The 72,089-nt window shown below is 34.1% G+C and overlaps 1 protein-coding gene across 1 annotated transcript; it reads right to left on the bottom strand.

Moving 5' to 3' along the window:
- Positions 1 to 23,774: 23,774 nt before the first annotated feature.
- Positions 23,775 to 63,961, bottom strand: LOC106638994 (uncharacterized). The gene is made up of 6 exons (XM_014352417.3): positions 63,553 to 63,961; positions 63,248 to 63,478; positions 57,690 to 57,815; positions 31,505 to 31,684; positions 24,386 to 24,724; positions 23,775 to 24,172 (listed from the first exon to the last, which is right to left on the bottom strand). Exons 1-6 carry the CDS (start codon positions 63,959 to 63,961, stop codon positions 23,793 to 23,795), a joined length of 1,665 nt encoding a protein of 554 aa, XP_014207903.3. The 3' UTR covers positions 23,775 to 23,792.
- Between the last annotated feature and the right edge of the window lie 8,128 nt (positions 63,962 to 72,089).

The following is a 72,089-nucleotide window of genomic DNA, read 5'->3' as shown; positions in this document are numbered from 1 at the left end:
TGTAAAAAATGTAGAATTCCGCTGTAGACATTTTTTTGACGAGAGACAATGTTCTGTGTCCATTCAGGAAGTGCTTGACACAATAATTTTTTTTTTTAATCTAAAATGCCTGTGGCAGTGTTGTATCAGGAGAGTATTATAGTATTATTGTCTTATACTAGAAATATACATGTACTGTAGTGTAGTAATTCAGTTTTTTTCCAGAAATATGAACTTTTATAAACATTCCTTTTTTCATGTACTTGAGCATTTACTGGCTTGGCGTCACTACAAAAACGATCTCGAGCTCAGCATAGGCACAGTAAAAGATCACAACAGCTACTACCGTGAGATTGCGGAAGTGATAGCGTCTCACGTTAACTATCAGCTTGGCAGTGACGGATAAACCATGGAAGTCAATAAAACTTTCCTTACGAAAAGGAAGTATCATCAGGGACGCATCATGGAGCAGATGACCATCATTGTCTTGGGCCTTTATTGCACGGAGGACAAGACAGGGCTCTTCTTCAGGCTTCACTCAAGGAGCAAGATCTTTGGCCTTACGTAAAAAAGTATGTCAACCCAACAACTAATCTTATTTGCACAGACAGTGCAAAACAGTACGTTAGTGTTGACAATATTTTTAAAGACGTGAAACACAAGACATCCAATCACAGTATTGGTAAATATGTTGACAGACGCAACGAACACAATAAACAATTTGGAAAATAAAAATCGTTTATTAAAAAGTGCGATTGTGTGCCAGAAATCGCTAAAACTTCTTCATCAGTATATAGCACTTTTTTCTATCGATGAAACTGCTGGGATAAGAAAGTTTAAAGACGATTTTGGCTCTTAAATCATGCAGTTCCTCGTCGATATTAAGAAAGTTTATCCCAGCACCGTTGGTGGTGACGAATGTGTAGGTTAAGAGTTACAAGCCATCGGCTATCCCACCGTTGAAACTGAAAATATAGAAAGCATTATAAGATTCGTTCGGGGCTTAGCTTGGAGCAGCTCGGAGCGCTCCTTTTTTCTATAGTCAATGTATTGAAGTTATTACATTGACTATAGAAAAAAGGAGCGCTCCGAGCTGCTCCAAGCTAAACCCCGAACGAATCTATTACTAAACTTGCTTGAAGATCCACCACTGACGAAGATGTCAACAAGTCAGAGGACAACAAAGACAAGGATGAGGATGACAACAATGACATCGACGCGACCTACTTTTTTAAACCGACAATCAAGCTTACGCGAGCTACACATTAAATACACATTTACGCTACGTGCATAAGACCACACAAATCTACATGTACACTTACACACACATACATCTTACACATATCTATCTCCTCGCGGTGTACTCTGGGTACCGCTAAAGACCTACATAATGTTTTTTATGTTACATTAGGACTTTTTTAAATTTCATTATTGTTTTTATTTTTACAATGTTTCTCACTCAAAAAAATACCAAAAATCTCTGTAAGGTAGGAATACATATTTTTAAGGAATCAAAGAGTAAGCACGTAGACATTTTTCCAACCACATCTTTAAGAAACCATATTCAGATCGTGGTGCCACAGAAATCGGAATTCCCCCAAAGTTATACATTAACCTGGTAGGTGAGGCATTCAATAAGAAAAAAATTGGATAGTAATGCTTGACCTGTTCTTACCGCCTTGAAATATAATTCCAAAATAAAACAAAAACTCAAATACAGCTAAGTTTTTTTCTTACCATGGGCTTAAGGTGGCTCCAGCGCCTAGTGCCGTATCAAAATGGGGAGACTAAAAATTAATCATTATTTTCATTAAAATATGGTATAAAATTATCGTAGAGACTGTTGTAAGCCATATTCTACATTTTATCTGTTACTTTAGTGAGTTAATATGAAAAAACATAAAAGTTTTATGGTGCCCTAATTGATGAACTGTTACCGTACGCTCCTAAATTCAAGAGTAGTTATACCTATATATATGTACTCTGCAGAATGCAGACAGCTGAGAGTTGACTTGCACTCGTAACTGTATACTTAGTCTCCGATTATTTAAAGATTTTGCTCGATAACAAGACACTTTTCTCATGTCATCGAAAACTGCGTAATAATATATACAAGATAGTATATTTTTTACACCTTACGGGTTATTTATATAAGTGCAGCAGTAGGTTGTACATCGCGTAAGCTTGCATTTCCTATCCAACCCGTCTTAAAACTACGATTTTGTAAGCATGATTTCTTACAATTTTCATCGTCAACCTTAATTTTTTTTTATACAAATAGAAAGATGGGAATTCAAAGAATATAATTCAATTTGATTAACCTCGGTTGGGTTATTTATAATTTTAACATTGAGGCCACTGGAGCCACCTTAAAGTGCAACTGCCGCTTTGCGCCCTCAGGTCACACTTTGCGCCCTCAGGTCACACTTTGCGCCCTTGTAATCACTTTGGGCCCACGGGCAGAAAAGTTTTTTGCACCCTCCGGGCCCAAAGTACTTTTCTGCCCTAGGGCCCAAAGTGATTTACTGGGCGCAAAGTGTGCCCACGGGCGCAAAATTGCACTTTGCGCCCTCGGTAAGAAAAACATTATACGTGACTCGGGCACCAACCTACAACAAGCGCGCCCTTTAGGTGCTCATATTTGTACTTTGTGGCCTAATGACGTAATGTACCATTTAGAGGTTTCAAGTAATGCACAAGACTGTTGTTGTCTAGTTAAACATGACGTCGCAAAACCATAGTTAACTTTATATTGTAAAAAGATCTTCTAATTAATACAAAAAGGTAGACCTAAAACTCCAAATGAATGTTGCTAAGAATACCAAAAACTTAGATGTAAAAAAGAAAACGTTGTTTTTAAACGTTGTTATTAAAAAATAAGCGTTTTTAAGAAAATTTTTGTTCTTGTAACTGTCCAAATCAGCTTTGCGTACAAGAAATAAACATCTTAAGAAAATTATCGAATACAGCCAAAAATTTGTTATTAATAAAAAAAATGTGACTCTTAGTCGTAGTTTGTCACAAACTCAACGTCTTTTTTAAAACAACATCTTTTCAACATGACAACGCTCGTCATTTACATTCTTACGCATTCTTCTTATTTCACTACACGTACAACACAGAAATTTTTACATATCATACTTTCAAATATGTGCTTAATTGATCTGGAATATCCTCTCTCCAAACAAACATCAGATTTGCACCATTTAATACAAATAAATGATATGGTAGGGGATAAATAAGTAGCTTCATGGAGTCGAACAATTCAAACTTGCAACTGCGACAAATTAAATAGTCTACCTTTAATAAGCGGGCTTGTTTAATTAGTAGAAAGCAAAATTACTTTAGAAAATTGTAAGTCTTTTATTCGACAACTTAAAATACGCAAAGACAATTGCTTCACAACTAATCCTCCACAGCAAACCTCTACATTTGTTATCACGTGCCCCTATGATCCACAGGGGATATGCTCCTGATAACTCTCAGAGAGTCTTCGTAATACTACAGCTCACACAAACGATGCCTTTCAATTATGAGTATTGAAACGACTGTCTTCATGAGCTCTTGTCAATTTTCCAAATAAAATCAAACTTTCTGATTGCTAATTTTGATGTCAATAGCAATCAATTATTTTAAATAATGTATGTTTCACATTATAATCCATTTTGAATCAAACGTTCCTTGGTAAGTATCACTGCCAATCCAGCACAGATTGATCTTGCCTTCGATTTCTCTGTCAAAGTGCCAAAACTAAAGAAAACTTCTTTTAAAATAACCATTTGAATAGAGATAGTTCCAGAAGATTGTGATAATAGAAGTCTGAATTTGAGAAATTTAAGGATAATGAGCAACTATTAAGTAATTCTGTTCAATCATCTCGTCTCCATACAATTGCCACTGCTACTGCTGCCACTGCTGTCAAAATTAAGCTGACAAAATCAGCTTCACGCTAAGAAAAAAGCATGTTTGGAAAAATATTGAGTACAGAGAAAACTTATTGCTGACAAACAAAACGTGACATCGAAGTTGGTAGCAAACTGAACGTCTTTTTTAACCAAAATCAAAATCTTTTTTACATGACAATGCTCGTCATTTACATTCGAACGCATTTTTCTTATTTTACTACACATACAAGACAAAAAACTCTCACATATTTCACTTTAAAATTTATATTAAATTGATAGAAAATAGTTCTCTGGCACTATTTTGACTTGAACAAGAATTATTACTAGTTTCTAGTGTATTCTTTTGTGATTACTGACTGCTTAATAATTTTTTCAGCTATACTGGTTCTCGTAAAAAAAAGTTTGTTTGCACTATTTGATGCATGATACCGGAGGTCGTACGCCCGGTTGCAGGCAGCTAAGTTTGTCCAACCATTCTCTGTGATAACTTTATCCATTTTTCTAAAAACAAACATCACAAAAAATATATAATCTCGAAGCATATGGAAAAATAATAAATTAGATAATGGAAAATCCATTATTACTTCTATAAACGTCTTCTTACTCGATGGATTCGTAAGATTTAATTAATAAAAAGAAATTGTCACTTACTTCCGTGCATTATCTCTGGACCAGTGACTCCGGCTATCGCCAGTGGTGGCGCTCTTTCAAACTGTTGCACGGTACGAATAAAGGCAGTATGGAGGAACTTATTGTTTTAATAAGAATTGGCATCATGTTATTTAGTCACATTTGTCATTTTACCAGAAAAATTATAAAGTACAAAAACAATTCTTTACTTACAAGCATACATACTCGTACATGTATGAGAAAATCCACAAAAAATATAGCGTTTTTCCCCCATTTCAATAAAAAATTTTTTTTAAGGCACACCCTTAAAATGGGGCTCGTTTTACTCGTAACTTTAAGAAGCCCTATACAATGGTCGTGTCTAATGATTTCTTAATATGCTGTTCTTCATTATCACGAAAAAAATTCGCACACCAGGTGCAAACTCTATTTTTCCTACCAAGGGTGCACTAAACGTCCAAATGTTAAAAAAATACACCTTATCAATAAATTCGGATGTTGTATCTTGTGATTTCTATAATACGTATCTGGTAAGGTTCTAGATGTAAAGTAAGCTTTAATATGTTTTAAGTAAAGTCTGTTCTTGATACGTGTGGATATTCTTGCAAAAATTTCAGTTTCGTTAATAATGATAAATAATGATAACTTGTAGTATTAATTATAACAATAATAATCTTCACTTATCATCACAAAAATCGAAGTTAAAACTTAAAAATTAACTTGTGAATTAAAACTGAGGCAATTAACAAAAAAGACCAAGCTCTGAATACGTCGTAGTTCTAATTAAAAAATAGAATTTTATTTATTTTTCTCTATTTTTTGTTTCTTTTAAACGACATGACTATGAAACATTAATTAAAATTTAAATAGAAAATCAATGACTTCTTAGACATTCAACCAATGAATAGAAGTGTCTCATACTTGAGTCAGAGGAGAAAGATGAAAAAAAATCTAAGATCAAGTCAATAACCAATTGTAAATCGTCTATTTACTCGTATGTAAAATAAATTTTAGAACCAATATAAGGGTAGTCTGCGTAGTTCTTATGATGTATGTGTGGATGTATGTGTGTATCTGATCAAGTTTTTTGATTAACTTAAGTAATTATCATTATTCAATAGTTTGAATTTGGACAAGTTTCATTGGAGAGAAAAAAATCCTGAACACTTTTAATGCAGTGCTCTGATCGAGAAAATATAGTTCTTTGGCTACAACTTTGAACGGCATTTTATACGTTTGCGTCTAACAACGAAGTTAAGGATTTTAAAAAATATGATTTTTATGTACTATATGCTTCACTCTAACATGCAGGGTAGGAGTTCTATAACATAAAATAGTGAAGACAACAAAAAATCGTATTTGCCAAGCATAGAAGAATATTAAAATTCTACAAAGTAGATCTTATTGTATTAAAACTTCTTCGTTTAGTTAAATATTCTCTACACTGCCATAATAGCATCTAAGTAATAAAAATCGGTTGGAAATGGTAAAAAAACTTAATTTGTATAGCGTCTATCTTGTCTAAAAATTTTACAAAAATCCTATCTTACAAGGTAGATGGCTTATACGGCACAGCCATATTGAATTAAAGTGCAGACATATTGAAAATACAAAATGAGTTCATGTGATTAGCTGATGGAATTGCATGTATATTAAATAGAGGACTCTAATGAGCAATCAAAGAGTGCATTCTCTTATTAAAAGGAGACCGATAGTTAAAGGCACAGCCATGTAGGATTAGAATAAGAACTCTTTAAAATGCATCTGATTGGCTGTTTCAAGTGCGATCTCAAGGCAAAAGATGTAATAGTACACTTGAGATGAAAAGCTAATGATGCAAGGTTGTAAACATTTTTGGTGCTGTAAATTTACGAATAAAAAATGCAATGATAAAAAGTTCTTATGAATTTACTAATAGTAGAAATAAAAATGCAAGGATAAAAGTGACTTTTGGTGATATAAATAAATTATATCTTATTTTTTTTATTTCATTTCTATCTCAAAAGGGAGTTTTGAGATAGAAATCAAAGATGGCTAATAGGGTATGCAGCCATATCGGATGAGAGTAAAATCTCGTAAAAATGTATCTGACGGGCTGTTTCAAGTGCAATAGAAGCAAAAGCTATGATGGTATTTACTTATAATATGAAAAGCTAATGATGCATGGATAAAAAAATTTTTTTTGTACTTGTAATTTACTTATAAATAATGTAGAGATAAAAATGTAACATGCAGTTTCTAATGATGCAAGAATGCAATGATAAAAGCGATGTTTAGTAGTGTAAACAAATCTAGAAATAATGTAAGGATGAAAGAGAACGTTGGTATGGGGCCGGAAAGTTTGCAAGCTCAGCTCAGAGGGGGCTAGGAAAAGGAGCCTCCGGTTTGCACAAAAAAGTAAATCTGTCTATATCTCTTTCAACATGGCGCTGCATTTATAGATATAGAAGCGCGCGGTGGCTCAGGCGGCTAGATTGAGGATTGTCACACGAGACGCCGTGGTTCGATTCCTGGCCAGTGCGACTTTTCGGGCAAGTGCCTCTGTGATAATTAACAAGTGCTTTTTCACCACGCAATGCTCCTCGAGGAGGGTTTAGGCGACCTTCTCGCAGCAAAAATTGCCTAATTTCCCCCTACCCCCCTCCCAGTAATGGGAGGCCTCCCATTTCTTTCCTTGTTCCTTTCCCAAGTGCTAAGTGCCCGTAGTAGTGCCCTTATTGAAGGAACCGGAAGTAGAGCACTATAACAAAATATATATATATAGATATACTTTATGCTCTCATCTCATAGGCTAAAGGCTCTTATCTTTAGCACCCACTGAGTAGAGCTTTCTAAGTCATCACAGTTGCCAACTCACTAGCTTTATTGTAAACTCACTTATAAATGATACAAGGATAAAATCAAACTTTGATGTCGTGAATTCACTTATAATTAATGCAATGACGAAAATATTTATCACTACATATAACAGGCCTTTTCCTACAAGAAGTATCAATGCTGAAATCAATTATAAATTACATCGTTAATTATGCGTTGATCCCATGTTGAATCTATACTGATTCATCATTAAATCAGCGATAAATTGGGTCAATATTAGTAGTTAACTTTAAAATAATGCTTTTTTCATGTAAATATTTCAGCTACGGTTCAAATAAATTTTTGAACAGTTTATAACTTTAATAATGTCAAGTTGGTGATAAGTCAAAGTTGATTTAAAGCTAAAGCAACATTGGTTAAATATAGAAACAACATAAAATCAACAAGGTGATTTACGACTGATTCTAGCGTTAATATAGCGCTGGTATTTTTAATAGGGTAACAAAAAACATGTTATTAAAAAAAACCATCTCGGAATCATCAAGAATCAGTGTGTAAAATTTTAGCAAAATAGGTTCAGTAGTTCTCGTGGTTAGCGATTACAACGGTTTTAGCAACTTTGCTTTATACACTAGTCAGATAAGATATGTGATAGCTATAGATACAATATTAACATGTAAGACGCGAAAAAAAAGTGTTACCCTCACTTAACCTCAAAATTTTTTCCTTATTGTACATGACACTACGAGTAAAATGAGCCCTATCGCAAAGGTGTGCCTCGAAAAAAAATTTTTTATCAAAATGAGGGACCAAAACGAGATATATTTTGTGGATTTTCTCATAGATACGCAATTTACAAATTGTAAAATATATTTTATTCTAAATATAAACAAAAATCATCGTATTAATAAGAGTCTATTTGCTCTTAGTCTAGTCTTGTAACATTTTTTTTGTACTGAAAATTTTCGTCCATTTTGTAGTCTCAACCCTTTTAAAAAAAATTTCGGTTAAAAGTACCTGACAAATCATTTGATAGGACATACAATTTGTATACTTTACTTACAAATACAATCTTGAACACAAAACTCATAGATCTGATTAAAATATGCTTTTTTTGTGTCAGTTATTTTTGTCTTTACTGTTGTCTTAAGACAGGAAATAATGAAAATTGTTTTAAAATGTTCTAAAAATTATTACGTAGAAGGTAATTTCATTTTATTTGAAATTTAATGTCAAACATTCTACAAGTTAGTCAGTTTCATTTTAAGAACTACAAATTATATAAATCTTGTCTGGACATGATACTGATCGAAGTACAAAGATAGGTTTTCAAAAAAAAATTTAATTTAATCAAACTTGTTAAGTTGTGCTTCGCATGTTAGACGTTATAAATGAAGCTATTGGTTAAATATAAATCACGCACGAGAAGCTAATTCTTGTATGTTAAGTGCAAAAAAGTAGTATAATTTCATTAGTTAACTAAAGTTACATGTTTGCTAAAGTTCTGATGATTAAGTTCCATAGTAACAGTAGATGATGTTGAGTCAAGGTACCATAGCTGGTAGTGAACGATTAAAATTTAAAGTCCTTATTTGACCATTGTAACAAATAATTAAACCTTTTTTGTTAATTAACTAACAATAAATTGCTGTTTTGAATTTATTATTATTTTTTTTTAATATGAAAAAAACGACGTATAACAACAAAAGTATGGTTATTTACTTCAAATCCAGCAAAGCATGTGTTAATGAATTAAGAAAATAAGGAAAACAGTTGTGATAAGAACAAATTTCGTTACCTTTAAGCTCGGCTTAATGCTTTTTCTGCAAATTAATACATATTGGATTAAAATACTTTTATCAATTATTTTTAAAAATATAAAATTGATCAGTATTTAGTAGCTACCAAACTTATGTTGCTTAATCAAATAATGTTATAATTTTTTATCCATGAATTAGGTCCTCCATTGAAAGGATTATTATGATATTCTGTTTATTACAGTGATTCTCCTAAAAATTACCAGACACTCATTTTATAACTAATTATGATATATCAAAATTTCAGAAGATCTATACTTTCATAGTGAGTAAAGAATCAGATACAAAGTTTTTCAGTAATATTTAGTATTTAATATATAGTTCACTTCAAACAATGACCAAAGTTACATTTTATATTGATTTTCACTAATGCATTACACTTGTGTAAATAAAATACAGAAGCTGTTCCAGATCAACCTAGCATATATTTTAATGAGAAATCTGTGAAAGTTTTCTGTATTTGATGCATTGTAGAATAAGAAAAATGTGTCTGAATGTAAATGACGAATATTGTTATACGCTGAAAATATGTTGTTGATTTTTGTTTCAAAAGACGTTCTGTCTGTGAGAAACTACGATGATTCAGTGTCACGTTTTTTGTTAAAAAAAGAATTTATGTTTTCATTCGATAGTTTTCTAAAGATGATTTATTTCTCTGCACAAAACTTTATACCAAGATTTTGTGCTGCATGAGCTGAGCACCACTGCAAACGACATTATTATTTCAGCTTCAGTAAACCTTGCTCTATTATTTTGAAGTTTTGTTGACTTAGAGTATAATATCATTTGTGTAGTTGTATGAATAAAAAGAGAATGAAATATTCACAAGTAATTTCTACATTTAAAACTGTTTTCCTCCTTATTTTGCTGATTTTCACGTCAAATAAGAACTTATTTACACATTTTTTTAAAGAATGCCTACGTACAAAATGCCTAAATTAAAAAAGTATTGTTTCTTTTTCACAATGTGGTACTATATTCTTAGGTTCATATTTTATAAATATTCTAGTAGATTATAGTGTAATGTTAGTGATACATCAAAGATATTAAAATGTAAGCTAATATATTACTTTATCTCATGTATTAGCGATATTGCATGATTAATATTGCAGCATATAAAAATTTTCACTAGATAAAAAATACAAATTCTTGTTTGAAAATAAAGTTGATTTTCTCCGTTGTAATAAGTAACAAATGATTTTGTTCGTAGACTCAAAAATTATTTATGGGGCATCAAAGTAAAGAGCATAGATGGATGCACTAATTCTGCTTTTTGCAGCAAATGTTCAAAGTAAAAATCACCCGAGGTGAAAAAAAATAGTTTATAAAAGAATTTATTATTTAAAGAGGGTCTTTAACTACTTCTTCTTTTTTTTTAATTATATTAAATTTGATAGGAAATTATTATTTCTTGAAATATAAAGCATAAGTAACGAGTTTTCTCTGTAATAATGGTGTCATTAGAAATTTCATTACATGTTTATGAGAAACCTTCATAGCAATATTTTACATGCGTACAATTTCCGATGTAATACTTGATTGTAATTATTTAAAGGGATTGGTAAGTACGGAAGTATATCGATACGTTTTTTGCCTTATTACCTTAGATACTTTAAAGTATGAGGTACTTTTTATTTAGGTATGTAAAAATGATATTTGTAAAATTTTTGAGAGTCTTGGGAGCATCATTTTTCAGTTTGCTTTTTTAAACTTATATGTGTGTCATATGAGATGAGAAAACAATATATGAAAAAATTTACAAGAAAAGTACACAACTAAAATAAATTTTTATAAATATCAACGTTGATATTCTTCCAGAATCTTCATATTTGTGTTGTCACATCGTTCTCTTGGTTTTCAAGACATAACAAGATTTAATTTTTATTCACCTGAATGTTGCAAAAATCCAATTTTGTAAATATAATACAGAAATATTTTCAAAATAATGAGGTACGGTAATGATAAGCTCAAGCCACTTGAATAATTTACAGGTATAAAAGATGGAACTTTTTTTAAAAATCAGACAATTCAAAAGTTTATTATTTGCAACATGAACTGTCCATTGGTAAGTTTAATTAAAAAACTTTGTGTACTATACTTGTATTTAGCCTCCCTCTATGTGTATTTTGGTTTAAAAAATTACACTCTAAGTTTTTAAACTTGAGAAAAGAAAAATACACTACACCTAGTTAAGTGTAAAATCAAACCAAATATCGAACAATACCGTAATATAATAAAAATTACCAATATACGGTATGCCCCCTGACACTTCTCATTGAACAGTCTAAAGATTCTTAGAATCTTTAGAATAAGTCAGAATCTAATAAGATAAGGAACTTTATAGTTCTAGGTGTAATCTATGTACAGCTTCTGTCTGATTATAATATAAACAACAATCTGGATATTTTCTTCACAATCTCTTAAAATTACTTTTTTGCTGATATAAACATGGATTTCAAGATTTCTTCAAATTATTTTTAGATATAATCTTTTACGTCTTAATCGTTTTCCTTATCTAAATTTGTTTTAGTCCGACTTCGCCTAATTTATCTTATGTATTACAAATAACATTATTGTACTTTCATTAAGCAGTGATACGAATTAAGCATTTCATTGATTGAGACCTTCATAAGTTTTAAAATTATCTTTTAATTTCCTTGTAACGACGACCTTTCCTTAGTACTACTTTGATGAGTATTTAAAACAGATTACTTGATGCTTTGGAATACAGAAAAATAAAACGAAAGTTATACATATTTTAATTAAATATAAAATCATGAATTTATAAAACTAAAAAGTCATTGATCGTTACTGTACTCAAAAAAATTTCTCATCTATCTGGTACTTAGTAAAAATTTAATTTCAAGTTTGTTTATTGCATTATAATCCACAAAAATACTTCACAATTCATCACAATTTTAAATATGCAAGATGCCCACTTCATACACTTTCACCCCTAGATACTGATTTATAGTATATTACTCACCTAGGGAGAAAAAATAAAGAATGTCTCAAATTGCAGACAATTGACGATAACCATGCGATCTGAGGGATTCTTTGTTTCCTCCCGTGGGTTGTATACAATTTTTCATTAATCCCGCGCCGAGAGAAGGGATTTTCGTTTCGCAAAACGGGACGAAAGTTCCTACTTTCGGCGCAAAATGATGAAAATTTTATTTCTCTGAATTGATATCCGTACTTTTTTACCATTTAGTTTAATTTCCTTCCTCTAATTATTATTTAATTAAATGTGTTTCTAATGTTAGTAGATACACACGCGGTTATTGTATGTTGATGCCCGAGTCACGTATACTGTTTTTCTTACCACTGGTGCAAAGTGCAGTTTTGAGCCTGTGGATACACTTGGCACCCAGTAAATCACTTTGAGCCCTGGGGCAAAAAAGAACTTTCGCCACATAAGAGTAATCGCACCGCAGCTACCTTACGACCCTCGGTCCTGCTTTGCAGGTTCGTCGGGCCGCAAAATAGCCCCGGAGACGATGACAATTATCTGACGAAAACTACCATTCAGCTTCATACCAGTATAATGTATTTATGTGATATAAGGTTACTTTTTTTGTCTGTAACTGACTTAGTTTGACTGTGATGCATCTTCTGAGTCGAGAAGATTTGAGACATACATCTTAATTCTTGTGGAGTTAATTTTCATTTTTGTAACTATTTATATACTTTAGATTTCTGCTTTTTCCTATTTCCAATTTTTCTTGATCATTTTATTTTCCTTATTGATATAATTTAATAGTAGTTCAAGATGGCATTGCTGGCCACAAGTTGTTCCCAGTGAAATCTTACCAGTTAGTTGTTGATTTTTGATTATTTTTAAATATTTTTTTACATACACTATTGAAAGAAAATTTTTGACGTCTATTTTCGCAATGTCTCGTCATTGTCTCAGTTATGTCGAAGCCCAGTACAATAATCATAATAATATTAACCTTGTACCTCGACACAAGACGAATATCCTGACTAATGTGGACTAATCAGAACTTCTGACTAAATACATATATTTATTGAATAATAAGGTTTTGAATAATATGAAAGAAAATTTTAAAGTATACGATTTTGTTAATTATGCAACTGATAAAAATATTCACTAAACAGATAATATTAATTTATGATAATAAATGTATGATAATATGTATTTAAGCTTTCCTCCAGAATGTATGAATAATAAAAACGAGGGTCTTTCACTACCACTGCACTAGCTATATTAGAAAATCAATTCCAAAATGATGCTTATTTAAAATTTATGTACAACTAACAGATTATTTAATGAAACAAGATTAAGAGCTTGAAAAATTTCTTTTTTTTAATTCTTCATTTAATTTTTCATTATGATTTAACAGTTTTTAAACATGACTGATACTCAGGAGTGCCTTATATTTTTGCCACACCAAAAAGTGTAAGTACCTTTGAAACTAATTGTTTTTGTGTAAAAAAAGTATTGCTACAAGAAAAAATTGCGATCGTGGACCTCAGCGTCAGGAGTGTATGTATATATGTATGGGCGTAATCAAGTTTTTTGATTAACTCATGCAGTTTTTGTCGGATTGGGATGAAATTTGACAAATAGCTTTATCTAAAACGTCTTACGTGGTGGTTTAAAATCCGTAAGGTTTCATCTTTTAGAAAAAAAATGATAGTCGTTTTAATATGGTACTTACAGTGAGAAAAAATAGTTTTTTTAGCTATAACTTTATAACGTGATATTTACGAGGTATGCTGTAAAAGACAAAGTTGTAGATATACTTTAAATGCAACTATTTAGTATTTAAAATTTTCATCCAGGATGTAACCCAAACGTTCTGTGAGCCAAAAAGTGCTCAAAAATCGCAAAAACGTAGTTTTTCCGTATCGAACTTATTTGTTTTGTACTTAAAATTATCATATTAAACGTAAAAGTTGTAGATCTTATTGGATTACACCTTTTTTGTGGAAAAATTTTAACCTAGGATGTAACGCACACGTTATATGAGCCAAAAAGTGCTTGTAAAACGAATAAGAAGCCGTTTTCCCCTATCCAACTTTGTTGTTTTGCACTTGAGATAATAAATTAAACGTGATGTTTAAAGGTCTCATCGAAACACAACTTTTTTATGTTTAACATATTTCGTTATAATATTAAATTTGGGCTCTAAACAGCCAAAGTGCCAAAAAATTGTAAATTTGTCGTTTTCCCCTATCTAACTTCCTCGTTTTTTTATTTCACATTTCACATTACAAATTTAATGTTAAACTCATGGATCTTAAAAAAATGTAACTTTTTTTTCAACTAAAACTTATGTCCGTAAGATAAAATTAACGCCATAAATCGTAAAAACCGATATAATATTAGCTTGTTCAGAATACTTCGATTGGCACTTAATGAAAAGTTAAGGGCGATAAATATTGTATTCTAAGGATTTCTTTTTTTTATCCTGTGGGAATGTGTACATTTTTTTACCAACCTTACACCGAACAGTACCAACTTTTTACACAGTGTGGTAATAACAGTAATATATTTCCTCGTATCAGTCGTTCCTTAAATGCAAAAACGCAGTTTTTGTTTAAATTTAGCCACTTGTTCAAATTATAAACAAACCATTTTTATTTTGGGATCTATGGTTCATGTCTTATAATATTTTGACTATGTAACGATGGGCCTCACAATAGAAATTAAAAAGAAAATCCAATCAGCCGTTCTGGAATCTGAAAAGGAACTTAAAGCTTTAAACTGTTCTGCAAAAATCTATAATTTTTTCATGCATCTTATCAAATTTAGTGTTGAAATCAAATTTCTAAATGATAATCAGTCCATGGTACTATTTTACACCAAGCTGGTGGGGATATCCATCGCACGAAAACTTTTTTCTAATAACATAGTACTAAATTTTTAAAATCAATTTTCTACAATGGGTAAAAGTTATTAAAAATTCAAAATATAAAAACCCTCTGGCCTGACAAATTAAAAAATGATAACACTGAAAAAGTTGGTGTTCATGAAAAAAGATACAATCATGTTTTATATAAAGAGGAGGACAAGGCCGAGCTCCTAGACAAACTTTTATGGCTGAATTATATAAGTCAATGTATGCACGTTTCAGCTTAGCCCTCTCGCGCCCCATGCACCTAACCACCGAGAATACAGCCAATGATTAGCATTGTGTATTGTTCTAAACTATAAATTAGTAATAATAATTTCTATAAACAACTGGAATTTTTGCTGTATTTTTAAATCTTTCTTATTACCTTTTTTTAGTATTAGAAAAACTGCACCATCATCGATACGCATTTAAATTTATGTTTTTCTCTGTATTTACTTTGCGAAATTTTCATTATTTTCTGTCTCCTACTATGATTTGACTACATAAGTTAAAAAACTTTTCTAATATTTTCCAATAACTCATACATTTCTTCATACATTGATAACTATGAGTTAAAACTTATCAAAGAAATGACTTACTTTTATCAGAGTGTAGACCTAAATTTTTTGCCGTAAAGTTATATTTGCCAATTTAGCGACCGCAAATCTAGTGAGTACTTTCTTGAGTGCTGTATCATACGTATCTTTTTTAATCCATCGCAAAATCTATATATATTGATTGCTTTAAATTAACACATAAGATAACAACTAAGTCAAATATTTAGCTTACCAACTTTCATAACGTTGAGCATTGATTGGGTTATTACAAAAGTTTTACGACTTCCAAATTTAAAGTTGTATATTCAGGGAACTGCCAGTAACAAAAATTTCACGAAGAATATAAAAAAAATCAACTAACTACAGTTTGGAAATATAACGATCAATTAAAAAATAAATAATTTCATAATCTATAAATAAGCCTTATAACATATATCCTTGAAAACATTGAAAAACCATTATTTATTTAAGAAAAATTTCATAGTATTAGTTAATTTGTGATGTAAAAAAATTCTAAAGATCTTATCTAAATTTCTGCAAAAATGGGTTAAATATTTATATGTTATATAAAAAACTAAGTACAGAAAAGTTATTATGTTATTGAATAAATACTTGTATTATCTGCATAATAAAATTCACAAAATTTAAAAAAGTTTATATAGAACTATAGGGTTTAAGTTGAGGTTTTAAAAGTGTTTAAAGAAATAGTATCAAAATTTTTTATTTCATTTAATTTTCGTTTTTGATTCTGTTTACTATAACTTACCTCTTATCTGTTACACAAAGACATTTTACAACTGATTAGAAATAAGTATTACAAGTTGTATAAAATTATCTTAGTTTGGCAGGGTTGTACGAGGTAGCATCATATCATCGAAATTACAAAAAAAAAAAATTGTTTATTTTGTTGGGTAAGGAGCTGGTGGAGCGTTTACAGGGTGGAATGAGGTGGTGCGGGGTGGGTAGTGGATATGTACTTTGTATTCATATGTTTATCACTCTCGGAAGTTTGTGTTAAGAATTAAGAATCATTTTCTATCATGAATGTGTTTTAAAATTACCTGTTTACGATAAAATATGCAATTTGAATGAATAATAAATTGGTACCAACTTGGTCACCTGAAAGCCCCAGAAGTTAATTTTATATAATAATAATAAATTCAGTATATTATTCTGAACTGTTGAGAATATAAAATTTATTCAATCCTCAATATTGCAGGTACTATTAGTTTTAGCCGTTATCGTTGCGGCAGCGATGGCTCAACCACTTCTTGGAATTAATTTGGGAGTTGACGCCGATGTATCGGTTGGGGTAGGTCTTGGTGGTCGAGGCAACCGTGGTAGATCAAACGACATCAGTGATTATGATAGCTGGAGCCATTCACATCAGAGACGTGGCAGTCTTTTGGACCTTAATCTCAATCTTGGATGAAGCAGATTTTTAAAAACTGATTTTGAAAATGAAGTTAAAGTTTAAGGGAATTGAATCTAGCTTATGTACGTGCATGTTGGTCCAAACTTAAACGCATCTGTTGATGTCTGAATCTTATCTTATAAACTGATAGTCAAGTGACTAACGCTTTTTTAGTAGTTGTACACAATTACTTTTGACTAGTTCTAAAAAAATGAAAAAAATTTCCTACATATTGTTTATTTCAAATTGAAATAAACTAAAGTGATACAAGCTTATATTATAAATGTCCGCTTATTAGCAATGAGTCTAATTAACTATATTTTCATAATCTTGATGCATATGTATCAGTAAAGTGGTAAAATTCCAAATATTAAAAAAAAAAAAATGGATTTCAGTATTAAAATTCTATGATTTTGTTTATATATATTTGCCAGTACTTAAATACATCAAAAAGAAAACTATTCTTATTAAGTAAAATAGCAAGCAAATAGGCTGAAGACGAAATCTTATGGATTATTTAACTGTCACCAAGTGCTCCAAAACTCTATTTTGTTAAGAAAATTTTGCAACTTATATTAATTTTAAATGAATAAATATATTTTTACGTAAACTAAGAGTTTTTATGGAGCAAAGCTCTAATCTGTTTTTCATAGCTTACCATTAGTCCATGATCTACAATTTTTCCTCCTTGGTAAATACTTGCCACCTTAAGTTCTAATAAAGTATTTTATTATTTCACGTAGTAGTACTACTAGTTTGTCAAAAGAAAACATTTCAAACAAATCGAGAGTATCAGGAATAAAACCAAGACCATTATTTAATCTTATAATTTTGATAATGCACTACACATTTTTTTATTCTGCATGCATCAATTTCTTTTACGGAACCTGCGATGTGTTTTGTACTCTGGTAAATGCTTGAATGACTTATAATGTTCTGACAAAATTTAGTCAATTTATTAATTTATCAATTTTTTTTGTTCATTCGAGGGAAAGATGAATGATATTATGTTATTATTGTTCTTTGATCCAATTTTACATATTTGTATTCGTATGATGAAAAACAAAAATATCACAAAAAAAATTTTTAGAATTCAGAAAATATTAACAGGAATATCCCAAGTAAATCATCTTAAGATAGAAAATTATGTCTTTCACTTTAAGAAAGTGTTCACTTCCAATGGAAAAATTCTTTTGTTGCAAAAACGTATTATCTTGTTCCAAGAGAATGTTTAGTTGGACGTCTTGCAATTAATTTTTTTTAATTCTTAGAAATTTCCTCCGTAGTATAATATGAAACTTTCAGTAAAAGTAATTAAGGCAATGCTTATTGTTATAATAGACACAGCAAACCGTAGTATTATTTGCCAGATTACAGTTAGTCCAGCTAGTTTTCTTAAAATTCCAACAAAATATCACATTCATTGTCAGAGTAAAGTATAGACAGACGTCATCGTTTTCGGTAGAATTTGGACTGACCATAATTGTCACCAGAAGTTTTTATTGACCACAGCTCTAGATATAGTCTTTATCTATAGTAATTTCTAAATTGTAATAAAACTTTTATTAAAAATCTATAAATTTTTGAAACACATTTTAAGTAAAATTGAAAGTGCTATTTTCTTACATTTTGATCTTTATTTGTTATTTTAACGATTTCATTGTAGTTTTTTTGACAGGCTCGTTTCACACGCGCATTTAAAAAAATTAGATTGTTAAGTCTTAGTTACTTTCTTTTAGGCAGTTAATAGCCGAAAAGTGCTATGACTTGTTTCATTTAGTTATTATTAAAAAATATAAATTAAAAATATGTGTTAAAGTAGGTCTTCGAATGATGGTACCGTTGCATAATGGTATATAATTTAGCGAATAACTATAATGCTGTATATAATATAATACTAATACTGTTCAAAAGATTATCTGCGTATCAGTTGTTAAGCATGTGGTACTCCTTTATTTCAAAATAAATAATTTTTAATTAGTTAGAATACTGGTATAGGTATTGGAAGCAAATATGAAATAATATTGGAAACTACAGCTTATTTCAATTTATAAATATAATTAAAAGTGAGGATGAAATAAAAAAAATGACAATCACAGTTAAAATTTAAAAAATGTGAGAAAACTGATTATTAATAACTACTCGAAAAACGATATTACCATTTGTGTGTAAAGATTAAAATTTATAGCATAGTAAACTATAGTGTTAATAATTACTAAATCCCCTGTTATCAAAGAAAAAAAATTCTTATCCTGCAATCTGCCATTCAACATTTAATTCTGGGAGCAACGTACTATCATCCTTTGATTTTTTTCCCATGATTGTCGAACACAAATATCTTGTATTCTTACGAAAGCACAAATTGGTCATAAGTCTTCTATTTTTTGGGTTTAAAAAATATTTACTTAAATTTAAGATCGTTCTAAACATTAACGAATGTAAAAATGAAATAAAAAATTACACTATTGTGCTATAACGTTCAAAAATTACGTAAATATAACAAGCTTGTATATAATGAAGATGCAGTCAATAAAATAGTGATTTTCGCCACATAAGCTGCATCATCACCGATAGTAGGATAGAATTAGCAAAAAAATCTAGGTGGTAGTTAAGCGGTTTCAGAACAAATCTAAATAGTTTTAGACTCCAAATTGTGTCAGCCAAAGGCCCAAAAAAATGGTGATAGTGGCCAAAAATGGTTTTTGGCATCTAGGAAAAAACTGGAGAGTAAGACAAAAAAGTTGTGTTGGTGAAAAAGATGCGCAATTTTAAGACGAAAAAAATGAGCTCCGGTGCGATGAAATCGGTCCAACCGTTTTTTCGCAATTTGAAAAAAAGTGCTGCGGAGGGCCGTTTTTTTTTTACCTGCGAAACAACGCCTGAAGGACTAATGGGACCACCCTGATCGAGTGCACCTGAGTGACGAAAAATATTTTTCCTACTAATACGGGCACAGTAGCCACTCAAAAATGCCCAGGAAAAATTCATTTATTCAAAATCGATTGTGTTTAATACGAGTATTATGGTCATTTAATTTTTGTGACGTATTCCAAGTTGGTTGCAGATGCATTGACTACTGTAAGACTTTGATATAATTTTCATTCAACTTTTTTAAAAATACTTTAAGTTTCAACGTTATCAACGTTTTCGCAACATTTTTAAAAACTTTGTTCTTATAAACATAACTCTGACTGCCGATTCAGATTTTTACTATACATTTCTAAAAGAACTTGATTAAAAACGTTGTAATTTGTCAATAATTTAGTGCAAAACACTCAACAAAATGATCAATCAACACCACATACGTCAGCTATTTTGCCCTCAACTCCCCATTCATAATCTTTGGCCCACCTCTTGTCACCTTGCGTCCAGTACATTCTTCATATATTCCACCGAAAATTTTCTCGCATTCATACACATTCCATTATCCCCTCAGAGGTGGCACTCGACTTTGCCACTCGACTCCATTATGCCACGCAAATCCAACGACTGTTCTATCTTTCTCTCCACCCTCTCTACTCTATCTTCATCATTCAACCACTCACACGTGCGCGTACCTCTTTTGTGGGTCCAGCTCTCGTGATAAACGCTCGAGTTTGCTCTGCGTGACACATCGACAGAGTGCACCGAGGGAGTGAAAAATTGCCGAGTTTACGGATGCACGCGCGTGTTGTACGAAACTATATAGGTACGTACGATGTCTGAATTAGTCACTAAAGCGCGCGTGGCGTTTTGACGCCTTTAATAGTGGTTTCGTTCACGGCTTTACTTTTTAATCTCGTTGAGTTTTATCAGACATTAAAACCTTTTTCACTTGACTTAATTAAAAGAGACATTTTCGACCTTTTTTTTAGACTAACTAAGTTGTTTCAGACAGTCCAAACGATTATTTGCTTTCCATTGGTAAGGACTCATTAAAATTTTCATGTTCAACCAGTACTCGGCTCCACGGACACAGGTCACATGATAAAGTGTTTACGTGAGTAGAAAAAAAAATATTCCATACGTTTTGTTTGTCAGTTCGTGTCAATCATGATTACGATAGAGATCCTTGTATCGTATACTCTAAAAGTAAAAGGGCTTCGATTCTACGTGCTACGGTGAACAAGATAAACGAACAAATCAAATATCTGATGAGCCATGCCAAAAAAAAAACTAATTAGTTACCTTAAAATCTGAATGAACTTTTTGCTATTCACCCTCCGCTGGCGCTCTTGCGCGCATCATGTACAGATACTGTATAGCTCGAGAGATTGTTTTTATCGCACTGCAGAAGAGAAGCGCAGTAGGGCCGCGCGAGGATTAAAACAGAGAGAGGGGAGCTTAATTTAATCCCTTCGTGAATTTGCATACGACTCTCAGGCAATCCTTCTGGGGCCAAAGAAGCTTTTGTGGAGATTCAAGCAGCTTTCCCGTCCCCTTCGGGGTTTACTCGTGTAAACATCGCATTCTTCGGCCGTGAAAGCGTGCCTCTTTTCGTAAAATTGCGAATAATTACCTTTCTCACTTACTACGTGGTGCTGATTGTGCCTTCCGTGAATACAAATGCTCGTTCACCGTTGCTCCCTTGATTTTTGATCTCGTTGGATAGCAAAAAAAAAAAATTTCAAGGACCACTATTGACGATCCATCCTCATTGTCAATAAAAAAATGTAGTATGCAAATAAATAGAATTTTTTGGTGTTGATACGTCCAATAAACAAAATTTGATGGATATGAATAATTATTACGAGGTTTTAGTTGTGAGTAATTGTTTCATAAGCAACAAGCAGCTTGTCAAATTTTGTTAGATATTGCAGACACTGTGAAATATATAAGGATTATGAAGGATCGAAAGTAACATAATAATAAATCCAGATGTATTTTTGAAATACACTTTATTCGACTTTGGTCAATAACTACGGTAACAATAGCCACGTGGTAAAGATATGTTGTTTTATTGGAAATAATCGTCGGGATGAGAGTATACAATTGTGGATAGAGAAACAGGAAATGGATTGACAAGATGCAATCACCTTTATTGTGTTGTATAATCGACCAAAGTTATTCCTGCATATTTCACAGCTTAATGAATACCGATGTAAGAGAAAATTATTTTCTCGTCATTTTGTTGTTTAAAAAATGATAGTCTGATTCTTTGCTTTCTTTGATCCTTCTTTTCATATACCTTTTGAACTCCTTCTAAACTCTATTGTCTTTTGATTTTCTTTGACATTACAGTAAAATTTTTGTTTGTTTGTGCATTTTTGTTTTTCAAATGAATTAAAATGAACAATCCTGCTAACTCTTACATTGCACTATTCCCGCGATCGTAACTTAATCAACATTTTACGATTTAATATAAAGGAATTAATATAATATATACTATGAAAACATAATGAGAAAAGTAATAACTCATCATAACATACCAAAAAAGTATGCTTCTCGCATTTTGATCACACTCAAAAAATTGCACTTTTTCTTTACACAGTTGTACATTTTGAGACATACCCAAAACCGCTCATATATATATAAGTCTTTGAAATTGAGTTTTTGACAGCTCATCCCTTGCCTCAGTTTTTAAACATCAAAATTAAAAAATTACTCTGGGATTCTCTTGAAACTGCTACTGTTATGACTTTGACACTTTCGAAAAACGCAATTGTTTTCAAACTTATTCCTAAAAATTTGATGAAACTAGAAAACAGTGTGCTTACGTGGTTTTTTACACAAAGTTTATGTGCTGTTTCAGAAGAGTTCTACAAAACATTCAAAAAGGAAAACAAATTGTTGCGTACCAAAAAAAAGTTTGTCACAGCAAGTAGCAAGTTTGCTCATATCGTTGTCAGCGTCATCAGCTATATCATACGCAGAGGTTTTTTTTTAATAGTAAAAAATATTGTAAGCTTCTAACAAATTTTAAGTTGAATTATGTTTTTGCTAAAAGCCAAAGTTATTTCTTAAATTTTGAAATTTTTCAATAAAAATTTTAGTTATCAGCCTCAAAGAAGCAAGGGACGGGTAAGAGCTGAGAAAAATTCAATTTGGGAATAGTGGGTACCCTAATTTATTCATATAAATTACGTAAAAAATTACAAACAATCGTATTTGCTGACTACGAAGAAAAATTTTAAAGCAACTAGAAAGTAGTAGTTTTCTGGAAAATAAGAAATGTAATCAATATATTTTTTACAGTTCAAATATTCGTAATAATCACCTTCACTTGTCGTTATTAATTAAAAATCATCTTATTTCAATGAGGAGATTTTTTCATTCATTAAATACAATATCCATATAAATAATGCAGTAATCTATTTATATACACAACTATGTACACGTATAATTTTGATTCAATCCATCCAATACTCACGATCGTAATTATTTATACATATATCACTCACCAATGTAGATACCCAATGTGTAAACGGTGTATGGACTCGCCAGAGCAACGCAGGTAGCCTTTCTACACTAGTTATGTGTAAACAGTATCGTTGATAAACATATAAATCTGTCGTTAATACGATCCTGTACTTTGTACACATAAATGTATCAGATAACTTTTAAACTTGAACGAAAAAAATAAACAGCTTGAAAAAAAATTCAATTGTTCTTGCTTGTCATAAAACAATGAAATGAATTTCGTAGTAATAACTAAAAATTTTGTTGTGAATCAATAAAAAAAGCATTCATCTTTTGTAAAATTCACCAATCCACACTTCCTGCTCATCTTCGGAATTCAACTCTTTCTCTCCTTCAGTATCCACCTGATTCTGAATATTCACATTGATGCCCAGGCGGCGCATGTCCTCGTCCATAATGGTACCACGTCCTCAGTACGGCCGCCAGACATTATTGTCGGGTCTGACATCATCTTGTACTCTGACACTACAGCTGACGTCAGCCAAAGCTCTGTGCTGTTCTTGGGCTTCAGCGGTCTGGAACTGATTGTTGTAAAGCTGAGAATAAAGGATGGTAGGGAAGACACTTGGCGCTGGGAAATAGTTGTTGGTGCAGTTCTGACCGCCAGCACCAGGTCCTACGAACGTCTGGTCCTGTTCATGCACGGGACTTTCCGTTGTGCTTGAATCGGTTGAAAGAGAACGAGGCGATACGTAGTCTTGGTACCTTTGACTGGCAGCACTGCTCGTCATCAAACTGTTTAGGTGGTCTAGTGGATCTCCCTGTGCTCCTGGTGTCGTTGTGTCTGGAACTGAGATGTGGATAGAAGTTTGTCGTTTTAGCACAATATATCTCATTTAAACTAGATCTGGGTCTACGTAAAAACTACGTGACGTCAATGCAAAAATATTTTTTAGTTAAAACAACATTTCAATTTAGCATGCAACTTAAAATTAACTATAGATTTGTTAATTTTTCCTGTTAAAAATACATTTAAAAAAAAATGACACCGTAAAAAACTTACGCGACGATACACTGGAAAAAGCATCCTGCTGACTGGCCGTATTTGCATTGCTAGTATTGTTACTAGCTGGTTGGGCGGCCACAGTGACGCCATTTGTACCATTAGCCGTGGAGTCAGGTGCGGTCTGGTTGTTGTTCATCGCAGTCGTATCACCAGCAAACGTCGTTAGGGCTGAGGTGGTTGACGATGCGGATGGTACCGCTGGTGGTGGAGGTGGAGGTGGAACAAACGGCGTCTGAGCCGCACACGAGGATAGGGGCCCTGGTAGGTAACCAGCGTAACCTGCAGTACTGCCGTAACTCCATGAGTTGCTCGCTGTCAGGCCAAACTGAGACATGTCTAAAATATTGCGGATAAAAGATTCTTTATACAATAAGTCTAAAGTAATCTTTAAAAAATAATGTTATTAAACAAGCTTTCAATTTATTTTTTTTGTCCATCCATTATAAAATGCAGCAGTTACTAAAAAAAAAAAATCGAAACCAAGTGAGAAAAAGTTCTGGTGTCAACGATAAGTTCTGACAGTCTAACCTTTGCCCAAAATTACTGTGAGATGTACCAGTTAAAAAAATCGAATTTTTGTAAAAATACTCGTTTATTAAGTGTCCGAGTGTCATCATGCATGCTCTCGAACTTTTTCCAGCAGTATTTGTTTACACAGCTGGAAATTCCTCGGATGTTACACTTTGGATATTTGGTTACAGTGCCAGGGAATGTTATCGCTTCAATAATATAAGCCTACCTTGATGTACTCGCAAGAGTTTTGTTTGACAAAAAAGTTTCGGCTCTTCAATGGTTAACACATTTTTGTAAATTTATCCAATAATCGCTTTTTTTTGCATACTACCTTTTATTAATACTTAAGAAGAAAATGTATTTTCATCACATAATAGTAATCTAATAAGTATTTCATTTATTTTTTTCAAGAAAAATTTATCTCAAGAACTCTTTTACAAGTCAAGTAAAAATAATCCGGGATCTCGATGAAAGGTAGCTACCATCGGAAATCACGATAACCACTCCCAATGGGAGTTCCTCATCTCTCTTTCTATTTTGCTGATCCACAAGACAAAACTAAGTTGCCTTCCTGTAGAAGCCTAGGCGGTGGCAATAGTAGAAGCAGAAGCCCCAGCAGTGGCTGCTAGCTTTTCAACGCTGATGTCTGTTGCCGCAGCGGCGGCGGCTGCCGTTGCCTGGCGCAACCCCTTTAATATAATATTTAATCTAGCTTTGAACAGGCTTGCGGTTTCCGCCTCTGCGAAAAGGCTCTGCAGCTCCTACTCGCCGGCTCTGTATTTCTCTCCTCCTCTTTTTGAATGCGCGTGTACGTAATACTCGGGGGTTATATATCTCTTCACCGTCAAAATTTCTCTCCATCTCTTTCTGACGCGTCTCTGCACAGCTATGTTAAAACCGGAGAGAAAGAGAAGGATGACCTGAAAAGAGTGCTGACGAAGGTATTCGCGAACGAACATGAATATATATGCTAGTTTATAGAGAGATCCAGCACGAAAAGTTTCTCTCTCCTACACCTCCCTTCAGCCTGTCTGCCTGCAGTACCACCGCGTCTTCCTTTGGTCATGTTGAACCAGCTGTATTTACGTGAATTCCCGGCATGGAAACCCTGGATCGAAGTCTCGATAATCGAATCCATGGTAAGCTGTATAGGATGGGGTGATGGTGCGTTGATTCAGTTATGTTAGATTAGTTATCTGGTGTAATTAAGGGGGCGAGGAATTTATCGGTTTCTTGTTTATTTGTCCAATTTAAGTTTTACATGCTACACCATGGCATTTACGTCATATTATTAAAATCTTTGTGGAAATTCTTGACTTACTAGTTTTTGCAGCATAAAAAAAAACTCTTTTTTCCAACGTTCATCATAATTTCTGTACTGTGTTATTTCAATATATATGATAAAAATGTGGGAACCTGTGTTTTTTTAAGTAACATAGATTTCATCTACATGTATACGAAAGAATGCATTGATTTTATCATGAAGAAAAAAGACTTTTGGTGGTTCTTATGAAGTTGTGCATTAATCTTTTTACTTCCAATGCCTTGTTAAGGTAGTATATACAAAAACTGTTTTCTTAAAAAAAGGTTGACTTGGAATACACGTTGGTAACGTTAATATATAAAGCAAAGTCACAAAAATTATTGTAAATGCTAACGGTGAGAAGTACTCAACCGATCTTGCATATTGATTCTTTACACTTCTTAGATGGTTTTCGTATGGAATCGAAGTCAGTGAGTCTGCTGACAACATTTCCGAAAAAAATATTGATTACCATAGTCATTCGCTGATAGTACGTAAATTACGAAGATGTTAGACGTGTAGCTGCGTATCCCAGGTAGAATTGAAACTCTGACGGTCTGTAATGCGTAAGGAACCTACGCTAATTTCCACCCTAGATAGCAAATATAACTGGGTGCTACGAAAAATAGTGTTTTAAACACCAATATTCCTGGCACAATACTCGGAGACGTCTGGCCAGAGTAAAACCAGTTCCAAAGTTTAAGGGTGACCTGGTGCTACCAAAGCACCTTTTCCTGTACAACAGCAGCTATGGAGAACAATTTTGAGGAGTTCGGGCAGCCACATGTGTTGAAAGTATTATCAGCCTCTGATTAAAAGTATCACCGTTGGCTCTTTTCAGAACCATTATAAATCTTTACGCTCATTAAACTATCGTCAACATTATCGGTCCCTTTTAGGACCATCTAACGTTGAATTACCTTGCTAACGAATATTGTTTTTACAACTACCTCCGAAACTATTTTAAACCAAATTACAACAACTTTTTGTCCACTAATAGACTATCTTACTAATATATGAAGCAAAGTCGCTAAAACCGTTGTAATCGCTAACCACGAAAACAACTAAACCGATTTTGCTGAAATTTTGCACACTAATTCATGATACTTCCTAGATGGTTTTAGTATAGTTTTTATCTTAAAAAATTTAATAACAATAGCAACAAATGGGCTCAAAGATTTGCGAAAATGCGCCAGCTTTTCACTTTAGTTCAGTAAAATCCGCTAGGTGGCATCGACATAAAATCAAGGCTACCTGTAACCAAATTAAATAAGTGTGGTTATAATACGCCGGAGCGTCTCGATAACTGATGCAGACGTGCTTCGGCGGTTTAACGAGCTGCATAGACAATGGAAATTATAGTCCTGCAGCTGGATATCCCGGTTGTGGATGATATTCTTCTCTAAGGGGAAAGGGACCTACGTTTCTATTCACCCTAAATCTCGACGAGTGCGATAAAAAAAAAGACATTCTAACCGATGACGTCTCTGGCATAATACTAGGAGACATATCTAGCCAGAGCACAATCTGCACCAACTCTTCAGAGTTATGTGGCAGTCCCACCATCCCACCTGGTGCAGTCAGAGAAATTTTGGCTACAAATGTAAGCCAGGGAAAACAGCTCAGAGGGGCACAGGCAGCCACAACAGCTATCTTCTTAGTCATCACGTCCCCAGCGCGCTTACGCACATGTCCCCGTCTAACGATGAGCGGTTGGTTATCCGGGGAACGACCCGAAGACGAGATATTCTGTGGTCAGCGGTGAACCTCCCTCCATCACAGTCTCCGTACATAGAGACTCTTAGGGTAAGAATCAAGCTATCCGTAGCCAGCTCTTCATTATCAGGAGTAATAATAAAAAAAAAAGCTTGAAAGTTTCACTACTGGGACTTTTTAGGGCCATTATAAGTATTTACGTTCCCTACATCACCATCAATTTTATGGATTTCTTTTTAGGGGCCACCTAAGTGTAAGCTACCTTGCCAACAAATACATTTTTACTACCATTTCCGGAAGCGATTCGTCGATTAAAAGACTATATTAACTAAAGACGGGCACTATTAAACCAAGTCAGCCATTCACTAGCAGACGTTACCTGCGGAGTTGCTCTTCGCAAGGCTGGAAAACCCGGTGACCGATGACCCTATATTACCCTCTCGACTCTAAGCATTCAACCAGAAATCACTGATCCTCTCCAAGGTTTGTGCTGGGCAAACCTATAACAGCCATGAAGGAAAAAAAACTTGAGCCAACGGGACAGCCTCCACTGGACAAGTATCACTAACCAATCTCCCCATCTAAGATCACCAAAACTACTGAATCTGCAAATAAAAAAGGTGCTTTAGACACCAACGTCTTAGACGTTATACCGGAAGACGTTGGGAAAGAGCACTACAACTAGCCCCAAAGCTTTGGACTTTGTAATTTTTCTCCCGATCAGTCTGGGTCTTCAACAGCAGACCAGAGAACATCACCTTGAGGTATCCAAGCAGTCACAATTGCTGTTAACTGAAGTCAAGAAAGAGTTAACTTAAGAAGCTCACCGGTCTTTTTTAGGGCCATCGGACGTCGAACTACCTTGCTAACAAATATATTAGAACTTAACAAAGTTGACAGAAAACAGCCTTTAGGGGTCACAAAAATTTTAAGCATGCCAAAAGTCGCAAGAGGGTGAATTGGAAGAAAAACTTCAAATGTATCTAATAAATTCAATTTTACTCAGGCGTCAAGAAACTGACGCAGAAAGTTTATCGAGATTGGAACAGCAGCGTTAAAATCGACAAATAAAGAATCCATTACGTGAGAGAACAGCTTTTCATTGTACCCTTACAGCAATCTCTGAAATCTTTAAAGATTCTACTTCAGATTTTTAAATAAGTAGAAAATGTACTTGGGTTTTTGTGGCAATAAAAGTGAGGGTTTAAGGTCCAGGTTTATTGTTTTGGTAATAAAATTGTGAGATATGAGAAAAAAATTTTTTTTTAACATAAATTTTTTGGGGGTTTAAAATCTTCACAGCTTTAAAAAATAGCCCTTTTTGTGAATTACACTGGAGAAACTGTAAATCAACGGCTTCTTATGGCCACCAATTATTTAATGGCATAAAGAACGCACGGTACTTTTCTGCATAATTATTTATTTGAATTCTTACACCATATTGTTTGACCAAATAAACTAGATGGATTCCGAAAAAATATGTTTTTAATAAGAAGATTTTTGTTCTGAGATGTGTCAGGAATATGTATAAAATTTCTAACTGAAAAGTTTTTACATTACATGTCAACACACTGCGGTGTTTTATTTAGTAAGTTTCGGGCGAAGCCGAGACGAGGGGCTGCTAGTATATTATAAAGCCAGCCACTTTTAAACCAAGTCAGTCATTAACTGGCAGACTTTACGGGTGGAGTTTTTCGCCATGAAGCTGGGTACCCCCGCCAATCAGGACCCTGACATACCCTCTCAATTCTAAGCGTTAGACCAGGTATCACAGATTTTTTTCGAGGTACGCGTTTGACGAATCCAATAGTGAAGCTATAAAGGAAAAACAAACTTGAGCAAATGGGACAATCTTTAAAAGGCAACCATCACGAACCAATCTCCCTACCTAAGATCGCTAAAATGACTGAAGTCTGCAAAAAAGAAGGTGCTTCAGACATCAGTTCCTCCAGTGTAACACCAGGAGACGTTAGCAAAGAGCTCTACAACTAGCTTAAATGCTTTAGAGCAATGTGTTTTTCTTTCATCCCACCCAGTCTGGTGCTACAACCAGGGATTCAGGTTTGCTGGAAACTTCAGTCAAGAAAGAGTTTGGCTCACCCATCTTTTTTAGGGATATCTAACATTACCAACAAATTTATACATTAAATCATAACGAATGTAGCAAATAACAGCCCTTTTTAAGGCTTACGAAAGTTTTTGACAATGCCTAGAGTTAAAAAAGGGTGAATTTAAAGAACAACGTCAAACGCTTCAATGTGTACAATTTTAGGCGTCAAGAAACTGACGTAGAACATTTATCAAGATTAAAACAGCAGCCCCAAATCGACGAATAAAGAATCTATTCAGGGAGAGATCAGCTTTTCATTACGACCCTGATATTGATTACTTAAATCTCCTAGCTAATTAAGTATGTGGAATCATATGTATTTGTATTTGTTGTAGCTCTAGAAAACTGAGAGATGAGACTCCAGCACTTTGCTGCTCTGGTGGTAAAATTTTGTGAGTGAAAAAAAAATTGTAACTATTAATTTTCTATCAATTTTTAATCCATGCATCTTCAACAAATAGCCCTTTCCGTATATTGTAACGTGAGACAGTGCATATCAACAGCCCGAGGACCAACGACTATTCTATGACGTAAGGAACGCACAGTACTTTTTAGCACAATTACATTTGTTTTACTTTTTTACAGCTCATTATTTGACTAAAACTGTATGGATTCTTAACAAAAATTTTTTTAACTAGAAGTTTTTTATTCCAAGAAGTATCAAGAACAAATGCAAAATTTTCAAGTGAAAACGTTTAAAATTACATTTTAACACACTGAGGAGCTATACTTAGTGAATCACGTGTGAAGCCGAGTTGAGCCTTCTAGTCATATATAAATTTTGAAAGCTTTATGTAGGTTTATCGAGATATTTGACTTTTAATTAGCATACTTGAAGACAAAGTCTCATGAGCTAGTAATTTAAAGATGCCTTTTTTTTATGCAGCTGTAAAAAATTTGTATGCTTGTTTGAAAAAACTAGTAGGTATGTTATGTCAAATGTAGCTACGATAAATCTACTTAAATGTTAGAGCCATGTCATGTATCACTTTAAAGCGTAAGTTATGTCTTTAGTACATGTATATAATTATCAAGTTAAATTAAATCACATAATCTTCCTGGAAATAAGTCCATAAAAATACAAAAAAGTCTAGCAAAGAGACGGTAAGTTATCAAACTGTCATTGAAGAGTTGTTTGTTACTACTTTGATTTTTTACTGTAAACCTAGAAATTTTTGTTCTTCAATATATTAAAAGATAACGAGCTAATGGCTTTACTGTAGCTAAATTGACTATTATTAACTTGTATTGGGCAAAAAATTTATACTTAAAGAAGATCACATAATAAAAAAAATTGATATGCTGGTATAGTACGGTTTAAATTCAAAATAAAAGGTAAGGTAATTGCTGAATTATTGGATTCCACAAAAATTGTGCCAAAAAACAAGAAAGAATTTAAATCCATAAAAGTAAAAAAATAAATTTCTAAATCAATCTTATAGTGACATAGAAAAAGTTACGAAGAAGTACTTACTCTGGCAGTTACCGGGCATCGCATGTCGAAAGGATGACAACGGATCTCTCGGTTGTAATGAACTTGGCAGCGGCTGCAATGGATTTGGAAGTGGCTGGAGTGGATCCACAAGAGGTGATGCAAAGAATGGACCACCTCGTTGCGATGCGAAAGCGAAAGCGTGGAACGGCTGCTGCTGCCCTAGAAAAGACAGTACTGCGATCAACCGTGCGCCTGTCCGCCGGACCTCGGACATTTCCTCGTGTAACCAGTTTTCGTACAAAAATTTTTTATGCATCTTGATTTTTTTTATTATACAAGTATCAACCTGCAACTCCTGTTTCTGTAAATTAACTTTTTTTTCTTCTCATGTAATAAAATTAAAGTACTATATCTTCGATCACAAGATTGTGTAAAGATACTAATGGCGTGCTATATTTATACTTTGTAACTTTTACAACTAGTTAAACATAAAAACATACTAAGCCATAAAACCTCGCATAAGACAAAGCAAACGTGTGCAGTCGTCATCGAATGTTCAAGTAACTATTAAGGAAAATGAGAAAGTTGGAAAAAAGTGGTAGATAGAGCGAAAAAAAACAGTAGGTAAGAGGGAAAAAAAAGTTGAGGCAAGGGACAGTGATAGCAGCTACATGCAGAGGGTGGATGATACGCTTTATTTCCTTTTACTACGGTGTTGGCAACTCAATTAAAGACGTCCCAAAGTGGCAAGGTGCTCACTCACACTCATACATACTCGCTCTGTCTGTCTCGTTCTCTCTATGTGTTCACGGTGGAAAGCGACGAATTGACAGATAACGAATAGGAAGATACAGAGTGTATTAGACGGGTGAAGTGAAGAGAAATTGATTGGTCTACGTTTTTTGGGTCAAAGCTTCCTAGCGAAATTATTAATTTCATACTGAATCTAGTTACTCAATTATAGGACCACTACAATCGAGCTTTTAATGCAAAAAAGAAAGAATGTAATCCTTTCCAGTGCTTGTTTTCACCTATTCTTGTGAATCAAATTTTTGTGGCATTTATAACAGCTGAAAAACATAATACTGAGATACCTATACAGTTAGTACAAAAAGAAAAAGATTTTTATCGCTACATTTAACTCCAACGTATAGCAATAACAATACGATAATTCGATTTACCATCCAGTCGGGCCTTCAAGTACAGAATGTCCATAGCAGCTGGGACGGTGACGGTAGCGTTGACACAGTGTCAAGTCACTGGGGAGAAAGTGCTCCCAGTGCCGCTTGTCCGAGCAGCAGTAGCAGCCGTTTCGACACGGAAGCTTCAGCTCCACACATAGAACACGGAGAGAGAGATAGATGGATAGAGAAGCGCCTGGGGTGCTCGTAGCATCACCTACGCTTGCTCGCGATAATTCAATCGCAGTTCCCTAATTCCAACCCTTCCCTAAGGAGGAGTTGGATAGGAGGAGTGGCAGTTCCCTCACCATTGAAATTCTACCGGCAGTTTGCTGAATAGGGAATCGGTCGATCGTACTCCAGCAGCAGCTCGACACAATAGCCATGAACGTGCGTTTACTATGTACATGTATAATACAATATACGTGTGTATGGACTTCACTTAGCTACAACTCTACCATGCCATTTGCGCAAAGGTGAATGAGCAACGATTCCAGTATCTCGCTTTGGACTAACGATATCCTGTTAAGTGATCGCCAATTCAATGTGTATGTGTATCTATAACATGGGATACCATGGAAGACCACGACTATTTGTATAATAGACTTTTGTATGCCTACATCTCTATGATGTGTTTCTTTCTTTCCCTCTTCATTTACGTCTGTTAGGCAAGAGTAAACTTTTACTATTATAATTAATTTTTACACTGTTTAACAATTGTTATCTTATGACAGAAAAATCACGCTTGGCAAACTGCCCTATTCAGTCAACAAGTTCTTTTTCCTGCTCAAAGGATAAAAATGAATGGGGGTCTGACTTTATCGTTACATTTTTTGGACAGTTTTGCTTTGATAGTAGACTCTGGGACTCCACATGTTCTTGGAGTTGCCGATGTTGAGTAGCCTTGTCTGACATCACTCAAATCAAACATACGATTTTCTTTTGAATATTGCACTCTGACACTTTTCGTCTTCTTGGTTCATTTTTTTTAATGCTTTTGTTAACTCACTTTTTTCATGATAAGTCGTAGGTATGTATCTAGGTACTACTTTTGCTTCGCTAATACTCTGTTGTTTACTACCAAACTATTGATACCTAGGTACGTAGGTAGTTATTACCTTGCACCTTTCAGTATGAATGCTTGATTGGGTACCTATTTCAAGGTTCGGTTAAGGTACGTTTACACATCGCAGTAACTAGGGAGCAGTGAAAATTCGTGTACCTAACTACTGCGTTGTTAACAACACATAAAATGATAATGTTATTATTATTTAAAAGATATTTCCTCACTTTTTGACCTTTATTTCATACGTGTATACTAATGTAATATTAATTTTATCTTTAAAAACAGCATTATAATGATTTCAAAAAATGTCTGAGCTCCACTGGTGAATCTAAATGAGTAAAACAGAAAATTTCAGGAAGTACTATTTTTAAAAATTATTTAGTATTGTATGAATTGGTGTATAGTATTCAATTTTTTTACATTGCTACATGGAAATATTAAGGAGGGTGCATGAATTTTTTGAATAGATGGTAGCATTCGTAAAAATGAATATTAAACATTTTACGATGGATCCGTAGTAATTAGGCACTTTACCCTATGATCACGTTGACGAAGCGTAAGAAAAACAATCAGGTAAAACGGTAATACTTGAACAGTCACTCATCCAAATACTTATCACGCCAAATGCTGCGTAACCTGGAAAATCAACGAAACTGCAACTCTAGCGTTGCGCCATCGCGACTACCATAACCTTTGTTTTGTAGTATCGAAGCAGAACAATGCAGAATCTACTGAACTGGCCTGTAAAGTGACGTGAGTGAGACGCTAGTGACCGTTAATATAGTCTTTACTGGCTATGTTTAATTAAGTACTACATAAATATAGCCCTATGAACTTTAAATAAAATCTTTTCAATAAAAAAACTGTGAAGCTTACGTTCATAGTAGTTACCGTTATCACTATACCTGACCACTTAAGGTGATCGAAAAACTCAATAATGTATGCTCAATAGTAAATTGAGTCCTTAAATGTACGGCAAATCAGCACCTTTCTCTTACCATGGGCTTTGCTGTCACTTCATTTCACACCCTCCAACTTGTATACAGCGAATAAACATATCCGTATTGTTTCATACGTCTCTGTTTGTATGTTTATTTTTTCATACTTAATCTTCGTTCAAAAAGTCAGTGTTATCTTGTATAATAGAGAAAGTAATTGTGTTAATAGTACTTAAAATATGTTTTAATGCTAGACAGTATTATCACTACCAGTGAAGCTTTGTAGAAGAATACACCTCTAATACGATTTGAGAATCGTAGTCTTAAATTTTACGAAATTTAAGACTAACATTTGACAATGAAATGAATAAATGATATAAAATTATCAGACGTGCCGTACCACACGACTACGCCAAGTCAATTTAGCAGAATTTTAAGAAGATTAGTGACATTATTTATGTGATTTTCTGTAATTATGAACAATGTTAGCCTTTTTTATATGAATGTCTGTTTCTACTCCCGTCAAAGATGGTGGCGGATGATACAGAAAATTTATTTGACTATGTAACATAATGCACAGATTTGCCAGTAAATCTTTTTCTTTTGATGATTTTTGTATTCATTTTATTAATTCTACACGATGGCACATACTTATTTGCTGACACTTGATTTAGTAAAAAATCTTACGCCCAAGAACCTACATTAGGTTAAGATCTTTTAGACTGTATAAAATTGAATTAAAAATAATGTGCCCTACCTTTCTGTATTCCAATAAGACAGTATTGTTCTACTCACAGAGCCACCATAATTTATAAGCCACTTAATTCTTAGTTAATTAGCTTACTTTGAAATGCAATATAATACTGCATAGAGGAGCTGTTTAATATACTCTATGCAATAAGAATAACCAATTAGAGCTATTGCAAGTTTGTCTATTTTTTTCTTTTTGGTTTTATTTAAGTACTCAAAGTAGTGCAATTCATAGCTTACGCTGGAGTTCTGAGTTTTAAGATAAAATTTCAAAATACTCTAGAAAAACAGTGTACATCACAGAAAGTAATTTTTTCTAACAACTTAAGTACCTCAAAGAATACTCCAAAAAACTATTATTTCATCTATGACGTATGACCTCGATAACGTATGACAAGTTAATATATTGGATGTAACAACTACCCTTTGATAGCAAAGTCATTGACTCCGCTAAAAAAATGATATTTTGGACTAAAATAAACTTAACATTGATATCAAGCGCAAACATTAAAAAAAAAAATTAAATCAGTATGATTTTCTCTATTTTGGTGAGTTCAGTTCATGATGATTTAATTATTTAATATTTCATTGAAAACTTTTAAACATGTTTTTATATGAAAGCTACTCTTTGCTTTTAAATTTATCAACAAGAAAATTATTGTATCAATAAAAGATAACTTTCAAACGGTGTGCCACATTTTTTTTAGTTGCACAAAAACTGCCTTTTTTTCTTTATGTTACTGGAACCCACTTCCAAGCTTCATAGTCTATCCTAATAAGAGTTTCTTTTGAAGTAACTATTCACTGATGTTGAGTCTATTTTTGATTACCCTAGAAATACTCACAACAGTCAGAAGAAAGAAATAAGAATAGATGTGAAGAGAATAAGAGACAAGAAACATTTTTACCACTTACGAAATAACTGCCAAGAGTGTTTGCAAAATAACGCTCAAGTTAGTATACACTTGGAAGTAACAGAAATTTCTTGCACTTTGATGAGGAACAACACGGAAAAAAAGTCCATCAATATTTTTCATATCCACACTTATTTTCTAATCCTCAGTATCATATATTATTGCTATCTAAATTTATAGTAAACTATCGAACGAGCACTAGTTAACTTTATCCTGTTATAGCTTCTTCTACTTTAAATTTAAGCTAATGTCCAACATACATATACAGATATATTTTTAAACAGTTTCCACAGCACAATATACGCGAAGCCAATAGAAGATTATCGGGATGTGAAGCTAGCAACAGTCTTAGCTGTATTAATCAATGGAGTTTCAGAAGAGGGAAATCGTCGCACTATTGCAAAGTCAGCGAATGAATTGCCAGGCTTTTCGTTCGTTCATTTGTAAGTTCACTTAAGCGTTAGAGCTTGATGAATTCCTTAAATTAGCAACTAGGAGCAGCTTCTGGCATAGTAAATTTATCACGCAGGTTGATCCTTTCTTCCTCTTCTCTCCTCTCTTTGATTTACGCACCACGTATCGCAAGAGAATCTGTAGGTATGTGGGTGAAGGGTAAGATGAAATTGCGTGAGCGTGTTTATCCGTATTCTCTTAGTGTCTTAACTTTTTTATTTTAATCATCTTACGTTGGATATTCATACATGTTTTAATTTTATACGTTGACATTTTAAACTACAGGATAAAAATATGTTCATTTGTTCGACATACTGAAAATTAAAGAGATGTTACTTTTTCAAGATTGTATTGACAACTAAAATGTAAAATTTAGTCACGGGATGTTGTATATAATTTTTACTTGGGAAATTATGATGACGTTACTAGTCAATCGCATGTCACGTATGAATTATATCTGATTATTCCATTAAAAACTAATGATTTCCTTTAGGATAAAAAACTTGTGAAACTTAATTTTAACTTAAGTTTTCTATTCGGTTTGATCAAGTTACACTTCAAATATATTTACACGAAAAAAATAATTTGCACTAATAATGTAACGTTAGTTAATTACCAAATTTCTTCAAAGTGTACTACCATGTAAAAGATTAATGATACAGAAACAACTTCTTACAAAAAAGTTAATTTATAGTTAACGAATATTTATACGTAACGTAGCTGAAAAATGTAATACTAAGCTTTGTTATACATAGTAATACAAAGCCTACTAAATTTTTTTACAAGATTATCACTAAATACGCGCACCGTGCACTTTTTTCCTACGATTTCTCCTCTTTCTTTACCTTTATTTATTGAGGCAAAGTATAAATTTTACGCTAGTGGCAAAATTTTACCTACTTGCGCCACAGTATGCACAGTGTGCGTATTTATGATAATCTCGTAAAAAATCTTAGTAGGCTTTGTATTACCATGTATTAGCAAGGAGCATGTCATGCAGCGCCACTCTTGGTGTCAAAATCATGCAACCGCAAGTACCCACATTATACGTCAACAGCATACACCGATGCACACTTTATCTACTACAGTAATAATCAATTAATTAGCAAAAAAATAGTATATTTATTCATCTAATAATGGATGTTATCATAAAAACAGGCTTTAGAAATATTAGACACTCGATTTGTTTTAACTCTAAAGGTAAACAGCTAGTTAAAAGTAGTCATGTGTGCGATGTTACAGAATTTCAAAAATATGGAGTTAGCAATTTAACAAGTGCCGTCGTAATAAGGCAGACCTTGGTTACTTCAGCTCCCTACAAAGTTAACCTGTACGTACGTTTTATTCAGATTATTTTAAAAATTGTCTAAGTTGCAAAGCACATAAAAATTACCTTTATTTACAGTTAGATAATCATAGAAATTTATGTAATTTTACTCCGTCTGTCTTTGGGCTACTGTTACACTGAACAACACTACACTTCCTTACACTCATATTTCATAAACGTTTAAATAATAGAAATCACAATGATCATGTCTTATTTCGCGTATTTATCTTTCTTTTTACCGTCTGCTTGTGAGAGTGTGCTCTGGATCCAAAACTAACAAGGCTTTATTAATAAGTATATTGTTACATTCAAATATTTTACAACCGTTCTTGGCACCACATTGCTCATTTTTTTACATTTGTATAACTGCAATTCCATAATATTATTACTATTTATGCATACGTGATGATAACATCTGTAAATTTAACGAAATACTGTTATTCTTTCCTTAAATAAGCAAAAACAACAGTAATTTGGTACCCCAGGTTTCCTGTTTTCGCTACTACGCACGCTGGTGTCGACTCATCCAACCATTCCCATCACTTGCACTGCACCTGGACAAAGCTTAGTAAGCATTACATTTTCTATAGATACGTGACATTTAATAGATTATCATCAAGAAGTATGGACACTAATAGTATATTACGTACCTAGGCCAGAAAGTCGCCTTCGGCTCGGCCGATAATATAGCGCGGTCAGATGTAGCCCCACTTTTTGGCCGTGGTACGTATACTTTTTTTCCTTACACCTCCGCCGAAAGTTCGTCACCACGGTTTTAGTTTTGTTAAAAATGATGGTTCAAAGATCCAGTCAAAGATTTAGTGCATTATGCATTATTGTTGATCGATCGGTCGCTCGAACAATACCACTTAAATGCACGTAGATGAGTGTACATGTGTATAGGTATATCTATATATATACGCTCGCCGAGACTGTAGTATATTATATAGAATCAGATTGGGCCGAGGATTTGTGCAGGTTGATCGTGCTGGCAAAACGAGAAGAAGAGAAATCCGTTTAAATTCGAATCATAAATCCTATAAAGATCATTTTAAAAATCCTAATGTTTATATCCGTAAGTGCAAAGTAAATCAGGTTATTATTAATAACTATTATAATTGTGATAAGCATAATTCGATTAAATAAAAGATTTCATAGTTTATTTTTGTAATATGACATGTACATACTACATTTATATACTAAAAAAATCATTAAAGTGAAAGTTACTGATCAAAAAACATTAATTTGGTAGTTTTAATTTTGTGTTGTGTACTCTGTTCATGTGAAATTATTAAATTTATATATACATGTAAATTGTGCAAAAAAAAAAAAATATATATACATATACATCCAATAATTTATGTAAATAAATATCCAATGATTTTCTGTGTTGTATAAACTATAAAGGTTATAACTCCGTTAGCCGTATATATATATGAAGTGTATAACTACTGCTGCTTCTCGGTGCTGAATATATAACTATATATATCTGCGCACTTCGTTCTGCGCACATATGGCAGGACTGATATGAGGCTTTTTCTAGCTCAAAATCGGGTCAGATGGAACGAACTTTCGGCGGAGGTGTAAGGAAAAATCATTAAGTTTAGATATTTATACATTGATACAAAAATATGTATAAAATACTCACAAGATCTTACCTCTCTACAAGAGAGAAAGTATCCAAAAAGTTTTTCTTGTAGAAAGGTAAGGCTTTACAAGTACCGATGTATAATTGTATGTATGAAACATATGAAGGGTTTTACCTTTACATAAAAGAGACGCTCTGGATATATTGATGGAATAATTCATTATTTTTGCGTTAAAAGTATTCAAGGTTACAAAAATTTTCTGTATGATATTAAGGTGCTTCATGAATGTTTTTATCGAATTTAATAATCAAGCTTTGTTTTATAATAATTTTCATTAGTTGTCGTATTAAAGTTCTTCGAATACTTCTACTACATCAATATTTAAAGTTTTAAATAGTATGTATGGTGGGTATTTTCCTATGAATTTAAAAAAAGTTTCTTTTTTATAGTGTCTGCATAAAAACCTTTGAAATATAAACTTGGAAAAAATGATACAAGAAAATGCTAAAAAATGTTTCCTCTGATTTTAAAGGATAGTTATATTTTTTCTGGTGAGTATATTTTTTTCTACTTTAGGCAATTTTTAGACGCCGCTCTGCCCTCACTAAGAAGATAAGTATACGTCAATTATGGACATCCGAGTAAGGAGGTCCCAACAGCCCTGAGACCACCTTGGAGAGACGCGCATTTGTAATGAAAACTACTATTCGATTATGAACTTTCATTTATCACGGGTTGACTTGATTAATTTAGAAAATTTTTGAAGAATCATACTTCAATTTTGAGGAATGATCTTACAAAACAGGCATCCTAATAATATGAAAAACAACGCATTTATTTTGATTTTTTCTTACGTTATTTACATATAAAAAGTATAGACGAGACAAAAAAATGTAGTATTATCTGACTACTAAGAAGATAGAATGTATAGATGAATGCATAAAGTCAGAGATATTAGAACGAAGTTCTTTATGTCGCGTTACTCGGGGGGCTGGAATTTTAAAACCGACAGATTTTTTGAATCAGAAATCTCTTCCTCTCAAGTTTTTCCCCTCACCCCGTCCCCCCTCACCAAGTGTTCTCTACACACTTCCCCTCTCCTAACTATATATGTACATTTGTCAACCGTGCCGTGTTATTCTTCTGCATACCTTTACCCACCATTCCACCTCACACTCCCAAGCAATTAATTTTTTAACAAATTTTAATTTTATTTCCCCACAGTAATTTTTCTTTCACTTTGAATTTTTTTTTCTTTTACAATTCTAAAAAAAAAGAAAAAAAAAAAAACATTTTCCAATAAAGAGATTTGAACCCACGACCTTCTGCATGTGAGTCCTGTACCTTACCCACTCTGCTACGAGCGCTGCCAACTATGAAAGTCGGTTTCTTGTACTTATCGTGTAATTCGTAACTATAACATTTCATTTTTAAATGTATTCACTGATAAAACATTCAATTATGGATTTGTTTTATAAATTGTGTATTTGTTTTCTAAATAATACATCTAAAAAAAAAAAAAAAAAAAAAAAAAAAAATTAATTAGCATAAATATGGTTATGTAGATTAAATATAATAAGGCGCTTTATTACGCATTAAATATTTGTATTTTCATTAAACCTGAGGTTTTTTTTGCATTACAGTAATGCTAATAATTACTGTTATAAATGAAAAAAGGTAATGAAATTAAATATGGAAAAAAAAAAAACGAAATATGAAAAAATGAAATATGAAAAAAAAAAATAATGAAATTAAATGAAATTTAAACAAATAAAATAATATATTAAAAAATAATGAAATGAAATATGAAAAAAGAAATGAAAAAAAAGAAAAAACAAAAGAATGAATATAAATAGAAAAATATAAAAAAAAGAAGTAAAGGAAATACAAAAGAATGAAAAAAAAGTAATGAAATTAAATATGAAAAAAAAAGAATGATATATGAAAAAAAAGGGAATGAAAAAAAAAAGATTAAATATGAAAATAAGAAAGAAATTAAATAAAGGAAATACAAAAAAATGAAAAAAAATGTAATAAAATGAAATATGAAAAAAAATAAAACAAGAAATGAAAAAAAAAATAAATAAAACAAGAAATTAAAAAAAAAAAAATAATAAAAAAATAAAAAAAAAAAAAAACAACAAACCAGGGGGGATAAATGGGTCATGGGACCCACGGTAAGAACGAAGTTCTTTGAACATGACGAGTATAAAAACACAATTTCTTAGGTAACAAGGGGGTCGCCAGACCCATTGAAAGAACGAAGCTCTATAAACGTTAATACTGCATTCATGTAGTTCACTAAACAAAAACTTGAAAAACGAATAAAAAAAAAAAATAAAAAAAATGGTTCAGTACTCACGATGGTTGAACTTCGTGAGTACTGTATTTATGCACGACGTTCTCACGAAGTTCAACCATCGTGAGTACTGAACTATTTTTTTTATTTTTTTTTTTTATTCGTTTTTCAAGTTTTTGTTTAGTGAACTACATGAATGCAGTATTAACGTTTATAGAGCTTCGTTCTTTCAATGGGTCTGGCGACCCCCTTGTTACCTGAGAAATTGTGTTTTTATACTCGTCATGTTCAAAGAACTCCGTTCTTACCGTGGGTCCCATGACCCATTTATCCTCCCTGGTTTGTTGTTATATATCTGGACAAGAACAAAAAATACCAGCTCCTTCATTCTTCTCAATCAATTTTCTTTGGAAAACAGTACCAGGCTTGGAATGATGACAGGAAAAGAAAAGGGAAGGGGGTATAGGATCGAATGGCAGAGAGAGAAGACAAATGTTCGAAGGGATAGCCTCTACCAGCACTATGTAATAAATTTCTTGTTTCATTAATTAGCTGGGGACTTCTTTATTCAAACTTAAGGTAGCTCCCTAGCGAAAACCTGAGAAATAAAGTATGTTTAATTGGGCTAATTAAGATCTACTGAATCCAATGGTAACTCTGTTTATACTTCAAATCGGATAAAATCTAGAGAAATTTCAGCTCAAAGTTGAACCGTTTAACACGAGCTCAAACGGAAAAGCATTAAAAAATCAGTTGTACAAGCATTTTTCGACTCAAAATCGAAAACCTAAACAGACATTTTATAATGTTTTGTAGAAAAAATTCAGTTCTTTCCAAATCTGTTTTAGAAAATGCTGATAATCGGTCATTTTAAAAATATATTTGCCAAAAAAGACGTAAAAATCAGTTTTATGGTTATGTGAAAGATGGTAGCAGAATACTGACACTTCTGTACGTATATACATATACATACACTAGCAGCCCCCCGTCTCGGCTTCGCCCGAGACTTACTAAATAAAACACCGTAGCGTGTTGACATGTGATGTGAAACATTTCCAGTTAGAAATTTTGCACATAGTCCTGACACATCTCAGAACAAAAATTTTATTAAAAACATATTTTTTCGGAATCCATATAACTTATTTGGTCAAATAATAAGGTGTAAGAATTCAAAAAAATAATTATGCTGATAGGTACCGTGCGTTCTTTATGCCATAAAATAATTGGTGGCTATAAAAAGCCGTCGATTTACTGTTTTTTCCGTGTAATTTACAAAAGCGGTTATTTTTTAAAGCTGTCAAGATTTTAAACCGCCAGAAAATTTATATTGAAAAAAAATTTATTTTCCTCATATCTCACAACTTTATTACCAGAGCAACAAAGTCCTGGACCTTAAACCCTACATTTTTATTGCCACAAAAACACAAATACATTTTCTACTCATTAAAAAATCTGAAGTAGGATCTTTAAAGATTTCAGAGATTGCTGTGAGGGTACAATAAAAATTGCTGTTTCAATCTCGATAAATTTTCTGCGTCAGTTTCTTGACGCCTCAAATTGTATTTATAAGATACATTTGAAGATTTCTTTCCAATATACCCTCTTGCGACTATTGGCATGCTTACGACCTTTATGACCCCTAAAGGCTATTTTAAGTCAACTTTGTTAATTTTAATATATTCAATGGCTAGGTAGTTCTACGTCCGATGGCCCTAAAAAAGACCGGTGAGCTTCTTAAGTTAACTCTTTTTTGACTGCAGTTAACAGCAATTGTGACTGCCTGGATACCTCAGGGTGATCTTCTCTGGCTTGCTGTTAAAGACACAGACTGATTGGGAGGAAAATTACTAAGTCCGAAGCTTTGGGGTTAGTTGTAGTGCTCTTTCCCAACGTCTCCTGGTATAACGTCGAAGACGTTGGTGTCTAAAGCACCTTTTTTATTTGCAGATTCAGTTGTTTTGGTGATCTTAGATGGGGAGATTGGTTAGTGTTACTTGTCCAGTGGAGGCTGTCCCGTTGGCTCAAGTTTTTTTTTCCTTCATAGCTGTTATAGGTTTGCCCAGCGCAGATCTTGGAGAGGATCAGTGATTTCTGGTTAAATGCTTAGATTCGAGAGGGTAGTATAGGGTCGTCGGTCACCGGGTTTTCCAGCCCTGGAAGAACAACTCAGCAGGTGACGTCTGACAGTGAATAGCTGACTTGGTTTAATAGTGCCCGTCTTTAGTTAATATAGTCTCTTAGTCGACGAATCGCTTCTGGAAATGGTAGTAAAAATGTATTTGTTGGCAAGGTAGTTTACACTTAGGTGGATCCTAAAAAGAACCGATGAAATTGATGTTTAAGCAGCGAACGTAAATACTCATAATGGCCCTAAAAAGCGCCAGTGGTGAAACTTCCAGGCTATTCTTTATTATTATTCCTGATGATGAAGAGCTGGCGGTAAGCGCGTTGGGGACGCGATGACGAAAAAGGTAGCCGTTGTGGCTGCCCGTTCCCCTCAGAGCTGTTTTCCCTTGCTTACATTTGTAGCAAAAAATTCTCTAACTGTACCAGGTGAGATGGTGGGACTGCCGCACAACTCCGAAGTCTGAAGAGTTGGTAATATGTCTCCTGGTATTGTGGCAGAGACGGGATAGTTTGGAATTAATTTTTTTTTTTTTTTTTTATCGCACTTGTCGAGATTCAGGGTGAATGTACATGTAGGTCCCTTCCCCCTTAGAGAAAAGTGACGTCCGTAGCTGGGATACCCAGCTGCAAGACTATCATCAGCATTCTTCATCCAGCTCGTTGATTTGCCGAAGCTCGACTACAGCTCCAAGGCGACGCTCAATGTTATTATAACCAAACTCATTTAATTATGTTGCAGGTAGCTTTGATTTTATGTCGACGCCACCTAGCGGATTTTACTGAACTAAAGTGAAAAGCTGGTGTATTTTTGCAAAACTTTGAGCTCATTTATTGCTATTGTTATTTAATTTTTTAAGATAAAAACTATACTTAAACGATCTAGGAAGTATCATGAATCAGTGTGCAAAATTTCAACAAAATCGGTTCAGTAGTTTTCGCGGTTAGTGATTACAACGGTTCTAGCGCTTTTGCGTTATATATTAGTAAGATACATACAAGAGTTAAACTCTTCTACTTGACTAAAGTAGTGGACAATAGAGCTACCTTTATTAGTTAGCATCCATTGCAATATCTAAAATATTAATTTATTGGCGGCCCCCCCGTCTCAGCTTCACCAGAGACTCACTAAATGGAATACTGTAGTATATTGACATGGAATGTAAAACGTCTTCAGTTAAAAATTTTACATCTATTCCTGCCACTTTTCAAAACAAAAGTTTTATTGTAAAAAACATGGTTATCCAGAATCCATACAGTTTATTTGGTTCATAAATAAGCTGTAAAAAGTGAAAAAAATAAAGTTATGCTGAAAAGTACTATGCGTTCCTTATGCCATAAAATAATTGTTGGCCCTAAAGGGCCGTTGATTTGTAGTTTCTTTTGTATACTATACGAAAAGAGCTATTTTTTAAGGCTGTAGGGATTTAAAACTCACAAAAAATATACAATTAAAAAATTTTTTTTTAATCTCACAACTTTATTACCAGAGCAACAAAGTCCTGGAGCTAAATCTCTATATTTTTATCGCCACAGAAATACAAATATATCTTCTACATATTTAAAAATAGAGAATATTTAAAAGATTACTGTGAAAGTAATAATCAAAAGCTGGTCCTCTCACTTACTGAATTTTTTTTTTGTCAATTTTGATGTTGCCGCTTTAATCTCGATGAATGATCTGCGTTAGTTTCTTAATGCTTGAAATTGCATGCATAAGATGGATTTGAAGTTTTCCTTTCAATTCGCCCACTGCAACTTTAAACATGGTTAAGACTTTTAAGAGCTTTTAAGGCTGTTTTCTGTTAACTTTGTGAATATCTTAAATGTTTATTGGCAAGGTAGTTTGACGTCCGATTGCCCTAAAAGAGACCAGTGAGCTTCTAATGAAGACTCTTTCTTGACTGAAGTTTCCTGCAAACGTGGCTGCCTCTACACCTCAGGGTGATCTTTTCTGGCCTGTTATTGTAGCACCATACTGATTAGGAGGAAAACTACAATGTCTGAAGTGTTGAAGCTAGTTGTAGAGCTTTTTTTCAACGTTTCTTGGTATTATGCCGAAGACGTTGGTGTCAAAAAAACCTTTTTTTTACAGATTCAGTTGTTTTGGTGATCTTGGGGAGATTAGTCCGTGATGCTTGCCCACTGAAGACTGTCACGTTGGCTCAAGCTTATTTTTTCTTCGTAACTGTTAGGTTTTCCCAGCGCAGACCTTGGAGAGGATCGGTGATTTCTGGTTGAATGCTTAGAGTTGAGCGGGTAATAGAGGGTTGTGAGTCACCGGGTTTCCCAGCCTTGCTATGAATAACTCCACTCGTGATGTCTGTTAGTGAACGACTGACTTGGTTTACCAGTTACCGGCTTTATACAGTCTTATAGTTATCACTGCCGGAAATGGTAGTAAGCATGTATTTGTTGTTAAGGTAGTTTAGCGTTTGATGGCCTTTCAAAGAACTGATGAAATTTATGGTTAATCAGAAAACGTTAATATTCGCAATGGCCCTGAAAAGGGCTAGTCATAATACTTCCAGTCATTCTTTATTATTATTCTTGATAATGGAAAGTCAGGTGCGGGTAGCTTAACTCTTACCCATAGAGTCTTTGCGTACGGAAAACATGCTGTAGGGAGGTACACCAAAGGCTGAAGAACATCTTATCTTTAGGTCGTTTCCCGGATAACCAACCGCTCATCGTTAGTCAGAAAAAAGGTTCTGGAGAATACTGTTAGGAATCGATTGTTCTTTATAAAATTCACGGTCATAGCGCTCTTTTGCGAGTAAATACAGAACTAATAAAAAGAGTCGATAATAAAAATTTCCGATACTTTTGGAAGAACGGGAGGAAGTTTCACGTATTTCAGATTCAAACCGGGTCTAACCTGCTACAGGCCATGAGAATCAACTGACCAACTCGTTTAAACCTGTTGGACTCACCATATAAATATTATTCGATTGATTTTTGGCCAGCCAGGACCAGTCTAACCTTGCATCGGATTCTCAGAAGAAGGGTCCCAAGGTCAAAAAATATAATAATATAATATAATATAAAATATGTAAAAATATGCACATCTTTCAGCCTATATAAGAAGGCCAGAAGAATTCAAAAGATGGTCTACATCTGACACCTACCCACAGCGGAGTGGTCTACGTGAAATAAGTAATCAAGGTATCATCTACAAAACCCTCCAGTGAGTACCTCAGTGTTAGTCGTAAGTTATTATCATCAGTTAAGTGAACAATCATGTTCCTGCTAAAAGTTTCATCAGGTACTTGGACATTATCCTCAGGAAAAGAAAATGTAGACATAATACCGAAGAAAATTCTGCCTAGGACTCAGATCTGCCTCAAGGGGTACCTCGTGCTTCAGCACCTAACCAGGTAACGTACTGCCCAAGGCTAGCCTGAGGTTAGAGCACGCCATCTACATCTTTTTGCTTCGTGCCCGTGGCACAAGTCATAACAATACCTTCTCTATGGGTATGCCGTTGGCCGTTGAGACGAACCACTAAGAAGGAGACTGTTGTGGCTATCCAAACTCCTCAAAGGTTGTTTTCTCAGGCATGCTGTTGTACCAAAATTTGTTCTACTAGCCCCAGGAGGGTTGAAAAAATGGCTACAAAACTCAAAAATGCTAGAGCAGATTGTGCTGTGGCTAGATACGTTTCCTGGTATTTCGCTGGTGGTTCGAGATGGAACTTGACGGAAGTCGCTTTTCCATTAGAGAAGAGTGTTGTTGGTAGCCAGCATGCCCAGCCGTACGATTTCCTGACCTATACTTCACGCTTTGTCAGGGATTGACTGTAGTATTCGGTACTTTGCTAAGGCATATACAGACTTACTTATTTATATTGCAGGTAGCTTCAATTTTACTTCTACGCCACCTAGCGAATCCTACTGAGCTTACGTAAAAATCTAGAGTATTTTTACAAAACTTTGAGCTTATTTATTGCTATTGTTATTAATTTATTTAAGAAGTCACTCTACTAAAACCATGTAGAAAATGTAAAGAAGCAGTACGCAAAATTTCAGCAAGATTGTTTGAGTAGTTCTGACCGTTAGCGACTACAACGGTTTTAACGACTTTGCTTTATATATTAACTAGCAGCCCCTCGTCTCGGCTTCGCCCGAGACTTACTAAATAAAACACCGTAGTGTGTTGACTTGTAATGTAAAACGTTTTCAGTAAGAAATTTTCCACATGTTCCTGACACATCTCAGAACAAAAATCTTCTTATTAAAGACATATTTTTTCGGAATCCATATAGTTTATTTGGTTAAACAATAAGGTAAAAATATTCAAAAAAATAATCATGCTGAAAAGTACCGTGCGTTCTTTATGTCATAAAATAATCGGTGGCCATAAGAAGCCGTTGATTTACAGTTTCTCCCGTGTAATTTACGAAAAGGGCTATTTTTTAAAGCTGTTAAGATTTTAAACTCCCAAAAAATTTATATTAAAAAAAATTTTTTTTTCTCTCATCTCACAATTTTATTACCAGAGCAACAAAGTCCTGATCCTAAAACCCTACATTTTTTATTGCCACAAAAACACAAATACATTTTCTACTCATTAAAAAATCTGAAGTAGGATCTTTAAAGATCTCAGAGATTTCTGTGATGGTACAATGAAAAGCTGATCTCTCACGTAATGGATCCTTCATTTGTCGATTTCGACGCTACTGTTCCAATCTCGATAAATTTTCTGCGTTAGTTTCTTCACGCCTAAGTAAAATTGTATTTATCAGATACATTTGAAATTTTTTTTTCCAATCCACCCTCTTGCGACTTTTGGCAAGCTTAAAATTTATGTGACCCCTAAAGGCTGTTTTTTGTAAACTTTGTTAAGTTCTTATATAGTTGTTGGCAAGGTAGTTCGACGTCCGATGGCCCTAAAAAAGGCCGGTGAGCTTCTTAAGTTAACTCTTTCTTGACTTCAGTTAACAGCAATTGTGACTGCTTGGATACCTCAAGGTGATGTTCTCTGGTCTGCTGTCGAAGACCCAGACTGATCGGGAGAAAAATTACAAAGTCCAAAGCTTTGGGGCTAGTTGTAGTGCTCTTTCCCAACGTCTTCCGGTATAACGTCTAAGACGTTGGTGTCTAAAGCACCTTTTTTATTTGCAGATTCAGTAGTTTTGGTGATCTTAGATGGGGAGATTGGTTAGTGATACTTGTCCAGTGGAGGCTGTCCCGTTGGCTCAAGTTTTTTTTCCTTCATGGCTGTTATAGGTTTGCCCAGCACAAACCTTGGAGAGGATCAGTGATTTCTGGTTGAATGCTTAGAGTCGAGAGGGTAATATAGGGTCATCGGTCACCGGGTTTTCCAGCCTTGCGAAGAGCAACTCTGCAGGTAACGTCTGCTAGTGAATGGCTGACTTGGTTTAATAGTGCCCGTCTTTAGTTAATATAGTCTTTTAATCGACGAATCGCTTCTGGAAATGGTAGTAAAAATGTATTTGTTGGCAAGGTAGCTTACACTTAGGTGGCCCCTAAAAAGAACCCCATGAAATTGATGTTTAAGCAGGGAACGTAAATACTTATAATGGCCCTAAAAAGCGCCAGTGGTAAAACTTCCAGGCTATTATTTATTATTATTCCTGATGATGAAGAGCTGGCTACGGATAGCTTGATTCTTACCCTAGGAGTCTCTATGTACGGAGACTGTGATGGAGGGAGGTTCACTGCTGACCACAGAATATCTCGTCTTCGGGTCGTTCCCCGGATAACCAACCGCTCATCGTTAGACGGGGACATGTGCGTAAGCGCGCTGGGGACGTGATGACTAAGAAGATAGCTGTTGTGGCTGCCTGTGCCCCTCCGAGCTGTTTTCCCTGGCTTACATTTGTAGCCAAAATTTCTCTGACTGCACCAGGTGGGATGGTGGGACTGCCACATAACTCTGAAGAGTTGGTGCAGATTGTGCTCTGGCTAGATATGTCTCCTAGTATTATGCCAGAGACGTCATCGGTTGGAATGTCTTTTTTTTTATCGCACTCGTCGAGATTTAGGGTGAATAGAAACGTAGGTCCCTTTCCCCTTAGAGAAGAATATCATCCACAACCGGGATATTCAGCTGCAGGACTATAATTTCCATTGTCTATGCAGCTCGTTAAACCGCCGAAGCACGTCTGCATTAGTTATCGAGACGCTCTGGCGTATTATAACCACACTTATTTAATTTGGTTGCAGGTAGCCTTGATTTTATGTCGATGCCACCTAGCGGATTTTACTGAACTAAAGTGAAAAGCTGGCACATTTTTGCAAATTTTTGAGCCCATTTGTTGCTATTGTTATTAAATTTTTTAAGATAAAAACTATACTAAAACCATCTAGGAAGTATCATGAATCAGTGTGCAAAATTTTAGCAAAATTGATTCAGTAGTTTTCGCGGTTAGCGATTACAACGTTTTTAGCGATTTTGCTTTATATATTAGTAAGATAACATTATGTTCAAATGTTATGAAAGTAAACATAAAGATTGCCCATTACTAACTTGGATGAATCAACTCTTCATTACAATAACTTATCTTAGTACGGGAGCACTATATAGCTGGGCTAAGAATTTGATGGCTGTAAATTATATTTCTCAGGAACTAGAAAAAGTCCTCACGCAAAACAAAATTAATTAATTAATTTATTGAATTTTATTTTATATCAGTTATTAAAACTGATCACAGAAATCAAGAGACGTGACAGATAAACCATTGGAAAAATTTAATGTTAATGAGAAGTGGATATCTAGTGTTAGGACATAGACTACATGTACCAAGACTAGAGTGAGATTAAATGACAAAAAGTTATAATTGGGAAAAGGTTTGGTAATAATGGTTCTAACTTATTTAATTTTAAAGTAGTAGTTTAATAAGTACTATAACAAAGTGTTTTTAAGTTCTGATGTAAGGAATTTTCACTTTTAAGTTTAAGTATTAAGCAAGTACATGAATAACAATTTATTGACAAAAAATATTTATTAATTACATAATCATTTTAAACTTTGAAAATCTGCAATTCTTTATACTGGGACCCTGGAAAACATGAAAAATACTGAGGAATTCTTTTCAGCGAAATGGTGAATACCCTGGAGAAAGCATCGAATAACAAAATGATGTAATTATAATAATCGCAAGTTTCTTGGATTAAAAACAATGGACAAATACTTTTATTCGTAATATTACAGCCAATGAACGGATTTTATTGTTTAGAGCTGAGGGTAAAAAGACTGTAAAAATTTTTTCATCCATTGTAATCGATGATACATATGTGTATACATATACTCATCATAATTATCCCATTTTTTATAGAACCCATCCTTCTCAAGTACTTTAATGTTATCTAATAATTATTAAAAAATTACGTGAAATACTATGTTTTATTGTTCTGGAAACAATAAATTACCATTTTTTTTAAAAAGAGAGATAGCATTTGCGTATTCGTTGAGTATTTAAACACATAAAAAAGTTGCATTCACGGAAAAAATAAATACCTGAATTTTTACCAAGAAAGTAACGGTAAAGTTAGGATGGTGCGACAATCGCTATAACTTTTACCGCATTGTAAGAGGAATTTTTAATTCTGCCAAGTTTGAGTGATGCGTTACCATAGATTTTAACTTGGGTGTAATGACTCGACTTTCAAACAGGTGATAAGCCACCTTAAACATTTCATACAAGTCGGCGTTCAGTTCAATACTTTTAATATTTGGTTAATGTTATGCATAATTTGAATTAACATCAAAAATAAGTTATTATTCATGTGTGATCTAGAGTTTAATAACTTGAATAGATTTTATGATTCTAGCAACCATGCAAAAAACTATTTGAATAAAAAAAAAAGCAAACAATAAAAGAGTCTTTAAAACCATTATAAGTTTATGAGTCATCTTAAACCTTTCTTGAATTTATTATAGCTATTGTTTTCTTAACCATTTTATGAGCAGTATTATCGAGCACTCATGAAATTGTAAGTTGTTTGGCTCTTCTTACTTAAGTTCATTTTAAAATGAAAATATTTACAGAATAAATATCTAATTATTGATTAAAAAAAATTTCCGCAGTATAATTCTATGGTACTGTTACTATGCTTTCTGGTTTGAAAACAAACTATTAAATTTTTACTTTAAGATAAAACTCACTTACAATTTCTATGTTTTCGTCAATATTTATACTTCGAAACATCAACGTAATCATGGTCATCATAGACTCAATTTACACATTTTTTTCAACTATCGCACTGTTTGTTTTTTATAAAATTGAAAAAAGTAATCCTTTTTATCTTATCTTACTTATGTATAAAGCAAAGTCGCTAAAACCGTTGTAATCGCTAACCGCGAAAACTACTGAACCGATTTTGCTGAAATTTTGCACACTGATTCATGATACTTCCTAGATGGTTTTAGTATAGGTTTTATCTTAAAAATTTAATAACAATAGCAATAAATGAGCTAAAAGTATTGCAAAAATACGCCAGCTTTTCACTTTAGTTCAATAAAATCCGCTAGGTGGCGTCGACATAAAATTGAGGCTACCCACAACAAAATTAAATAAGTGTGGTTATAATACGCTGGAGCGTCTAAATAGTGATGCAGTCGTGCTTCGGCAGTTCAACGAGCTGCATAGAGAATGCTGATGATAGTCTTGCAGCTAGATATTCCGGTTACGGACGACACTCTTCTCCATGGGGGAAGGGACCTAAGTTGCCATTCACCCTAAATCTCGACAATTGTGATTAAAAAAAATTCATTTCAACGGATGACGTCTCTGGCACAATACCAGGAGACATATCTAGCCAGAGCACAATCTGCACCAACTCTTCAGAGTTCTGTGGCAGTCCCACCATCCCGCCTAGTACAGTCAGAGAAGTTTTGGCTACAAATGTAAGCCAGGGAGAGAATATTTCTAAGGGACATGGGCAGCCACAACGGCTACCTTCTCAGTCGTCGCGTCGCCAACGCGCTTACCCACATGTTCCTGTCTAACGATGAGCGGTTGGTTATCCGGGGAACGACCCGAAGACGAGATATTCTTTGGTCAGCAGCGTACCTCCCTTCATCACAGTCTCCATACATCGAAACTCCCAGGGTAAGAATCAAGCTATCCGTAGCCAGCTCTTTATCATCAGGAATAATAATAAATAATAGCCTGGAAGTTTTACCACTGGCGCTTTTTAGGGCCATTATAAGTATTTACGTTCCCTACTTAACCACGAATTTCATCGGTTCTTTTAAGGGGCCACCTAAGTGTAAACTACCTTGCCAACAAATACATTTTTACTACTATTTCCGGAAGCGATTCGTCAACTAAAAGACTATATTAACTAAAGACGGGCACTATTAAACCAAGTCAGCTATTCACTGGCAGACGTCACCTGCGGAGTTGTTCTTCGCAGGGCTGGGAAACCCGGTGACCGACGACTCTATATTACCCTCTCGACTCTAAGCATTGAACCAGGAATCACTGATCCTCTTCAAGGTCTGCGCTGGGCAAACCTTTAACAGTTATGAAGGAAAAAAAACGTGAGCCAACGGGACAGCCTCCACTGGACAAGTATCACTAACCAATCTCCCAATCTAAGATCACCAAAACAACTGAATCTGCAAATAAAAAGGTGCTTTAGACACCAATTTCAATTTTGAAACAAAATCCAGAATAATATTTTAACATTTCAAGACACTTTAAGAGATTTTGCAGTTATTAATACATTTATCTTTATAAATAACTATTTTTACATTAAACTATTATCAGAGGGATCGTAACTGTATACACATTAGGGTGGAGCAAAAAAACTAACTATTTTTTTTAAGGCTCGAGAGAAAAAATATTAGTTTTTGATGTGGTAATAACTCCCTTCAAAGGACAGCTCAAATAAAAATTATTAAGAGGTTGCTCTAAATTTTTTAAGATTTAAAAACGACCAAAAACTAAATTTCTTTTTCATTTAAGTTCTTTTTCTCGTTGTGATATAATTTTATAGACCAAAAAATACTAAGTTTCTGAAAATTGCAGCTTGAAATTTAAATTTTAAAAGGTTGCTTTTAATTTTTTTTAATTTACTAGTGCATTACTTAAGATTTTTTTGAGCGGACTTTTAATATGTACACTAGTAAATTAAAGAAAATTACAAGCAACCTTATAAAATTTAAATTTAGAGCTTCCATTTTCAGGACTTTACTATTTTTTGGTCTATAAAATTATATCGTTATGAGAAAAAATATTTTAATAAAAAAAAATTCGGTTTTTGGCCATTTTTTAAATCTTAAAAAGTTTGGAGGGACCTCTTAAAAAATGTTTGAGCTGTCCTTTGAAGGAAGTTCTTAGCACATCAAAAACTAATATTTTTTCTCTCGAGGCTTAAAAAAAAGAATAGTCGGTTTTTTTGCGCCACCCTTATACACGTAAAATTAAAGTATTTATTTTAGGAATATAATTTACATTATTCTTTTCTTACTCTTTCATATCTTTGGTTTGTGGTAAGATTATAAATCATATTTTAGCAATTTTTTAGTTTGAAGAATATAATAATAATGATGGCTTAGTGATGAATCAGCACCATTTTTCTTGTGGTTTGCAGTAGCTATTTGCAAAAACTCTTATTTGTAGCGATTAGTCGTGAGCATTATTGACAAAAAAGTAGAACTGTGTTTTCTGATGTACTTATTCACATACAACCGTTAATACGATATACGTATACATAGGTATACATATATGAGCATATATTCATATCTAGATACTTTTAAGCCCATGTGAAGTAATTATTCTTTACTCGGCGTTTTTTAAAATGACATGGTTCTTGAAGTTAAACTATCAAATTCGAACTTCTTCAGTGTCGTGTAAAGTTTAAAATGAATCTCTATCAGTGAGAGTGAAACTTACATTATTTCCATTGTAATATTTTCATAGTTCATCATATTTTCCATAGTACTAATAATAACCCTGATACTTCTATACCAGAATTCTTTACTTTGTAATTTCAACATTATACTAATAGATCCTTAGTAAAAAGATTCGTAAGAGATTGCACGTACATTCTTAATTATTGAGAAGATTCGAAAATATAGAATATTAAAACTATTTTTTTTACTTTAAAAGTAGGGATTTGTTTCTGTTTAAGTCCGATATCGACAAACTTCATTACGGTTTACTGACTTTCAAAAGACTCATACCTTAAGTCCTTTTTTTATACCTTCTCAGCTAACAGATCTTAATTAAAAAGTGGTGTTATTTGAGGCAGTCGAATGATAAACTATGAAAAAAATAATATTCAAGAGTTGGAAAATAACAAACAATTGTGTAATACATTCTAGAATACGTTTTAGAAAAGAATTCCGTTGACACACTATAAGATAAACAAACTTTTTATTTTGTCACTCCATTTATTCAATTACTTTTACCTTTAATTTGAATTATATGTAGTTTTTGATGATACTGTCAAGGGTGACTTGTAAGCAATGAAAAAGTGCAGTACATAATTATGTAATCATACCGTAAATTATTAAAATATATTATTTCAAAGATTTATGGCTGTAATATTACACACATGCGCATTGTTTCAACAAATAAAACACTTAACTAATTAAAATAGAGTTAGACGAAACAATTCTATAATCATAATATGTTTTTACCATCAAATATTTCACCAAGTTTACTTTTTGATCATTAAGCATGCACTTCTTCACTTGCCTTAAAATTGTATTCATAAGATTTATTACATTACGTAAAATAAAAAAATTCACAAGTGAACATGCAAATATTTGCCACTTAGCTTATTTGTCCGGTGAATTTAATCGTAACCTTATTTATTATATATTATTAAAATTGGATCATTACTGAAACCAAACAAGTTTTTTTTTCTTAGACTCATAATGTTATAAATTACTTTATTTAGTTAAGAATGAAAAAATTATTTAATAATAGCATATGTCTGATTCAAAATCATTATGAATTTATGGTTAGGCTACGAGTAAATTAATAATATTCATGGAAAGAAAGGAAGAAATAAATAAATAAGAGGAGGAAGGTTACTTAAATCTTACAAAGCTTTCTCCAATAAACCAAGAGTGTCAAAAGAGGAGAAATACAAGCTTTGGGTGGTCTACATATGCGATTAAGACAGCGGATGTGGTCAGATGTGTTTGCCTGAACTTCATGGACCAAGTAAAAATTTTTTTTATTTGGTAGGATTTTTTCAATATTTTTTAGATCATAATACGCTATTATTTAAATTATTGTACGTCCATGTATGTAAAAAATGTATTTTTAAAGTATAATTCAATAAATTTTAAAGGTTATTCTTTAAACCATAGTACATCTAGGCTGCAAAATATCAGATGACTCGCTTAAAATACCACAGAAAGACTTTATATCTTGTTATTCTTAGAAAACGGGCTTTGAAAAAATGTTTACAAGACACGTTAATAGCTGTTATACGTTTTGTTATAGCATGTAAGATCTTTTACTGTATTCATAGTCAAACAGTTGAACGAAGTAATTGCTACTTGAAACAACATTTTTCGTGATTTTTGGATATTCACTTTTCTATTAATAAGTGTACCATGAATAATGTAATTTCTAAACCATAAGCAAAGAAAAATTTTTCATTTAATAGCAGTGTTAATTATCCGATTCAGTTCTCTCAATTCAAAAAAATGAAGATACTCCTTGTGGACATTGGCGTACTATGATTATTAGTTACTCCTATAATTCTGGGAGTACTAAATAATACATTTAAAAAAATAGCTATTATCTCATATTAGTTTTGAATCCATCACTTTAGTAACTCAGCTATACACCAGCCGACACCAAAAATGAAGTATCCAAAAGTTAATGGCAAATTCTGAACATTCCAAAAGTACGATTCCTTAGCAGAAAAACGAAAGGAACTCAGCCCCCTCGAACCAACTATATCCTCAAATGCTTTTAAATGCATTATGCAGAAATGGTCCCATGTTAGTCACACCCTTTCTTCTCCTTCCGTCCTTTCGTAGTTCAAATATAGAACTTGTCTTGCGAGTAATTGCTCAGCGTCGTCCAAAGCGGTTAACTTAGCAGCGTCTACGATATTTCTTAGCAAAGTCCGCGCGTCGCCAGGCTCTTTATCAATGCTGGTTTCGTATGTGCGTACCACCACATCTTATAAATAATGGCTGTCTTAATCAAGAAAGCAGAAGGAGAGAGAAAGACAGAGATAGTTAAAGTTTCTGGGGACTACGTGGCTTTACGGCTTTCTACTTATTGCACGCGTTGCTCAAAACTTTGGATGTAAACCGCACGTAAGACATTGGACAGGTTGGAACTTGTTTACGATTCAAGTGATAAATTGCTGACAAAAATGACAGTTGTTATTCGGCATAACTTCTGTATTCCTTTATGTCAATTTTTAATCACAGTCAAACGTTGTTCCTGCCTACTGTCAAGTTAGTGTACTAAACTTATACCAAAGGTATAATAAATCGATACCCTTTCAAGAAAATCCATACACACAAGTAATCCCACGAGAAAAAATCAATGAACCAAAGAAAAACGTGTCTATGCACATGATAAGATACACAAAACAATAAACACCAATTCAAAGAAAGTTAGTAATGCTTACAGTGATACTCACTGGTCTTGGATCGGGGCTCACGAGGCCCGTCAACTGTCACCTTAATGGCCTTGGCGTAAGTTGCTACCTGAGGTGGGGACGTCGACACTGTTATCGTCAGTGTGAAGCTTTTTCCTGAAAAATGAGTCAAAAAATATTCATTGCACTTATGCCCTTAACACTATGTTAAATTTAATGTATAAGATGTTTATCTCAGATAACTTGCTTCTGTATGATAATATAAATAGTGATAGCGCACTAAATTTGGTGTGTAGAGCGTGACTTTATTGAACAAATAGATCAAGTGCGCCAATATTTCGATATCATCAGGCTGATATCCTCTTCGGGGCAACAATGCGAGTGAAGAGATAACATAATGCTACACGACTAGAGTGATGACAAGACTAATACATGGTAATACATATAAATTTGATTTCGTACACAATATACTGAAAAATCTCTACATTGTACATACTTGTTGTTTCAGTTCAGATGTTTCGGTGCACTTAATCTTTTTGTTAAATAAAGTAATGCTCTACAAACCAAATGTTGTGCATTATCATTATTCACTATGTTAAATAAATTGGTAAACAACATGAATAATTACAAGGCTATGAACTATTTGAACTGATGAATAACTATGCATTCCTGAAGAGTACGAAGAAAAAGACTATTGAAATTCTGATCATTTTATATTATTTGTGGTATTAAATGTTCTTACAAGAGTGGTTTCCACGTAACAGAACAAGATAAATAAATAAATAAAAAATTCATCGTTTATCAACTGACATAGTTTTGATGCTAACAAAAAAAAAGTGAAGTAACAAAATTCTAAAAGTAATTTCAAGTCCGTTTCAGTGGTTTGGCAGCCAAAACTCGAATCTTATTTGATCAAAATGTCCACTCTACACGATATCTTTGTTACGATTTAAGTACTATCTCTATAACATTACTAGACTACGGTAGCAGCAGTAACAGTTTTTTGTAATGATAGAAGAACGATGGGCGCACTTGTACGGACAGATGGCCATGCATCGTGGCCCCTCTCGTTCACGTGCAGCTGGCAGCGAGCGTGTATACTTTTTCTCTTTCTCAATACATTACCACCGGGCCGGCTAATTCGTTTTACGAAGTTTCTGCACGCAGATAACCGCGTTTGCAAAACTTTCACTGCCACTCTCTCTGTCTCTCTCTCTCTCTCTCTCTCTCTCTCTCACCACGCTGCTGTTGCTGCCGGACTACACGCTGAACTGTACTACTCGTTTCCAGCCTTTTCAATTTTGTTATGCACATGCTCAATTCACTGGGCTCTTTCGTTTTTGTTGACAGTATACATCGTTTTGATAAATATGATTGTTTTGTGTTTTTTTACTATTGATTTTTGAAAAAAAAGAACTTCTGCACAGCCTCAAACGCAATTAGAAACAAATCAAGAACAGCTTGCGAATATTTTTAGCTCACACTAATGCACTTGCAGTTTGGAAGTCAATACACAGAGAGAATGTCATAAAATTCCCGGTGGCAACAACTGAAAATTGGAATCGATAAATAGGGGCGAAAGTATTAGCTAAAAGTGTGGGCACGCGATCCAATACATAGAGCTTACGTGCACTTGTACATAAAAACACATATGAATACGAAGAGGTACATGTGGAAGAAGAGAAAACGAGGCCGTATCTGGTACCAGAAATGATGATAATAGGTATTCCGAGTGTCGAAGTAGTGGCCACAGCAGTGGTTCGGTTTTTTGTCGTCACCACCACACCAACACCCAGGCACGTGCAAAATCTACATCTACGTGAACGTGACTGTTTTCTCAACTCGTTTTTTCCTGCATACCTACTGTTACAACCACTTTTTTTTTACTTACTTGTCAGAAAATTTCAGTAACTCTATACGTTGGTGGAGAGAAAGGGGACAACATGTACCTATTTTTCTGTATTATTTATTGACTTAGCTTTGCCTATTACGTCCTGTATACAAATGGCAAGGCAAACGATGACTCAAAAAATATTATAGATCGCAAAAAATTTGATCAGGGGCATCGTTTAATTGCATTATTACGTATACAGTTTTTGATAAGGGTCGAATCAATAAAGTTTTGTTATCCGTACCAATGGCATTCAAAGAAAAATTATGAAGAATGGGATCTTATAAATTTTAGCAAAAAAAAAAAATGCCGAAGCAGATAGAGAAACCATATTCGTGGAAATATTGACACCAACTTGCCCAATACAAATCCGTTGGACTCGTCGAGTGGAAATCGGACTCAAAAACAAAAGAAAGAGACAGCCGAGAGACACGTGGTAGACATATAGAGAGGAGAGCCATTCGAGCGCTAATGACACACACTGCACGTTTCTAATGCTTCTCTATTGATCAATTTCAATTTCCACCATTACTATCCACAGATAGAGTCACCAACAGCTATACGGCTACACCACTCACACCATCCAGAGAAATAGAACGTGATTATGAACGTGGTCCGCATACACGTACCAACAAAGGTGTCCATTCATTCACAGAGACCAGTTTGGCGTTCGAGGATTTTTCTTGGATCACACGCGCGCGCGCGCGTTCCCTAGCCCGTGAAATCGATTTCATCCAAACCAGCCCTATGGGACTATGTGCCGCCACCAATAATACCATACTCGGCCACCCACTCGCTCCTCTTTCACCCGCGAAACAGTTCCTGTATATTTTAACGGCGCTAGCTAGCCAGCACCCGTTAAGCTCATTACGCATGAGAATTGTTGCCGCTCGAAATGGAAATTCAAGTCACGTGCCACCGAGACCACTGCTGCGCTACGCTGGGTTGCGGAAAATGGTTCAGGGAGGTGGAGGATACGAAATTATGTTGAGCTTCACGTTGCTGCGCCATGGAGATAGACGAGGGGGCTGTTTTTTGTCTGTGCTTTTTTTAAAAACAGTTCGCAAATTAATTTTTTAACGACCTTTGCGTAATTTCCTAGCGTTCGTGTGTTTTCTCGCAACTCATTTGATCAACCATAGTTCCCGTGACATTTTAAACTGCAGAGTGAGTTTATCCGAGGGGCTACCCTCTTTGAAGTCTTTAATAGACTTAGAATGACTCATGAAATCTTTTTTAATGACTTCAAGAATGCGCAGCCCCTCGAGTTTATCTTGGTTAAAAACTTTGTTAGTTTTATCGTTAAACAACATTTTATTGTACTCGGTCTGTGGCTCTATTATCTGAAGATGATAGGTGCCTAGCGGCTTCCTGAAACGTGACGCCACGGCACTTTGCTCAGCTTTATACATAATAATAATAAATGAACAACCCTGTTAAGAGGCTTACATCAGAGAAACTCTCAAAGATACGAAGATGATTTTACTCGTCCGTGCCGTAAGGTGGGAGTTGATGAAACCCGATATTATATAGAGCGTATGTATATAGAAGTTTCTTAAGACGCTAAGCGAAGGTGGAGAGGATCCCGAAGATGAGTCTTTGCGGATGTGGTTTATCGTGGCTCTATAATCTAGCTCAGCAGTCCCGTCCAAATAAACGGTTCAGGTTCAATCCATCAATTTCCTGTACAAACTTGTACGTGTTATAGAGGATTCTGAAGTAGTCAGTAGTAGGTTCTTGTTATATTGTGTTAATAAGTGATAATTAATGATATTGTAGAAATGTTCGGAATTCCGTTCATGTTTTCTTGGCAAATAGAAAGTAGTCGAAACTTAAAATACTGACGTTATAAATAAATCAATGGTTAACTATCAAATGAACTTCAATCATCCTATAAAAGTAAAAAAATATGAAGTTATATTAAAGTTAACAATTAACAGTCACATAAATGAAATAACATTCGATAAAATAAACAGTTAAAGTTATTTAGCTTCACTTGTTTTCAATGTTGAGATTTACCAACTTGCTCCAATTTCTTTACAGGTGTACAATATGAAGTCTGAATGAAGTGAAAAATAACCTCCAAGTCTAATTAATGAAATCCCTGACTTAAAAAAATAAAACTTATCACATCGAATTCTAATTCTGATTTCTGAAGCAGTATCGATTCCTTAAGCTCTTTAGCAATTTTTTCACGAATTAGGATAAGCAGATCCGAAAACCCTCTTTAACCTGCCTTCAAACTTGCTTTGCTACAGATTTTTGTGCAGTTTCTTTATTCTTTCAGAAACAACATTTTTAATATCTATGTACCACAAATCTCATAAACAGAACAGATAATAAGTTCTCTATTTTTTGCGAGCACTTGAACGCATTTATTAATTGTAAAGGATGTGTTACCCATTTTAACCTCCACTTTGTTAAATTATATACCTAAATTCAGAGAAAAGACCTACATAATGACAAAAATCTCAAAAAACAAAAAATTAAGACCATTACTGGAATTAATTGAGTACTAACAGTGTTTTATTAGAACAAGTCAATACCATGCCCATAAAGCTCTCTCAATAATACCTTGAATTTAACTTAACTGGGTACTAGAAAAATTTCAATGCATATTATATTCATCCCCGCTGCTGGTCAGATTTTTACGTTAATCTTTTTTCTTAACTTTAGAGTTCTTTGGTATTCGTTTGTATAGAAAAAAAGTAAATAAATTTAAAACTGTTGATGATGAACCTCAGCTTTCCCGATCAAATAATAAATAATAAGTAGAAGAGATGTACGTGTAAATGTTTATTACTGATAAACTAAAATTATTTTTTATTCTTAGAATAAAAAAGTTTCATAATATTTTACTTTTAATTATATAAATAGAGTGAGAACTGGTTGGTGGTAATAAAGTCAATGCTTTAAATACTTCACACTTAGCACACTTAGAACTAACGAACGATTCCCAACATTTTATCTCCAAACCATTAAAACAAGAGAACGGGTATATCAATGAGCAAGTGTAGAAATCAAAGTAGAGGAAGGAGTTTTCCGGCGGGCTGAGCACGTGGACAAATAAAATCCATTACCCCAACTCCCTCGAGGTTCCCGCGAAGACGTCCCACCCAAGAGAAAAGGAAGGGGATTCCTACGCTTTACAGTGTTGTCTCCTCTTAAGCCTTCCTTTCCCATTCCCTTTTACTATCACCACCAAAAACGACGTAACGACTTTTCCCCTCCCGTAAAAATTCGACCTCAAGAATTGGCCGCGACCTGCCCCAAACGCTTTCTTTAAGTACCAGTAACCCCTCTTTTAAGACACCCTCTACCTTAAAAGGAGGATAAAGAGGATGAGATTGAGAAGGAGTAGGAGAAAAGTTTCGTGTCCTGTCTCCTAGGGAATACCCTCAAAGTTTTGTGAATGAAAGCGTGTCGCACGTAGCAGTGAAGAAACCGAGAAGGTTGTTAACACAAGAAACGATGCGTTTATAGGCTGTGGGCTTTTATAGGGTGTTATTACTTCCGTTTAATTAAGCTAACCAAGGAGGTTTTCAACCCCTTTTCTTAGTGATTTTAGAGGAACCGTGTACTCTAAGGATTGACGTGATTAAGAATAATCGACTGAACAACTAATTTTCCTTTCATTCTTATTAATAGTTGTAATTCATAAACGGTTATTTGTAATGACCATTGAGAAGGATCTTACCTCGACCACTTCGACCAACGAACCTCAGGTCATTGAATTTTGCTACGCAGTTCTTCATCAGAGCGGTTGAGTTGCGCAGCTCAGCGCAACAGTTTTCGTCGTTGCCCGCACGAACAGTGACAACGGTGCCGTCACCAACTTCACCCAGAGCTACAACCTTAAACGCCACAGGTAGCGTCTTATTGGACCTCCAATGTGTTGGCAGAACTGTGCACACCAGATGTGGAGATCCTAGGATCAAAATCATCGTTACTATCTCATTGTAAAGAAAATATGTAATTCACAGGGCGTTAGAATCCACTCACCAGTCCTTACGAGTTCACCGGGATGCTCGTTCATATAGTCGCTGAGTGTCTTCTCAGCAAATATATCACTAGTCATTTTTGTATAAGCGTCGGCCAGCGGGGAGACACCACTTTCAGGTGAAGCAGCATTGCCAGGTGCTGAAGCTCCCGTTAGCTGCATCCTTGACTGGCTGGTTGCAGTTTCCGCAACCTGAGCTGGCATACTGTTATTGTTCGCTAGAGTTGAACTAGGGTGCTGTTGCTGCTGGTGTTGTTGCTGTTGTTGTTGATGTTGTTGAGCTTCTGTTGCTTGGAGATGGTGAGTCTGGGCGTGAAGGTTGGCTGATCGAGTAGAAATGGAAGAATTTGAGTGGTTAATGGCCGGGTGGATACCAAGGCCGGGCCCGTTGCACCGGCCGAATATATCCATAGGCGGGGTCCGCCTAAAGCGCGTCAAAGCTTATGGTGCATCGTTATCACTAATTTTTTTGTCGCTGTAGTCGGTATTTTCCGGAGAATGACTGACTCATCATTAAATTGACGTTCTAATGATAATTTGTGAACCATACAATATAACTGCTTTATTTTGTTTCTATTGAAGTCATTGTTCTGGATATCATGATGTTCCTTATTCACTTACATATAGCAATCCTTTCACCAATCAAGTAAGTGGTTTAGACACGAGCACTTGACTATTACATTTGCACGAAATGTTTTACTTTATAATAAAGATTAACTGAGTACAATGTATCAGATTCATGTATAAACAGCACTGACAAGTTATTAAATTGCACAGATTCCGATGACTTTCTGCGGCTGCCGACGAACCTTAACAAAATAAGCAAAATAATCTATGAGTAAATCTGAAAGAGAAAATATTTTATTTTAATTATCTTTATAATATTTCAAGTTGTAAAATTACTGAATATTTTTATCGGTAGAATTCAAAACGAAATAGTTGACTTTATTCAGGATTTCTCAGCATAATTCTATCAAAAATATCACTTTCTGTCCATGGAGAAATGATGACGTAATGCAACTACACCTGTTCATAGTATCTTTTAAACAAGATTCATTTATGTTTATTCTTTACTTTTGTATTACTACAATTAACTAACAAAAAAATGGCTGATTTGGTATAAATTTATAATATTACCGCATTGTTAAATTGTATGTATTTAGAACCAATGTATAGCTAAAACTAATCGAATAAGACTAACTGCTTCTCACTACAAACTACTGAATAAGTGTAATAAATGAACAAAAGTAAGCTGAATGTATGGAAGGAATTTTATATAAATAGGATGTATAATGAAAGACAATGATTGTAATACATTTTTAGTGAGTAAATAAATAATTATAAAATAAAAAATAATTATTAGCACGTCTGAAGAGTGGCAAAACATGTCTAGGGTGAATTAATTTTTCAAATTTTGATTGAATCAACCTTAGTTTTCTCAAAAACGTTACAATGGTATGAAAAAACAAAAGCTTGTAATAAAATGGTTTTGAGGGAGAAGATAGATCTGTATTTATACTTTTTTTTCAGCTAATAGATGTATTTTACCTGGACTTTTTTCACGCTCAGGCTACGGCCGTCGCTCCTCGCTCGAGCCATGACAACGACTTTTCACACACTTGTTTTTTCGCATTCACAATATCCACAGTCTGTTTTTCCCCTCTTTTTTTTATCCATCCACGTGACGTCAGCGTTCATTCAGTAATTTTTGAGACAGCCAAACGAGTGAAAGCAAAAAAGGGCTGCAGCTAAAAAGAGGGATGAAGTGTGCCACAGTCCTGTGACACGGAGGGGTGCATTACAAGCCCTTGCAGGTTGTAAAAACGAGCAGACAAAACATAGGGTGAGAAGGAAAGAGAGGAAAAGAGAAAGCAGAAATACAGGCAGGGAATGGAAGGTGGGGGGAAAAAATGGGGGGAAATGCGAGGGAGTTTCCCACCCCCCTGCACTCAAGAGTTCTTTCTCTTTCTCCCGCTCATTCTTTCTCGTTTCCTCGCTCGCACACGCACCCCTACCGAAAGGGAAATTCTCTCTCGCTATCTCTCTGTCTCTCAGCTATTCGCTGTTTACCGCGTGTCAAACTGTCTGCCTACCAGCTTTATACTGTTGTACACTAGGGCACGTGGCCACCGAACCGCCGACGGATACCTGATTGTTGATGCTGCTACCACTAATAGTGATTCAACAAGTATGGACAACTGCCGACTTTTCTACTTGCTGTTTAAAAGTATGGATGTTTTATATGCTTGTGTATTGTCTCAATATCTTGGGTTGTCCTTTTTTGACGCTTGTGCAATAGCTACTTATTTGAACCCTCGTTATTCATAGTTGATGAAATCCTTTGATTTTCAAATTTCTCTCTAAAGAAAGACTTTTAAATGTCGTAAAGTAGATTGAACATCATGTATAAATTGGATTTTACCGTATTCATTTAGTAATGTTGAGTTAATTTACTGATGAGAATACTAATTTTAATCTCGTTCAGTTCAAAATAAGAAAACCTCTTTAACTTAGATATTACTATTTAATAATTTTACAGTCGTTATTATTTTCTTTGATGCTTGAATTTAACTAAGAGCTATGATACATGTTTCTTTTATTGGAAAGAAGCTAAACCAGATTTAATGATTAATTTTTATGCAAATAAATAGGACTTGTGATAGAAAACCAACTATGCAAGAGTATTATTAGCGAATGTTAAAAAATTCTATGTTTCTTTGACAAATCACTCTGACAAAATGGTTTAATAGAATCCACAGCAATAAAGCCCAATCATTAGAATGCTACAAAAACAAAGTTAAACGCTGCATGTTATTGTTTTCCATAGCTAATTTTTTATCTCTGTATACAATATAAATCATTACCATCTATTGTCTTGGATAAAAATGATAATCAGGTACATTTTTTCCTACTATATTCCTAAAGTTGTGAAGTAGAGAAAGTATTAAGATGCCCGCTTGACTATGCATTCAAGTCTCTTTCTGATTCTTCTTCTTCAGACGATTTCACAAGTATTTTCATAACGTGCAAGTGAAACCACAGTATGTCTCATCTACCACAATAATCTTATAGTTATGCCTACAATTGATATTGAATCCAAATAAAGCCAATCAAATTTTAATTAACCAAATTTTAATATCCTTACTAGCTGCAGGTTGGAACAACTTGCACTAACCACACATCACATTGCTATCACCTATTATAATCATAACAACAACTATCAGACATTGACATTGAAATTCACATCAACGTTGCGTGAAAATGAACACTTACTATAAATCACCTACAGTATATTGGAGCATCTCTATTATCTGCAGCTGATTTAATTAAGAGAAATATACACACCGTCACTCAAAACAAAAGTTAACACACTTATGTCAATAAACTAGCACTAGCAAAATTCACTATGCAAATTACGAGCTACTTTTATTCAAACAGCAACGTCATAGCCACAAAAAAGTTAGCAATCAGTTTAAATAGCCATTAGACAAATAGAAGCACCTTCATCGGTAGATAGTAGAGTTACGGTATGAGTATACGCGATAACGATAATTTGGAAAGCGGTACGTATGAAGCAACTGCCGTTGACGCACTGGATCCATGCCTACACGCGCCACTAGCGCAGCATCCCTTTGGCCTCACTTTCTCACTACGTCCCCTCTGTACCCCTTTCCTTGTCCCCCGCGTGTGGGGAGCAGTAGTCCTCTCCCCAGCTTCCGTTTTCCCCTCTCTTGCTTCCTTCTGTTGTCTTCCTCACTCTATCCCACAACCCCTTCTCTCTTCCTATCTTTACTTTTGCCTCTCTCCCTCTCTCTTTACCTGCGGTTCGTTCCTCCTCCCCCGTGTGCTCGTCTTTTTCCTCTTCCTCTGGACACTGGTCAGCCGATGGTTCGTCTCTCTCTAGATCCTCCCCCCTTTCCAGAGAATTTGGGCAGTCTCGCTCGCTTTTTAACGGTTGTCTTTGTCGGGCTACTGCTCCCTTTTAACTTCCTACAAATTCTGTGGTTCACGACGTGTGCTACCCATGTCTCCACCTCAGTCGTAAAGAGGAGAATCTTTTTTTTCTCCTTTGAAGAGGAAAGAGCGAAAATAGGGGTCTGAGGCAAAGGCGTGACTTTTTTCTAACGTTGTTTTTTTTTTATTTATTTATTTGTTAGGCTTCTTCTAACGAATGCAGCTGTTAAATCCATAAAATTAATCTTTGTTATTAAATAGTGTTATATAAAGTTTTTTTATTTCAAAAAAAAGTAAATAATACGCAATAATCGCCGATGAGTGAGCTCATTAATAAGTAATTGACGTTTGTTTCTCAGGCTCAAAAGTAATCTTTCCTATTGTTTGTTACGTAAAGTTGTTTCATGCAAGTGTCGTTAGATGAACAAGGGTGTTTTTTGTACATTCATGTATGGCGACTAGTAGCGAGATGAAATTTTTTTCCATTGTTATGCATGAAAATGCTCTTCGATTCTTTCCTAATCCTATTTATATTTTTTGAATATTTCGCAAATTCAAGCGAATACTGTTTCTCTGTAACGGACAACGAAACTGCATGGGTCTCTTTTTGTGCTTACAACTCTTATGTATGTCATAAGGTACTCTTTCATCCTAAAAAATTATTTAATAATATAATTAAAAAGATCGAAGAGTAATTAGATACAACAGTATGTACATCGAGAGACAACAATGGAACATCCGAGTTCACATGCTAAGCTACTACATCCAGAGTTATGATTTACCTTAGCGGCACTCAAACTAGCGAGTTCATGTGTGTAGTTGTGTCGTCAGTCTCTTTTCCTCTAGCAGCGGTTCAGTTATTATAGCGCAACGATGCAAGCAAACTAGTACACCATAATATACGCGTACACATGATGTGCTTGCGAAACGAGATCGTTGAGGCGAAAGGCTGGGCAGATTCGATATTTGCAGAGCCAGACAAACATCGACGGCGAGTGTCAGGGAATAAGGGGTGCAGGGGAGGAGAAGAAGAAGCCACGTGGATTGTGTATGCTATTAGATTTTCAAAAGTAAAGTTGCAATCGAACAGTTGGCTTCATCGCGCTTACATGTGTGCGTATAAGGTGTACGAGGGTGGGTCTACACTGCTGCGAGTCTGTTATTACTCCTTTCCAGCTTGGATATTGTTTCAACTATTGATTTTCATTCGTTTGTAGAGGTGGTATGGCATGTATAGCAGATGCTTTTTTTTAATAAAATGCAATCCCATTTACAGAGCTTGCCCAGAAAATATTGTGTACTTGTTGGTGGTAGAAAAATGTTATGTAAAGTCCATGGTGAAACTATGATTTTATTTTTTTATACTGCTCTTATAAGTTATGGTTTTGGAAGAACATAATTTGTGAAGTTTTAGTAGATAATGCATAAAGAATTCACGCTTAACCAAAAAAAAAAAAAACAGAGAAAAAATGTTTACTTTTGATGCAATTTTCAGTTTATCATAGCACCTAGGAGAATTGTAGTGGGGTTATAGCAAATCAGGGAAAAAGGCAGAGGTAAAACAAGTTTTCTCTCAACAGGAAGTAAGCATTTCTGGGTGCTAAGATACGAAGAATCATGCATGCACCACGAACGAGAGTGAAGAATGTGCAGAATGCACGTTTACCACCCTCGCAATTGTCTCAGGCACTACACATCAAATCTGGGACATTTTTTACCTACCTGTACTAGGTGCGTGATGTGTCAAGGATGGAAGCAGTATTAAAATTTTCATTAAAAAACGGAGATAAGTTGGTATGTACTCTTATATTGACAAACGAAACTAACGCTTAGATCGATCATGTGATCAGCCAGTCGTGCATTTTATGAGATTAAAAACATTCCACCGGAAAAGCTCTATAAAAAAGTTTACTTCTAAAAAGACATCGTAATTAAATAAAAACAACAGTAAGAAATGTTAAGATCCACGAATATTCCATTTGCAAAACAAAGTCCCATCGTTAACTGGAAAAAAGAGATCCCAAACTAGCATTCCAGAACGTAGTTCAATGTGCGATGTCGTATCCACGTGGTATGTCGCAGACACTCGTAAAAAATGTAGTAGGGGTGGGAGATGTGGTGGAAGGGGGGGGATGAAAGAGACAGCGGGATCCGAGCACGCGAGTTTCCATTCAAGCATTGGCATAAAAGAGTGCGCGCGCGCGCGCGCGAGCTCGCTGTGAATTTTTCCATCCACACGCGTGACGGACCAGCCACGTGTCAGCCTCCCCCTTTATTCACTTTTTCGTCGTCAACATTCACTTCCGGTTGCTCTCGACATACACCCTACAGTAACGTATATACCTACAGCTCTTTTTTTGGGCTCCCTGTCTTTTTTATTCGTTTATCTCTTTCTTTTCTCGTCTTTTTCTCTTTCTGGTGCACACGGCGTTCAGTTTGGTCGCCGGGTGTTCGCACATGTGGCTCATACAGGCCTGCTGTCACTGTTGCTGCTGGAATGGCTTCTGAGATGAAGACTAATTGGAGGACAAAGATTATTGGATTATGTGTGGCATCTCAAATAATCTGGAATTCTGGAAGATTGGTTTTTATGAAGTACTATTGTTACTCGGTTGGACGATTGAAGATAAAGAGAAGCGGAGTCATACGAGTTAATTGTGTTTTTTAACATGAATCTTTTTCCCATTGTTTTTAAAGAAAGTTCTACTACTGGATATGTGTCAATACTATCTTTTGTTTTTTTTGCATGTAACCGTTCAATAAACAGTTTAGTCTTAATTAAGTTATCTTTAGGCTCTGTCGAAATTAAACCATAATTTGACAATAGTACAATGATATATAGATTCTCTGAAGCAAAAGACTAACAAAAATAATTGTTATTTTTTCAAGTAGCTACTTTTCATGTACTTTGAATAATCTACGTCACTGACATAACTTGAGTAATCGCTTAGAAATGTCACATCATTATGAAGTTATTGTGGGTCACACAACCCAAAGAGTATTTTTTATTCACTTGATACAAAGATAGTTTGTCTAGTTGTTTCTTTCGAAAAAGATAAGTAAATAGAATCAAAAACTATTACTTTATATCATTTCAATATTATATGTCAACAAATCAATCAATTTGACTTTTTGGAAACTGTACCAAACAAGTCATGTAACCTATATCAACCAATCACGCAACAGACAAAAAGGCTTTCGTCAATTAGTGACAATAAACCATTTAAGGTGAGATAGTCATTATGGATATAGTTGAATAAATATACAAAAATAAATACCAACACCTTGAATGGGCGACCACCAGCAGATGATCGTTCCCAGCACTAGTTCATCTAGCAGGTTCACCTAGATTATAACCTACCAGATTTACTATTTTTTTCCTAGTGCCTGATGGTATAATCGTGAACCAATTTGAAACGTTGTAGGTAAATGGAGTAGAAGTAAATGGTAAGAACAATAAAGATGATGGAGGGAAATTGGGGCACTCAATAATGGATATTCCATGATAAGTAGATTCATGCATACCATACATTTAAAATCTGATAAGATTAAAAAAAAAAAAAATTAATATGTACGACAAACTAATAATAAGAAATAAGAAACTCAAACGAATAAGAAACTTCAGCACGCCCATAAAAATCGAAAAGTTTGAGTGGATAAGTTGGATGATAAAGTAAATCCTATATACTCTTGACAAAATTAAACAGATTTTACAGAATATCACTTGCCATTATCCTTGCATAAAGCAAAAAAGCTTTTCAGAACATTAATCATTTAGTATTCATAAAGTAACAGCGAAATAACTATGAAGTCAACCATAGTATTAAAGGAATAGCCAACATAACTAATAAAGAGTTTTTGATGACAACATAAACTTGACCTCATAATCAGAAGAATTAAAGACTGTTATAAGCTGTGCTTATTAGTTATCTAGTAAGTGAAATCGTATAGCTAAAGTTCTAACTGCCATAACAGTAATCTTAATTTGCAAAAAAAATATTTTCTACAGATTAGCTGAACCAAGACAAGATTGTCTCGAATAAATAATTTTTAATCAAGACAAGAGAGAATCGTTATCTCGTCTCAACTATTTCGATGTGAAGTCGAGTAAGTCTCGGAATAGCCATGATTCCTGGGTTAGGATGAACACTGATTTTCATAGCAGTAAGTAGGTTCATTAAAGGGCAACATATACGATGCCTCTTATCACTCATCCATCAGACCGTATGCGACAAAAAAGTTTCGTACGTAATACTTAATGCACTATAAATTGATATCAGATGGACTTTTACACATTTTTTTTTCATTCTTCATAACTTAAGTTCCAAACTTGCTTTCAATATGCATAATTTACATAATGATAATAATAATTGTACAAACAATAATTGTGATGATATCAATAATAATAATAATAATAACAATAATAATAATTCTAATAATAATGATAATGATAATAATAATAGTAATAATAATAATAATAATAATAATAATAATAATAATAATAATAATAATGGTACCAAATTGCCTATAAGTATTTTTACATTCATCCAAGATGGAAAAAGTTCTTTTTTCATACAGTCAAGAA

This window comes from Copidosoma floridanum, unplaced genomic scaffold (genome assembly GCF_036245765.1).
Source record: "Copidosoma floridanum isolate Cflo_tuat_1 unplaced genomic scaffold, Cflo_Japanese_pri ptg000032l, whole genome shotgun sequence".
NCBI classification, from domain to species: domain Eukaryota; kingdom Metazoa; phylum Arthropoda; class Insecta; order Hymenoptera; family Encyrtidae; genus Copidosoma; species Copidosoma floridanum.
The sequence above is the reverse complement of the archived record's forward strand: the minus strand, read 5'-3'. Positions and strand labels throughout refer to the sequence as shown.

What these genes read in the sequence shown, in the direction of transcription:
- LOC106638994 (XM_014352417.3), bottom strand. Translation starts at nt 63,961, where the DNA reads ATGGATATATTCGGCCGGTGCAACGGGCCCGGCCTTGGTATCCACCCG. An exon ending in CGGTGAACTCGTAAGGACTG is followed by an intron (nt 63,479 to 63,552) that starts GTGAGTGGATTC and finishes TTTTGATCCTAG; the next exon opens with GATCTCCACATCTGGTGTGC. An exon ending in TTTTTCCAGTGTATCGTCGC is followed by an intron (nt 24,173 to 24,385) that starts GTAAGTTTTTTA and finishes TCCACATCTCAG; the next exon opens with TTCCAGACACAACGACACCA.